Source organism: Acomys russatus, chromosome 12 (assembly GCF_903995435.1).
Source record: "Acomys russatus chromosome 12, mAcoRus1.1, whole genome shotgun sequence".
In the NCBI taxonomy this organism is placed as follows: Eukaryota; Metazoa; Chordata; class Mammalia; order Rodentia; family Muridae; genus Acomys; species Acomys russatus.
Window position 1 is genome coordinate 42,697,199 of NC_067148.1, and position 71,654 is coordinate 42,768,852.

Sequence of the window (71,654 nt, forward strand, 5' to 3'; positions counted from 1 at the left end):
AGCGTCGACATGAATAAATATACCAAGAACTGCATGTGTGCCCGTGGACTCTTATTGCGTGATATTTCACACACGTCTGAATAAGCCTGGGTGGTCTGGTGGATACCCACACACAAACACATTTTGTTCCTGTGTTATTAATACTTCGGTTTTATTAGCCTTATTAATGACTTGGTTTTTAAAAGAAAAAAATCAGATGATATCAATAACTGGAATATTATTTCCCAAACTGGTCCCTTTTTCATTAGCGTTTTATTTCAACCAGCCTGAAAGAGAGAGAGAGAGAGAGAGAGAGAGAGAGAGAGAGAGAGAGAGAGAGAGAGAAAAGGCTGTGCGTCACCTTCCAACCACCACCCCGTTCATGACCCTGGAGAGACTCTGGTGTGAGTCTGTGCCTTACTTTTTGTTTTTTTTTTTTTTTTTTAAGGGTCAACTAAGGCAGTGCCTGAGAGGGAAAAGTGTCCCAAATTCCACCAGCAAGAGTTTTATCTCGGGCTCCATACAATTTCTGATTTGTTCGAAGTGTTTAAAATAGAAAAGATCCACACCCAAGAAGCGCAAAGACCTAAGCGAACTGCCAGCTGGGAATTCACAGAAGGCCTACCACTGTGGGTGAAATCCTCACTGCCTAGTTCCCAGGTCAGCGGTTCTCAAACTGTGGGTCACAAACCCTTTTGGGGGGTCTGAATATCAGATATTTTGCATATCGGGTATGTACATTACGATTCATAACAGTAGCAAAATTACAGTTATGAAGTAGCAACGAAATAATTTTATGGTGGTGGGGTCACCACAACACGAGGAACTAACTGGATTAAAAGGTCGCAGCAGTAGGAAGGCTGAGAGCCCCTGCGGTCCTAGGTAAAAGGGGGAGCCCCCCTCCCATCTTGAATGGCAGCTCCATGCTCCATGCGATGCCCCCACCCCCCAATCCTCAAGCTGAACTGAGTCCCAGGCTGCTTGAGACCTACCAGGCTTCTTTGCTGGGCTGTTTTCCTTTCCATTTCAACTATGACCTCTGCCTGATGGAGGAAGGGAGGAGGGAAGAGGAGAAGACAGAGTGAGAAAGAGAAACAGGCAGACACAAGAAGGAGGGAGGGGGCTGGGCTGAGTTCCTGGAAAGGCTTCTGTTGGGAAAAATGTCCTCTGGTTATAGAGAGGACAGTATCACCTGGTTTATTTAAGCCAGCCTTTAAAGGGGGTGCAGGTCAGGAGATTTCTCACTCACCCCGAGTGATATACAGGTTGGCAAAAATTGACCCAGCGTGCCTGTACTCCAAAGTTCCAGGAAAATCCGCCCCAGTTGGCTTTAAACTAGTTTTGAACTTACTAAAGATGAAGGAAAATTACGTTGGGCCTCTGGATAAAAGTGGCCTTCTCCATAGGCAGTCTGCCCTCACCTTCTGAAGCCTGGGAGCTTTAAAGGAGCCACACGCAGTACTGTGACAGCCGTCTGCTCTCCACGGAGCGTTTTTCAGTGAAAGGATTTCCCCAAGAGTGGAGAACCTAGGCCTTTGGCAAAAAGTGCCATACACAAACCTTCCAGCTTTCTAAGACAGTGGTCTCAGCCCTAGGGCCCCACCTCGTGGCCCTCCGAACTGCTCCCTCCCCCCTCCGCCCCCCTCCCTCCAGCGGCTGAGGCTGAGCAGTCTTTGGCCCCAGGTTCAACTTCAATAAGATCTAGGCAGCCCTTGATCACAGGGCTTCTCTGACAGCCATGCTCAAGCCCAGCCTAGTTGAGCCCGGGTCACCTGGGAATAGGTTCAAAGGCAAGGAAGCTGTAAACCACCTCCAGGCCCCGGCTAGAGCGGCCTGGCGAACAAAGAGACCCCAAGCACTTAAAACGCGCTGGCGCTCTGCGTCCAGATGGCAAAGGGCCATGGGTCCGCGCTGGTTGTTCACCAAGGCCTGGCCCTATGTTCTGCAGCCCTGAGCCATCCTGCAGAAGCTACCCATCAGTGTGCACAGAGCAGGGGCTTCAGGCGGGTTCAGCCTTTCCCTAGTCTCAGTGTTCTGGGTCCATCACCCGCCTACAAATGAAGCAGAGTACAGACGCCGAGCTGAGCCCCCAAACGGGACCCAATACTCAGGGTCAGGTAAGCAAGCGTGGCAGACACCGGGCGCTCCCGCAGAGGCTCGCTGTGGTCCCTAAATGATAAAGCAGCTTCTGAAAAGGTGTCCATGCAGAAGTTTCCCCCAGAAAACAGGGATAAAAACTCGCATCTGGCCCGAGCGGGGCGGCATCTCTATGGATCCTAGAGGCAAGATTATGGGGTAGACATCTCTGCTAACACGCGAGTGTCTGTCTGCTCTGCCCGGGGTCGTGGCACTCTGCCTGCACAACTCCACTCACTGCGGGCAGAATCGCGTTGCAGACGTCGAGGTCTCAGTGCGCGCCCCAAGAGTCTCCCAGCTGCGTCCTTGGTCCGTGGAGCACATCTGGGCTTGGACTCTCCTCCTCCACCCCTCGCAGGGACACTGCACCCTGGCAAGGCAAAATCTGCTCCACGAGGCTCAGACAAAGCCAAGGCCCCGTTGAGTCTAAGGGTCAGCACCGCTGATTAGCGGCCGGCGCCAGGGGTAGGAGTGCAGGCTGCGCGCGCGAACCTAGCCTCCCTCGGAGATGCCGGCCACAGTCAGGGCCGAAAAAGTGGAGACAAAACTGAAAGTGCCGCCCCGGGGGGGGGGGGGCGGGGGCGGCCGGCGAAGGCCCCAGAACTTGTCCTGCCCCTGGCCACAGTGGCCAATCAGCGCGCCGCCCTTCCTCCTGACAGCTATTTAGCAACCCAGCCGGGATAGAGTTTCCAAAAAAGTTAGAATAACTTCCTCTCCCGGAGACCTCGGTTTTGCACAAGCCGGCCTCGAAACCAGAGACTTTGCGAGCGACCCGGGAGCCTGTGCTCCGCTGCCGCGGGCTTGGCCAGTGGCGTGCGCTCGGCGCCCCCCAGCCCCACGCGCGCCGGGCGGGCGCCATGGAGGAGGGCTCCAGCTCGCCGGTGTCTCCCGTGGACAGTCTGGGTACCAGCGAGGAAGAGCTGGAGCGGCAGCCCAAGCGCTTCGGCCGGAAGCGGCGCTACAGCAAGAAGTCGAGCGAAGATGGCAGCCCGACCCCGGGCAAGCGCGGCAAAAAGGGCAGCCCGAGCGCGCAGTCCTTCGAGGAGCTGCAGAGCCAGCGCATCCTGGCCAACGTGCGCGAGCGCCAGCGCACCCAGTCGCTCAACGAGGCCTTCGCCGCGCTGCGCAAGATTATCCCCACGCTCCCCTCTGACAAGCTCAGCAAGATCCAGACGCTCAAGCTGGCCGCCAGGTACATAGACTTCCTCTACCAGGTTCTGCAGAGCGACGAGATGGACAATAAGATGACCAGCTGCAGCTACGTGGCTCACGAGCGTCTCAGCTACGCCTTCTCCGTGTGGCGCATGGAGGGCGCGTGGTCCATGTCAGCCTCCCACTAGCGCCGCGCCACCCACCTCCGGACCCGCACGCCCGGGTAGGTGCTGCGTGTGATGGGCTCCCACGACGCACGGGTGGGTGGGCAGATGGGCCAAGGCGTCTCTCCTCGCGGAGATCCCGCGGGCCACCGTTAGGGATGGGGTGAGCTTCTTTACCCTGCAGGGGGTGGCGGGAGATGCGAAAACTCTCCCGTCCCAGGGACACGCCAGAGGCCTTTTGCCAGGGATATCAGTTCGGAACCCACCGGCCGGCCAGTGGCTCACACTTCTCAGACAAATGATTACACTTTCTATTCTTGGTGGATGAGTGTTTGAGGGTGACCCTGTTGGGAGCAGTTGTCAAAACGTCTTCTTTAGGCCAGAGGAGGCCAGGAGATGCGATGCCCACTGGGTTGTGGCCGACTTGTTGCTTCGCGCTCATTCTGCGGAGCCTCAGAGCCCACGCGTGGTGTAGACAATCAGCTCTTTCTGATTGCAGTTCCCGCCGCCCGTGCCTTGGACGCTAGGGCGTTCGAGTCCTAGCCGGCTCAGTGTGTACAAAGATGCCGCCGCGGAGTTTACCTGGTAAAGCAGAGAGGTTTCTGTCCAGCGCTTGGGGCTTCAGGTTCACAGCTACCAGGAGCAAATCGATGGGTGTCCCCAAATACCCAGGCCTGGGTGGATGCGGTGGCTTAGAGTCCCTGGCTGCGGGCAGGCAGGTGGATGCTATTTAGAGTTGGGCGGCTAGTATACCACCATGCTTAAACTTGGAAAGGCACAGAGGCAAGCAAGTGCAAAGGATCCAGGCTGGGTAATAGGTCTGAGTATGGGGTGGGGGTGCGTGAAGAAGCACTGCTTGCTGGGCCCTGCCTGAGAAGGAAGGTACCTGGACACAGCCCAGCGCTAGAAGGGGTGTTTCTCTCTCTCTCTCTGGAAAAGCATTTAGGATGTCCTACACACGCTGTCTATCAAACACCTTCCAAATCCTTCAGCATCCCCAGAGGCAGTGTCCTCCAGGCAAGGCTGCAGGCTCTGCTCTCTGGAGGCCTTGCTGCAATTTTGGAGGGAGAGCGATGTAGAAAATTCTTCCTATTTAATTTCCCCTAGTTTTTCACACATTTTGTGAGGTTTTTTTTTAAATTAAACTCTCCACTCTACACAGAAGGGATTTAGATTAATCAAGATCAGCATAGGCACCCATTGTGCCAAACATCCATCTCAATTTTTATCATTTTTACCGTATCTTGAAAGTTGCTGCTGTGGCTACAAAATGCTGGCCTCCGTGCGGTGGGTTTGCTTTCTTTTCCTTTCTTTCTTTCTTTCTTTCTTCCTTCCTTCCTTTTTAAAATCTTTTCTTTCTGTCACCAAAAATTGTTTTTGATGGAATAACCCCCGGGGATAACGACCATTTTACAGTTTTTAAGAAGAGCTTTTAACAGAGCCACTTGTGGGAATCTTCCCCTGTGTTTGTCAAAAACAGATGGGAATTGTCTCAATCACGTATTTCTCTAGGAAAGAAAGTTTGGGTTGGCAAATGGCTCGAAGCTACAGAGGGCTCATACATTAATTCTGCTTTCTGCTGCCTAACTTATGAGTGTCCATTAGTTACCTTCCGCTCGCTCCTCATACCACCATGGTTTACAGCTTGTCTGAGGAAGCAGAGGCAGATGAAATGTGTCATCTTTTTTACACACACACACACACACACACACACACACACACACACACAAGATTTGTTTAAGGAAAATGTCAACAGAATGATCGTTAAGATAACCCTTCAGAAAATTATTGAAAGCCAACACCAGGAGACACTTCTCTGATACAAGAATTTAGTAAGGGCATTTTAAAAATTCATTTTAAGATAATTGCCCTCGTCAAAAAACTTTGACTCAACCACATCTTGCAACCAAATATACTTTTTTAAATTCAAAATGCAATATCTGTAATGAACAAATGAAAAATGTTAAGAGCTTATTTGGACCAAAAGGCACTAAACTGTCAGATAACACATTGGCTTGGAAAGCATGGTGCAGGCCTGTTTTCTTTCATAGACTCGAATACGATGGCTAGTCAGGTAAGCTGGTGTCTGAACACACAGGACTTTCTCCAAGGAAATGCACCCATGTTTGATGGGCTCACTGCTGCTGGACCTGCCTTGGTCTGATTTACTAGGGCTGTGTCGAAAAACACCTTTGTGTTCTTATTCTTAACCCGTTCCTCTTAAGGACCATAAATACAATTGTAATTACTTTAATCTTCTGGAAATGGTGCTAATTGTAATTGAGGGTTTTTTTTGGTTTTTTTTGTTTTGTAACATTTCCAAAGAACATTAATTAGATGCCTCAGGCGGGGGTGGGAAGTGGGGGGGGGAGGAACCCAGACATTTCAGTGAACTGTATATATGTTTAAAGTCTATTATGACTTTTTTTTTTTTTTTACTAACGACACAAAGTTTAACTTGTCCTTGATTGTGGAAAGAAACACAGCCTGGTTCATGAAGTCCAGCTTCTATTAAAGTTTATCCTGTTCCTCCTTGGCTGGGTGTTCACAAACTCAATTAGCCGAGGTTTCGAGGGTCTTCCCAGTCAGCGGGATTCAACTGGAAGAAGCCTCAGAAGAGGCTCAGGGTATTTGTGAGATGTGAGGCGAGCCACCAGAGCAGGGTCCTTTGTCGCTTGACCCAGGACAGGAAAGGGTGGCCATTTCTCATCCACTCTTTATTCTTCTGTCTTTGTCATGGTAGAAGGAGGCATCGTCTTCCATTCTGCTGACTCTGCATGGCTTTTCAACAGGTTTTCATCTTCAACAACTGCACTCCACCACCACCACCCTCCTCCTTCCAAGCACTTTTGGTTCCTATGGACAGAGTGTGTGTCTCCCTCACCTTCCATCCATAGCCTCCCCTATCCCCTGGAAGCTTGGTTCCTGGAGGTGTTTGCAGCATGGGGGGGGGGGTGTTAGCTGTTCTCAAAATATAACCCTCTTAGGGAGGATTGGGAATGCAGAACCCCAGCGGAGCTTTTGTTCCTTGAGTAGGGCAGACTGCACAGCTGAGTTAGTTACCTGGAGTACAAGTGAGATTGTTTTACAGAATTCCCTGCCGGTGAGAGCCGACCTCCTGAGGATCAGCAGCATTTGCCTGACTCCCATCTTATCTGCCTGGTGTGGGGCTGGAGAGGCTGGGATGGCGTTTTGAAATGTTGTCTTTTACTGAGTTGTTTGATTTTTTTGTTTGTTTGTTTGTTTTTTCCCTGAAATGCCTCTTTTTCAAGCAGGTTGTAAGCCTGGAAGCACTGAGCTTCCACCAACCTCACTCGCCTCTGTCTTAAATAGAAGGCACAGATGCGAGGCTAATTTCACCTGGCAAAGAAATCATGATGTCCACTCTCTGTGCACAGGGCACAATAACTCATAACAGGGGTTTAAATCCAGACTTTAAGAACTCCAGATATTTTAATAAGCCAAGTTTAAAGGCTGCGCTTTTGTGGCAGTTTTTCAGCTTAAATCGACATCCACCCACCCATCTCCCCTGGTGTCTTTAAGAGCCCTGTGAATGGGGCAGGAGTGTCAGCCTATGTTTGTGTCTTTTTTTTTTTTTTTTTTTTTTTCCGAAAGCAGAAGTATGCTACAGAAAGCAAAGTGAACCCAAAGCTCTCTACCAGCAGCGAGTTCACAAAGGAGGCTGTAAAATTCAAAGACATGGATAAGTTACTGTAGCCAAGAAACGGAGCCCCGACTACAGAAGGAATAGGATCTAAGGCACACACATGGGGCTATTCTCAAAAGCCAAGATGAAACCCAAAAGTCAGAAACCACTTCAAAAGGTATTGTGCCTGATCACCTGTGCTAAAACTGCAGGGCACTGAACACACACACACACACACACACACACACACACACACGCACACACACCACATGCACATACAGGAATAAAATGATACCACCTGAAAAGTCTCGGGGCTACAACACTTTAGAGTTTGGGAAGAGGGCGTCCTCAGGAGAAATGAGTAAAAGCACAGAACCTCCTGGAAAATTAAAGCTATCTCAAAGTTGAACATTTAAACATTTTAATTTGTTTATTAGCATATCATCATTTTCCACACATCAGGCTTCATGAAGACACTTTCTTCCAAGTATATTTATCACGTGCTTTGATATTTTGATCATGTTCATCCCCATACCTTCCTGCTTCTCCTGGTCCCCTTTTCCAGTTAAAAAAAATTTTTTAAAGATATTCTACAAGAATTAGTCTGCATTTAAATGGGCTGATTTCATAAGGAATTATTACAATGTTTTATCTTTGAGTAATAAACTAAAAGATTTACACAAAGTCTACATTTTTCCTTGTTTGCATTATTGTACTTCTATTTAGAGTTTGGGGTCTTGATATAGTTAATTAGAAGTCCCCAAGCAAAGAGTGGCGTGGCAGAAACATGGGAGCGAACGTCAAGTCCAGCTGATGACTTCCAGACCAAACGAAGAAAGTGCTTCCCAAATAGACTTGTGGAGATTTTTGTTTGAAAGGGATAAGCATCGACTTTTGAGGATGTTAAGACTAGATTGGCTTTCATCAAAGTTATGTGCAAATCTAAAGGATAGTTTAGAGCCGTTCCAAGAATATAACAATGGAAGTTTCAGTGTGTGTGTGTGTGTGTGTGTGTGTGTGTGTGTGACGGGAGGGGACTGGAAGGAGGTAGGGAGGCAGAGAGACACAGAGACAGAGGCAGGCGGTGAGATCTCAAATCTTGAACTTTGTCTTCAGCACACATTATGCGATCCTGTTCTGCAGCAAGCCTCCCAAGGTGGTTTAGTTATATTACTCTGTGCCTTGAGTGTTTATTTGGGATGAGAATGTGATGTTAAGGCTGTAATTTTCATGTTGATGTAAACTGAGGCACAGTGGAATTTTTTTTTCTCCCACAGTTGGTGATTACCAACGGTTGTCACATCAAAGGGAGCCTTGGGTCTGAAGCTGGAGAGGCTACATTGTGGGTTTACCGCACCATGAAGGAAACCGTTGGCACTTGAAAACAGTCATTTTTGAGCAGCGTTTGAGCAGCTTGGGATGTTTTTGCTATTGCCCTAATTCTTGCTCAGAATCTTGTCAGTCAGGGTCCTATGGTTATGAGTGAGACAGGACAGGGCTGAGAGCCCCAGGAACCATTGTCTATGAAGCCGCTCAAGCTCAGCCTCTTCCAATCCATTGCTTACTCTCATCATGTGACCAAGGCGGGGGGGGGGGTGGAGAACAACTCAACCTCTGCCTCTTTAGAACTGTGAGTCCATTTCTGTGATCTCAGGAGAAGCGTCTTTGACCTGGTTGAGCCCTCAGATTCTGGGGTTCTGTTTTCTGCTTCTTCCATGAAGAATGGAACAGAGGCTCTCACTTGCCCTGTCTCGCTCATGGTCTACGTAAAAAAGCATGTTCGTTGATGGCACATTTGCAGAGAGGGGGAGCTGGGGAATGTTCTGGAATTTAACCGTGTTATCTGGACTGGGACTGGGAGGGGATGGATTTGAAGGAAACATTGACTGTCAGTAACCCTTTGTGACCAAACCTCCTCCCTGTGGCCAAGTTTGGTGGTGTGGCTTGAGGGTCAGTGAGGGCAGCTCTAGCCAGCTGTTAGAGGGCAGGGCCCCATCCCTCTGCTGTCTTCCAGGCTCAGAAAGAAGGCAGGCCCACACTTTCCCTGTGCTATTCCCCATTGTCCCACAGGCAAGTGACATCCAGCTTTCTTTTCTTTATGTTTTTTTAAAAAATAATTGTATTTTATCTTTATTTTATGTGTGGGAAATTTGCTTACATGTGTGTCTGTGTACTGCCTGTGCACCTGGTGCCTGCAGAGGTCAGAAGTGGGCATCAGATCCTCTGTAACTCGAGGTACAGATGGTTGCGAACCACCATGTGGGAGCTGGGAATCAAAGATGGGTCCTCTGGAAGAGCAGCCAGTGCTCTGAACCTCAGCACCCTGAAACTCAGCCTTTCTGTGACCTCCATTCAGGAGGTCCCAGAGATTCTTGCTTGCATGGACATCAGGAAGGGTCTGCCTTGTAAAATAAACAGACTCCATAGAAGAAACAGCTGACAGCTGGCAGGCTGATCCTCTGCTGCCCCGTGGGTCCCTTTGTGTGATCCACTCAGAGTTAACACTCCTAAGCAGAAATGCCAGCAGCCAGCATTTTCTTTCCGTCATATCTACAGATGGATGCCTCACTTGTCCCTCTCGATTCTGTACGTGGACTGATTCAGTCAGGTGTGCAGAGAGATCAGAACTCGGCAGTTGATTGCTTCCCCTGGAGGGTCAAAGTGTCAATGGTCTTTCTCAGACTTTTACCCCAGGGGTGAAAAGGGTTGGGTACCCTTATTGCACCAGGCCAGGTCACTGGCAGGCTTTGCAAACTCTACACTGCCTGAGGTATTTTCCAGAAACTTGTGCAAGCTTTTAATATTACTCTTAAAGAGATTGCTTATCTTGAGAAATAAAAATGCTGTTACTATTTCTGTGACAAATGCCTAAATGTCTGCAGAGTGGGAGTAACAGAGGGGAAAAGGCATGGATTTGTGGTTTGCTTGTTTTGAAACTGAGCATCGGAAGCCTTTGTTGATATGCTTGGGGTCAATGTATGAATGCCGTCTTCATTGGGGATGGGGTTTCCTGAAATCAATCAGCTCTGAATCACAGATACCCATCCACTGGCTTCTAACTGTCACCCAGCCGCCAGGATCCCCCTCTTCACAAGGATCCGCTTATGTTGCTATGTGTCGCTAAGAACCTTCTGGTAAAGGATCTGGTTACTGAATCTTTCTGCCCGGCGACCATGCCTTCCTCCGGGAATTCTGCCCTTCCTCCTTGAACCCAGGGCACGTGTTGACTCTTTACCTAAGATGTCATCTTTTGTAAGAATTATTTACTCAAGTCCAAGTGAGGTTTCCCATACAAAGGCAATGGAGGAAGATCCCAAAGGCTGGCCTTGGGCTCCCCTGAGTGACAAGGTGAGTTGTCACAGCTCTGGGAGTTAGTTACATAGAGTGTGAACTGCTAATCCAGACCCACAGACCCACACGCATGCTTAGAGGCTCCTCTCCTTAACTGGCTGCTGCTGCTGTTGTTCTTCTTATTATTGTTGTTGTTATTAATTACTAGTAGAAGTAATAGTAGTAGCAACAGTACAAAATAGTCCCAATCAGATATCTATATTTGTATCCTAAGAACCTAGAAATGTCCTATTTTTGTGGATTTATCTCTTCAGATATGACTTGCTTTGCCTATACCCAAACTGCACAGGGGACCGGATGTGGCCCCACCCAAGGGTGTGGCGCAGCAGGTAACGCCATCAAGTAGAACTGATAGAGTTACGGGGTTGATCTCCTTTTTACAGTCAAGGCCCTGCCCATGCCACCCAAGCAGGCTGGACTTTCAGGGCAGCGTGGACTGAGGGGCTTCTTCTCCAGACGACAAATTACTGCCTATTTCAGGGCTCCCCTCCGAACCATCTTCAGAGGATGGCGAGTGTTCTCTTAAGAGCTGGTGGAGCCTGACCCTTACTGTTTACCCCTCTGCCCTTCTCAGACACTGGTCCTATGTCACAGCCCCCTCGCTGCACATCACCCTTCAAAAGTGAGTCGTTCTCTGTGTCATTTCAGTATGGAACAACTTGGTTCCACCATGTGCCCCATAGGAACTCCGTATATGGTAATGTGCCATTTATGATGTGTAACAGGGAAAAGTCCCCTTTCCCAAGGAGGGAAACGTGAGATACAAGCAAGAAGAGGTGCTCAGAATTTATTGAGATGGGCACAGCAGGGACTTAGGAGCTCTGGTAAGGAAGCAGAGGACTGTAGGATGGGCAGGCTCCCCTTCACTGTCTGATCCTCTCAGCCCAGATGCCCTCAGAGCAGCAGTTCTGTACCTGTGGGTCCCAACCCCCTTGGGAGTCACCCAACCCTGTCACAGGGGTTGCAGATCAAATATCTTGCATGACAGATATTTGTGTCAGGATCCATAACTATATAAATTACAGTTATGAAGTAGCAATGAAATAATTTTATGGTTGGGAGTCACCACGACATGAAGAGCTGTATTAAAGGGTCACTGTGTTGGGAAGGTTGAGGACCTCTGAGATCCAGAGGATGGAGTTCTATGAGGACAAGCCTGCCCTGCCTGCCTTCCCAGGACAATGGCAGTACAAAGCCTCAGCAGTCCTATGGGCCCAGGCTGGCCCAGGGCGGACCACTCCACAGGGCTCAGAGCCTTGGCCTCCTGTCACCTCTCACATGAACACTGCTTTGTGAAGGGAGTAAAAACCTTTAAAAAAAAAAAAAAACCTAAAAAAACCTTAAAAAAAAAAAAAAAAAGGCAACAACAACAACAAACAGCAAAATACAAAAAACAAAAACAAACCCATAGCAGCGGTCCTAGAAGACTCTACCAGGGCCAGAGGCCTTGAGATGCCAGAGAAAGAGGAGGTCTTCTGGGCAGGAGCTGGGGTGCTAAGAGAAAGCTCAAATAGCCCAGGCCAGACCATCAGGGGCACAAAAGGGCCCTTTCCAGAGAGTGAAGGCAGCAAGAGAGAGGACCCTAAGGGCTATCAACGTGCAAAGAGCTGTCCCACTACTCCGGCATCCTAGGGCCCCAAAGCCCTGGGCAGACATCAGTTCCTCTTGGGGTGTGAACCCAGGGCCACTCAGACTCCACAGAGCGAAGGAGAGGAAGTGGGAAGTGGTGACTCTGTCTGCTGGCCTTTCCCAGATTTAGCAACTGTAGGTACAGTTTCATGGTCACCATTGCTTCAAAAGCCATTGTGCCCGCCAAGACTTGGGGAAAACTGAATCAACCCTCTCTTCAGAAGGGAGCCAGACCACCCAGTAGAGCAACCTTCCTCCTGAGCTGCAGGATTCTCGTGACGACAGAAGGCGCCATGCGGAGGCTTTTCTACAGCGGCCTCCAGGTCGGGTGGCCCTGCTGTGTGGCTGTCTGTACTTACAGCAAGTATTGTTTAATGCCAATTACATCGTTTCACTTTTTCTGCCCGGAGAGAGGGAAAAGATGAGAAGACAAAGCGGAGCCTCGTGTGTGCCTGTCCGCCCCTGGGTGCCGCCTGCGCCCCTCCTGCGTGGTGCTCCACGAAGCCCAGCCGTCAGCCACAGCTTCTGCGCTGTAAATGTTTGCGGCTGCTTGTGAGCGGTGTGACTCTTCACACAATGGATTTGCAATTAATTTAGGTCACTGTTTCCAGAATAAATCACATCTGAGTCTTTCTCCTCAGAAAACTTCTGACGTGGTGTTTTTCTAATTTGGGAATTTTTTAATTAGTCAGAAACCAAAGGCTGCTGCCTCTACAAGAAGCAAGCTGGCTTTCTAGGGGCCTCCTCAGGCAAAACCCACCGCTTTGTGTCTCCCAGATCTGACCTAGCATGAGACGCCCCAAGTCAGGCATGGGGTAAGGAACACTTTCCTGCTCCCAGGTTTGCAGGTTTCAGAGATGGGTGGTGGGTGGGAGTGGGGGTTCTGTGCGCCTCAGTTTCCTCATTTGTAAAGTGGTGCAAGCTTCTGATAGCTCTCCAACTACCAAAACTCTAAGTGTTAATCTGACCCAGCGACTCCATCACAAATACATAAAGCAAGGCCATGAAAGCTGGTGTGCTCGCAGACGCCTACATGTGTGTTGAGCTGCTCACAGCAGCTGAAAGGGGGGACAACACAAATGTCTATCAGCCCAGGAAGGGGTGGGCAACGTGTGTTCCACCCAGATGCAGGAAGACCAGACCCAAACACTGCTCGGGTCAGCCTTGAAAACGTATGGAGCTCAAGAAGTGAATTGGAAAAGGCCACGTCTAGTACAACTCTGTTTATACGAGACGTCTATTGAGGCAGAAAGCTGCCTGGAGGCTGCAGAGACTGGTGGGAGTGAAGTGCAGGACTGCTGACAGGTGTGGGATTTCTATATAGAGTGAGGGAAACGTTCTGGAATGTTCCAGTGATGGTGTTTCCATAACAGGGGTGCATTTGATCCTAAAGTTATGGAATAGGTAAAAAAAATGTTTCAAATTGCAAATTCTGTATCCTGTGTATTTCACTATGTGCCCGCCTCTTACTTCAGAAATGCCGGTACCACACTCCTCTTTTGCCTCTGACTGAAGTAGGGTGTGTCTGATCAGTTCTCACAACTCTCAAAACTTGACTGAGTTCTTGAACTCTGAGGGATCAGACAGAGAAGAGCGAGTGTGTGGGCCACCCACTGCCGAGGCCAAGGAACATTCTGCACGTTGGTAATAGGGTGGATAGAGCTCGCCCTGCCCACCTCACCTGGGTGATGGGGGCAAGTCCACCTGGAGCAGTCTGTCCATCTGCAGAGAAAACCATATGAGGCTGGTGTACAGACACAGAGACAGAGACCCTCCAAGCACTGGTACCAACAGCAAGGATATAAGGTCCATGTGTGTGTTCTGTGTAGATGCTGTACCCAGCTGGGACACCAGGAAGGTGACATCATATCACTCGAGACAATTAGGCCTTCCGTTTTTTTTTTTGTTTTGTTTTGTTTTGTTTTTAAACACCTTTTCTTTATTTTCTCCCAGATTGGCTAACTCTGCTGTGTTCCACATGTGTCCTTGAGATGTTGTCACAGCCACCCAACCAAGAGGGCTCTATATGTTTGTAGGCACGGTCCAATCTTATTCCTTTAAAAAAAAAAAGTTACATTTAGAATTTATTTATTGATCAATTTATCTGTATGTCTTATCTATCGTCTATCTATCTATCATGAGCATGTGCCACCACAGCCTACGTGTTGGCGGTCAGAGGACAACTTGTGAGCATCGGTTCTCTCCTCTCATCATGAAGGCTCTGGGGACTGAACTCAGGTTCTCAGTCTCAGTGGCAAGTGCCTTAACCCACTGGGTCCTGTTTCTTTATGAAATCCATCACTTTGGTGGTACCACGAATGCCCTCTAGTGCTGAGATGTTTGTAGAAACCCAGACGCTTGCTGGCCCTAGCATCGGCTGGATTGGGAGAATCTGGGCAGGAAGCTTCCAGCAGACAAAACCCACTTAGCTTGACATTGCCCCTCACCCCTCATCCCTCCCTGTTCCCCTCACCCCACGTGGAAGAGAGAGAGATTCCAAAAATGTAGCTGGAAACAGAGGGATCGGCCTGAGGCCCCTGGTTAAGCTATGATGTTGGCTTGTTGAGAGCACTGGGTCTAGTCTACAACATAGACACTGAATGGTCTTGTGGCCCTTCATTTCCTGCCCCAAGTGGGCTTCCCTGCATCCGTGGGGCTCTCAAACTGCAGATGGATGCACTTTTGAGCCCTGGCCCCCACCCCCTCCCTGACAGCCAGAACGCTTGTTTTCTTAGGGACACTGCTCATTTCTCTTTTGAGTCACTCATCAGAGACTCTGCCGTGCCCATGCCTGCTCACATGCATCTATGCTTTCTCCCTGTGACTTCCAAGTGCCCTTCAGAGATACCCATAGGTGGCATGAGACAGGTCAGCACACTTGGGCTTGCAGTGCTCCCTTATGTCTTGTCACAGTATTTCTCCCTGTCCCCAAAGCATCTGCTCGGTCAGCTTTTCCCTCGGCACATCTGTTCCCAGAGAATTGATAGCAGTCAGGCTTCCTGGTGAGTCCCCAAGGGGCACATGGATGCCGTCCCTTTGAGGTCCCATGCTGCATCCAATAGGGGTAGTTAACTCCCACATCCGTAGACAGATACAGCTGGGACATTGACGACGCTGTCCTCCAAGTCCCCACGGTGACTGTTCAGGGCCTCTCTGGCTTCTACTTCCTCTAGAAGCCCATGCTACATGTATCAGGGCAGATCCCAAAGAGTGACTTCCACCAACCAGACCTTAGCCTTAGGCCACAAACTATGCCAGTCAGTCAAAAGTTTAAAACAAACGGGAAACAAAGTGCTATCCGACATTTCATATCCACTGAGGTCTTCAAACGGCTCTGAGGAAAAGCTGCCAGGAAGACAGACGATGTTTCCTCTGCATTTCTGCCCAGCAGCATCCCCTATGGCCTACTTTATAATTTTCCCATATTCCTACTAGACATTGACCAAACTACGGTGACTTGTGAAGTAGAAAATACTAGCAAAATTACGCCTTCACAGTAGTTTAAAACACACACACACACACACACACACACACACACACACACACACACACACATACACACACAAGAAAAGCATGAAATTTCAATGATAATACAAGAAATTCTAAATAAAATAGGCAGATGTTACGGTCACCCTCAGAGTTGAGAAAGGTGGAGAGCAAGCCTTGTTCCCTGCCTCCGGCCTGGAAGATGACACGTGTAGTTTGCCTAAACAGAGTTTAACTTTCTACGGTTGGGAATATTCCTTTTCAAAGCACTGTCTATATTGTCCAAGCTATCCCTTTGCAGTGCTGGAGATGGAGATCAGAGCCTTGAAGTGCTAGGTACATGTTGTACCCTTGAGGCACACCCCGGCTGCAATAGCCTTTGGACCTGCAATTCTGCCTCTAGGAATCCTTCTAAACCAGAGGTACCCAACCTGTGGGTCATGACCCCTCTGGAGTCACATTATCAGTTATTTATGTTATGGCTCATAACAGTAGCAAAATTATAACTATGAAGTAGTGACAGTTGGGGGTCACCATACCACAAGGAACTGTATTAAAGGGTTGCAGCATTAGGCAGGCCGAGAACCAGTGAATAATGGCAGGTCTGCCTAATAACAAAGACATTGTACAGTTTTGCTCTCAGCAGTGAGAAATTCTGAGATGCCCTGGGAAGCTGATTGGGTGAATCGCGGTCTAGTATGCACGTCAGGACTCTCCATGTCCACCCAATGGACATGTTATAAAAGGACGCAGGATAATATGAAGGAAATGTATGTAGGAAGGAGATCGTGTAACCCCACATTGACAACTCTGAGCAAGCCGTGGTAAGAGCGCTGTTCTCCAGATTCTCCAGAGAGAGCTGCCAGAGTGGGGGCCGCTGGACAGATATATGAGGGGGCGGCGTCTGCCTTTCCTTTTAACTTCTTTTCCTTGCAGCTGATTTCTCTGTCTGCAGAGATAAGCCGAAGCTCCTGGTACCCACAAATAATGCCAGATCCTATGCACCTTGCTCCATCCTACCCAGGGCACCATGGTGTTTAATCCATAAATTAGACACAGTGGGAAAATAACAACCATCAATAACAAAAACAGATCGGTTATAACCGCACAGTGCAAAACCATGTGAAACCCGCCCCCTCCCTCCCCAATCTTCATTCCATTGCACTATGCAAAACAGAAAGCCCCTGAGGCTGCAGTTCACTGAAGTAGCCTGAAACCAACCATGTGTGGTGAGCCTGGGATAGGGACAGCCATGTTTTCTAAATGGCTCGTGGATGCCTTATATCCCGTTTGTTATCTGCAAGCATAGACACAGAGTTGGCCGGTGGGTCTTAAAGATAGAGGATGCCCACCACGCCTTCCTACCGGAGCGATCAACCACCCCTCTCTGCCCATCTCCATGAAGCAGTGCCCTCACCACTCTGTCCCAGCGACCCCTCCCCAGGGGATGGGAGTCTCACTAGAACTTTCTCTCAGCGCACCCTCTCTGCATCCTACTGAAGTGATCTAGGAAGATGGCTCGGTGATAGAGTGCTGGATTTGATCCCAGGCTCTACAACAAGAACTAGAAAGTGGCCTTTTAAGAGATATCGTCATGCCTTTCTCAATCCACGGGCGACCCCTAACTGTTGGCTTAAGCTGGGGTATGAATGTGTCGGCTAGGTTGCCTTAGATCAACAGTGTAGTTCACAGTCCGTCCCCCCTTGGCCACAGGGGCTACAGTTATGACGATGAGGTTGTACCTTGAGCTTCCTCTGCCAGGGCCACGTGCCACGTGCCACGAGGTCCTTGACTGGTTGCTCCGCTGTAGGACTGAGATACCTCCATGTCCATGTGCTCATCTTCCCACCAACAGACCGACCTTGGAACTCTGGTTCCTCTCTGCTCTCCTCTGGGTGTATTTGAAGCTACACTAATCACTGGCTGCTGCAGATTGTGGAAGCAAGCAGAAAATGAAGAAACAAAAACCACTCACGAGAACTCACTCCCCTGAGCCATGCAGAGGAGAGCCATTTAAAGCTACCTCAGTCCTAGGGACATGAAGGAAGCCACTCACCTGCAGGTGTGTGTATTGGCCTTCCCTGGGGGTAAAAAGCTAGTCACTCAGCACCTGGGTCCCAGCTGATGTTGTTGTGGCACAGGCTTAGGACCTGGAGGGCTGGTGACACCAAGGGAACTTAGTTTCTGGGCCAGGTCCCCTGCATGTCCCACTTCCTGGGACCTACTCTCTGCAGCCCCATTCACAGAATGAACCACCAGCTGAGCCACCACCAGGGCTGGAGACTGACCGGCCAGGCTCTGAATCTTGGGTCTCCTTTTAGAACCTTAGACGTAATCTAATTTTTGTTATTCCTGTTTTCTTTCACACATTTGACGCATACTTCTGGCAAATTCTAGGACCACGCTTGCCAGATGACCAAATCTTTTTCAAAGCAATGACTGACATTTTTGTGAGTTTCCATCAGCTAGTCGGGAAGTGGCCAGAGGTGAGGGGCAAGCTCTCCCACGCTCAGATCCCCCTCTGCACTGCTCTCCGCCATAAATATGCCAAGCTCTCATAGGCCGGCATCTTAGCCCGTGATTCAAAACCATGGATTCCTTTTGTGGAGACCTCAAGGAAACAAGAAGTTAACGGCTGGGGTCAGTCCCCTGCAGGGGCCTCCTCCATGAATCAGAGCCTTGGGAGCAGGGTGAGTCAGAGCAGAGCTTGTGTCTCCTGGCTGTGTGAATAAACAAAGCAGGAAAGTCTTACTGATCCCTGGGGTGCAGGGTGGGAGGTGGCTCCCAGCTCTAAGGATGCCGCACCCAGCCCAAGAGCCAGGTCAGCCTGTGGAAGGGAGTTGGGGGGGTGGGGAGTGGCTGGACCTTATCGGAATAGAAGCTGAGCAAGGCAAAATCAGATCATCAGGTACCCAAGATCTTGGGGGGACGGTCTTGGGGTACTCTGAGGATAAACTACCACAGACACCTGTTCTGAGGTTGTCCGTGCCTGGACTACATAGACAAGTAGGCCATGCCTCCCCCTCCCCCCACCCCCCATCCCCCAGCACACGTGCCTTCCCAGGTTTTGTACCTTCACCCTGGGTAACACTGATTGCCCATCCCCTTTCCTGGGCACTGAGTACCAGAGTACCACCGTGGTAGAACCTCCTCCTTCTCCTCCTCCTGTCTTCTCCCTCCACAAGATCCAGAGTGTGGAATGTGGGGTGGGGTTTGGTCAAGCAAGATCAGAGGCCCCTGGATTCTCCAAGCACACACCACAGGGTTAAGATGATCTGGCTGCAAGGTGGCTGAGAGTCCCTTCCCTTCTATTGCTCCTGGGGACACAGACATCCTTGCCCTGCAAAGGCAGAGGACCAGAGAGAGCACAACGGGTTCAGATGGTCCTCACCATTCTATCACATTTCTCTTCAAAAGGGCCTAGAGAGCCATTTCACAGCTGGGGAAACTGAGGCCCCGAGGAAATGGATAGCAATGGGCAGAGGCTAAGACATAAACCCAGGCAGTCTGTGCTTTTAGCAAATTGCCAGAAAAAAAATCTATCTCTCCTCATAAAGAATGTCCTGGTTCCTAGTGAAATATGTTTCTGCAAATGTGAGACAGCCATCCATCCTAGCTGCTGTGTGTACTCCCTGAGGGTGAGAGCCTACCTGGGTGACAGCCAGGCACTTGCTGGCATTTCCTATACTCTTGTCAACTGCTTCCAGGTCACCCAATGTGTTCACTGCCAGGAGGAGATGGGGTGTGTGCCACAGCATCTGCGTCTGTGACCCGGAAGATCTACCCCCTCCCCCCAAGCCTGCAGATTGGTCCTTTACACTCACCGGGCTCAGGGGAGATCTGAGCTCAGTGTACCCAGTATGTGCTGTTGGTGGTGGAGGGATTGTCTTCCTAGTGTGGCATGAGACATCAGCTCCTGCTGCCCACCCTAGAAGCCTTTGGTACCCTCAGTGGCCAATAGCCTTTGCGTTTGTAGTGTGAATTCACAGGTCTCCTTTACAGGAAGTGCCTCCCACTGTTGTGCCTCCCTGAATTTGTTTCTTGATGCTGTGTCAAAAATGCATGACAAAAATGGCCTGGGGAGGGAAGGGTTTCTTTTGGCTCCCCAAGGAGGCTGCTGTCTATTGTTAGGGGGAGGGCATGGCTGGCAGCGGGAGCAGGAGGCAGCTGGCACAGTCAGGAAGCAGAGAGATGGATGTTGGTGCCTAGCTCCCTTTCTCTTCCGTATTCAGTCCAGGACCCCCTCCCCCATCCAAAGAATACTGCCACCCATGCTTAAGAGATGTCGTCAAAGCTCAGTTTAAACTTTCTGGAAAAGTCCTCAAAAACCAAGAGGTGTGTCTCCTAGACGACTCTTAAATCTAGCCAAGTGGACAAAGAAGATGTCAACTGTGATCAAAATGCCTCTCCCAGTTATGGAGCCTTTCCAGTTTCCCTGCCTTGTGGTACCCAACAGGGATGGGTGGCCATCTTCCTTTGTCCTTCACCTTGTCCACCTATCCACAAGCTGATCTGACTCACATTGTCACTAGAGTAACAGGGCCTATGTGTCCCACAAGGTGTTTAGCGTCACCTACCAAATGCTGGTTCCTTTACCCTGACCCCCACCCACTGCCCAGCAGTTTGACCAACCTGACCGGCCTTGCCCCATCTTGCTTTAGCTCTGCATTGAGCCTTACCTCTCCACACCGTACCCAGTGTCCACACAAATAGAGCAGCAGGGATCCAAACGCTAGTTCCTAAAACATGGCATTCCTGTGGACCGTGACTTCGCTCTGCTGTCACTTAGCTAAACCGCCCTTCTGACTCTCTCTAACAGCTGCCTCCAGTGTCCACCCATGGTGAAGCTCTGGTCATCCCTGGTGACACTTACTGTAACCACATAGGCTCCCAGGCCCCGGAACACCCTCTAGCGATGGTTCTTAGCCATGACCTCCAGTGTGCTCCTGTCAGAGTCATTTGTGAGCATAGATCTGGCTGCAGAAGACAGGAGAGCACCTGAGGCATTATGTGCAGAGGGGTAGCTGAGTCCCTCACACAGGCCGAGGGTGTGTGTGTGTACACGCATGCGCACACGAGCACACTCATTTGAAGCTACACCTCTGGCCAAGTGCTTGAGAACAAGAAACCGATGAGGATGTGTAAGGTGGGTGTGAGGGGAGTATCCCACAGAAAACCAAGGATGGCTTTGGGTACAGTTCTGGGACGAAGCAGGAAGGATGAGGGAAGGCCACAGACAATGAGGCAAAGATGAAGATCAGCAGCAAGCAGTGTCAGAGCCCCAGTCTGGAGGAGACGCAGAAGACAAGCAAAGGTTGGGTGAAATAGAACCAAAGTTCTCATAAAAACTGCAGGCTGAGGAGACAGCTGGCATTGCCCAGTCACCTCCCTGTCTGTGTGATGAGCACTGAAGAGTCAGTCCTGCTGACACCAGCCCCCGGAGTCTGGGTGCACTGGCCCAGCTGTGGCTTCCTGCACTTGGCTCCTGATGCCTTGTGGGGAACCCTGAGATCTCATCAAGCATAACAGTCTAGAAGGAGTTCAGGCAGGAACTGGCTTCGGAGGCCCCACCTGCTCTCCTGGGAGTCGCTGTCCCACAGTGGCACACACCGGCCTTCATCCAACTCCACAGTCAGGCAGGATTTGAAAAGGAAAGCTCTTAGGTGTGCTAAGTCTAGAACTAGGACAGGGAGTCTCCTCAGGGCAAGGGGTTCAGCCCACTGTATTAGGGGTACTGCTGCACCAGACATTGGTCCCCCCTCCCTCCAAAGCTATATCCAGGAAATCCAAACGGCATTTCCTGGGGTCTGGGGGAGAAGGATGGGCATGTAGGCAACCCTGGGGTGACTGCGTCCATGACAAGTCACATTCTCAGCACAGCCTTTGCCGACGTCACAGCCTAGAATTGTCCATGACAGAGTGAGGTGCAAGAAGCAGAAAGTAGGTCCCAAAGGTTCAGTGGGCATAGAGTGGTCAAGCCACAAACAATCTATCATTGTGTGTCCCATAGGGCAGTGGCAAGTCTTGTGACATCCTAGTGTTTGGAGACGTGAGAGATGAAGGAGGGTGTTTTCTGGCTTAGGCTGACGTGGGCTAGGGGCTCTGGTGGGATCGGCATTCTGAGAGTAGACTGTGGGGACTTCAGGGATGGTGAAACGGCAGACTGTCAGCAGCAAGGCACAGCAAGCTAATGGTTCAGGTGTTTCCTTGCAAAAGGCGAGTCTGTGGAGGACTCAACAGAGAGCTAGCCCTAGCAAAGTCACACTAGGAGCGAGAAGAAGGACTAGTCTGGACCGGGTGGGACGTGACGCCCAGTGCAGCAAGGGGCAGTTTAAGGAAGGAGTTTCAGGGGGGGAGAGAGGGTGGCAGGGTGTTGGTCCAGGCTGCTGCCCTGACTTTGTGCTGCCTGGGAGACAGAGATTTGCATTTTCTCAAATAGCAATATAGACTCTCGACAAAACTTACAGAGGGCAAAAAAGAGGCAGTCTTGGTACCAGGAAGCCTTAAAACTTAAAACTTCTGTGCATTGAGAGACTCAAGAACAATAGAAAGGTCACACATGGAATGAGAAGAAACAATAGTTAACCAAGGGGCTGGAGAGACAGCCGAGTTGCAATCCCCAGCACCCACATAAAAAGCTGGGTGGAACCCCAGCCCTGTGGAGCAGACACAGACCTCAGACCCGGAACAGAGAAGTTCAGGTTCTGTGAGAGAATTCGGTATGACACACTAAGATGTAGTAGAGGAAGACAGATGACGTCAACTTCCGGCATTCATACAGGTCAGCGCATGCGCGCACGCGCGCGCACACACACACACACACACACACAAATGCACACACATGAACCGTGAGTTAATATCCAGAATATATATATATATATATATTTAAAAACCTCCAAAGACTTACTAATTAAAATCAGCCAATCTGAATAAAAAGTGAGCCAAAAGTTTGGGTAAACATTTCTCCAAAGAACAAGTAATGCCCAGCAAGCCTATGAGGAACTCCATACCATGGCTGACCATCAGAGATAAGCTAATGCAAACCACTGTGAGACTTGCACTTCACTGACAGGAGGAAGTCTCTAGCAAAGGTGAGGAGTCCCTCAGAAGCTTCTGGTCACGCATGTCCAGGCGTAAGGCTTCCTTGGCACTTTCTGCTCTGTGGCAAACTAACAGGATGGAATTAAGTTGAATGTTTCAGGAATGAGGCTCATGGAGTTTAGATGCCCATAGCAAGTGTGGAGCCTGCCTCTGACATGGCTCTGAACTGGTATGTGGAAGTGAACCTGTCCCCAGGCTGGTTCTGGGGACACCAACATCAAATGAGCATCACAGACTTTAGCTTCCCCAGAGAACTGAGAGCCATGTCTTTCCAGCCCCCTGTCTCTGACGCTAGGTTTGAGAAGCATTCCTGACAGGCCCACTTCATAAATCTGCCAAAGACAGAAGGTCCCAGAGCCCAAGGCTCCATCAGCAAGGCCAGCCATTCTAAACTGTCCCCAGTGTGTACTCAGGCCATGAGTCCATGACATGAAGATTTCTGGAGATGGAGCTAGCATGGACCACCTGTCTGGCTTACTGTCCAGCTATTGGAAGTTTTGTGGATGTGTGCTCATGTCTGCTCCCTGAATAGGCCTGTTTTTCTCTTCAGCCTCAGGCAGAATGTTATTATAGCTCAGTGTATAGTACACAAAGCCCCTGGTTGCTCTGCTTCAGGTTAGAAATTGCTAGAAGACCTGACATGCACTGGGTATGCACCTAAGGCCACTGGCCTGACCCACCAAACCCTGACACCACCTTGGCCCCCATCCTTGGCCTAAAGCACAGACATGGCTTAGCTAGATCTTACCTTTGCAGCCTAGAACACCATTTCCCTCGTCTGAAGTTCAGATGGGTGAAAGAAATGGCTTTACCTGGGCTAGCCCTGGCGCAAAGTTGACCCTGATTGTCTAGAACTCGGTGGCAGAATCTCTGGCTGGAGACTCTTCTAGGGCTGTGATGCCAAAAGGTCAGAGAGGGTGTGAGGACAGAGTCAAGACCTGTTACGGAGACCCTGGCCATGAATTAGCTTTCTAGCTACCGTGACAGGGGTGTCTCCTGTTTTGTGTTTTAAATTATAAAACACAGTGTAAAATTTGCCACCATTACAGTGTTTCAGGTGTATGGTTCTGTGTCTCTGACCACACTTGCATTGTTTTTTAGGTGTGCAGTTCTGTGGCATCAACCATGTGCACTCTGTATTTTAGGTGTATGGTTCTGTGGCACTGACCACACCCATGCTGTTTTTATGTGTGTGGTTCTGTGGCACCGACCACACACATGCTAGGTTTTAGGTATGTGGTTCTGTGGTACCATCCACACTCATGCCAGTTTTTAGGTGTGTGGCTCTGTGGTACTAACTACACTCGTGCCGGTTTTTAGGTGTGTGGCTCTGTGGTACCAACCACACTCATGCCGGGGTTTAGGTGTGTGGTTCAGTGGCACTAACCACACTCATGCCGGTTTTTAGGTGTGTGGCTCTGTGGCACCGACCAAACTTGTACTTTTTTTTTTAGGTGAGCAATTCTAATCACACTCACACTGGTAGAACCGTCAGTGCCACTCATCTCTGCATTTTCGTCCCTAAGGTTGAACCCAATACTCATTAAAAACTAACTCCTCATCTCCTGCCCTGGGTCTTGGTACCATTCTATTTTTTGCTTTTTGGGACCTCATATGACAGGAACCCCACAATATTTATCATTTGTGACTATCTTATTTCAGTTAGAGTATGCCTCAAGGTCCACCCAGGTTACAGCTATGCCTTGATTTTATTATTTTAAGGTTAAGTGGTCTTTCATATTGTACAACATAATGTATATTTAGGGGTGTGTGAATGGATTCTCCCCTGCTTCCCGCTTTGGATTTTCATGAATGCTGTGTCTACAAGTGAGGTTTGCAAGTATCTCTTCTATCATGCCTCTTGACGTCCACAAACCTAGCTGTATCACGTGGTGATCCGGGAAGGTGAGGCAGCTGGGTCGTCATAGCACTGGATGCTCTGACTTGTCCTCCAGATATGAGTGACTCTCACAGCTATGTTCTGGGCTTCACATGCCAGTCCCCTCCCTGTAACCAGCTGTCTTCACATATGCTCTGTTCATGACGTCACAGAGAAGCATAAATGAAGTCCATACGGGAAGGCACTGGCTGGAGGACAGAGAAGCACAGCATATCACAGCCCAAGCGGATTCACTGTGTTCTTGCCACTAGAAGGCTCCAGAAACAATGCAGAAGCTATGAAAGCCAGTTGTTGTATTCTCCTCCTTTGAAATGGTTTGATCTAACTGGGCAAGCCAGGGAGGGAGGCGGGACAGTTGGTGTCCATCAACTCTTTTGTGCTACGGAGGACTCAGTTCTATTTTCCTTCTGTGGCTTGAGACATGGTAGCCAGAAGCCCCTCAAGAAGCCCTGCTGATGGGAGAAGGGGGTGTCACCTTTGAGATCTAGCAGAAAAGAGGGTCACCTCAGGACCCTCTGACCGCACTACCCATCCAGACCAACGAGTTCTGGCAGCTTCCTCAGTGGACAAAGGTGAACTTGGCCAAGAGATGAAAGAGAGGAAATTTGGAAGACTCTGTGATGCCGGTCAATATTTCCATAGAGGGTCCCTGTGGCTCTGTGCTGCATATAGCTGGAAACTACAGGATCTCACAGCATCTTTAGGAGCTGGGCTTGCAGCAGCTGCAACACTGCAAACTCCTGGGGACACAGGAGCCAAGGGCACTTTGTGAACTTCCACTCCCTCACCAGGGGACACCGTGAGTCAGGCCACACAAATTCCCATGATGTCAGCCACTCGGCTGAGCTTCTGGGAGTCCTAAGTCCTTGTGCCTTTCTCCCCTGTCCCTGAGTAGTGAAGCATAAATAAACAGATGGAAAGTTCCTTACAGCTCCCCGGCAGAGCCCTCTGGCCTAGCAGCGCCCTGGCTGGGTGAAAGTTTACTTTAAAAGATTCTGACGCAATAGGGAAAGAAAAGACAAAGGAGGCGCCTGGCCATGGGCTCTGTGGACTGTTAGGTCTGGAGGGAAGTGGATGCAGGAAGGGCCCAGGTCAGGGTTCAAGTCTCCAGCCCCATAACTGGCTGTGAAGACAGAGAGATTGGGGAAGAAGAAACCTAGACAGTGGTGATTTGTGCCCGTTAGAGACTGCTGTCATCACTACAAGGATGCTCACTTTAAGAGGCACAAGCCAAGTGTGGTGGTGTTCCCTTGTAATCACAGCACTCGGGAGGCTGAGACAGGAACACTGAAGTGAGCTTAAGGCGCTGGGAAGATGGCTCAGCTGGGCTGGTAGTGAGGGCTGCAGGAGCATGTGGACCCAGGTTTACCCCCTCAAATCCATACACAAAAGTTGGGTGCTATAGCCAGGCACAGTGGCGCAGGTTTGTAATCTCAGAACTCTGGTAGGCAGAGGCAGAGGCAGGTGGATCTCTGTGAATTCCTGGCGTACAAAGTGAGTCCAGGACAGCCAAGGCCACACAGAAAAATCCTGTCTCAAGAAGAAAAAAAATTGAGGTGCTCTGATGAATGATGTGGGATGTGTTTTCAATCCCAGCACTTTGAAGGCAGAGACAAGAGGATCCCTGGGGTTCAAAAGTCAACCAGCCTGATTGAAAGGTTCAGTGAGGGATCCTGTTTCAAAAAATAAGATAGAGAGCAATTGAAGAAAACTGCCTCACTCTACACACATACATATGCACTATATAACTGCATACATATGTGCACACATAAACACCCTCATCAAATAAATATGCAAATAAAGTTCAAGGCCAGCCTCAGCTACATAGTAAGTCCGGACTAGCCTCAAAAACACAGTGAGATTTTTTTCTTTAAAATAAGTAGCTGGGCCAGACAGTGGTGACACACGCCTTTAATCCCAGCAGAGGCAGGTTGATCCCTGTGAGTTCAAGGCCAGCCTGGTCTACAATGCGAGTCTAGGACAGTCAAGGCTACACAGAGAAACCCTGTCTCGAAAAACCAAAAACTAAACCAAAACAAAAAACCAACAACCAGACAAAACAAAACCAACCAACCAAACAAACAAACGAGTACTTGTTGCTCTTGAGGAGGATTGAAGTTCTGTTTTCAGCACCCATGTCAGGCAGCTCGTAATGACCTGTAACACCAGCTCTAGGGGCTTCAGCGCCCTCTTCTGGCTTCCATGGGCACTTGCACCCCCATGCACATACACATAATTAAAAATAAAATATCTTACATATGCACATACATACATACATACATATGATGCATGAAGCCTGAGCAGTACCATAGGAGGTGGCAGTGTCCATCTGCGAGAGCTTGTGTCCAGATGAGTCTTGCTCCCTTCATCACATGCATAGCACTGGGTGTCAGCAGCAGTGGTAGAGACAAAGACCTCACTTATCACATGCCAACATGTGTGGAGCCACAAAAGCCTTCGCCATGGCTCCTCCCAAGGTCAGAGAGGGACCCAGCTGAAGCAATAGAAATCAACTTCCTCCAGAAGCTTTTATCTGCAAGAAAAATAGGTGCATCCCTCTTCCTAAAGAATACATCATTGGGGGAAATGAGGGTTTCTTTGTGGGACATAAAGGTAGTTTAATGTTGATACATCACAAAGTTTGTAACTTACTTCATCTCAGTGGGTCCTGAAGCTGTGTGTGGCAACAATGCTTCTGGAACAATCTCTCTGCTACTTGAAGCTTCCTCCAAGTCATCTAACAGGAGCCTCTTCCTGTCCCGGAGCTGTGAGCAGCTCTGTGTTGCATCAGCTGGGGTGTCTGGTAAGACTGTTTTTGTCTTTTAAAGTAATTCCACAGGTGATGGAAAGGGAGAAAGAGAATCGACAAAGCACACTTCGTTCAAAAATGCCACGGTGGTTTCTAAGACCTTGCATGCTAACCTAACAACAACAACAAGTAATTCCATAGGAACTAAAACCAGACAGGACTAATGAAGAGTGGAGGATACATAAATATTTGTAGATGATACAATTGTCCTTCAGGATCCCTGTCCCCAACCCTAGCACCAAGACAAGTGTTATGCAGAATCAGCTATGATGGAGCTCAGCTCTCACCAAGGACAGAGTTCAAGACTCTCTCACACACACCAGCAACAGCCAGCTGCTCCCTATTGTGAGCCAAAAAGATGCCAGCCACTTCGAAGCGAAGAATACAGCCAGCAGAGGAGGTGACTCAGCCATAAAGTGCTTGTCTTGTAAGCATGAAAAACCTGAGTCCTGAGTTCAGATCCCCAGAACTCACATTTAAAAAAAAGAAAAGAAAGAAAGAAACCAAGCCTGCTGGTGTGTGGGTGCCTGTGACCCCAGGGCTGGGGACAGGAGACAGGCCAGCCAGCCTAGCCTACTTGGTGAGCCCAGGCCAGTGAGAGACCCTCTCTCAAAAGAAAGGTGGATGGTCCTTCAGGAAAGACACCTCATAGTATTCTCTAACTTTTACACACACACACACACACACACACACACACACACACACACACACACACACACACACACCACTACAGCACAGAAGAAAGACTAGATGGCATCTTGCACATGCCAATGAGAGTTGTGTCAGGCTTTTATACAGAGACATCTCAGCTGGTGAGCACAGCGGAGCATGGCTTTGAATGGTCAGTCTCGCTTAGAGAGGAGATGTGTGAAAACACATCACCGTGTATCTTGTTTTTTTTTTTTTTTTTTTTTTTACCAACTCCCCCTAGGCAAAAATTTCAAAGCTGCAAGACTCTGTATGCTCAGGTAACTGTGAGAGTTGGGACAACAGTGAAATCAAGATACATGCAGAGAAGCAAGCGGCGGGGGGAGGGGGGGTGTCTTCAGCTGCTGATGCCATTTCAGGGGTACCGTGGGTGCATGTTGGGGAATGCATGCAAAATGGATGGTACGAGCCATGGGGTTTTCAAGAGCAAGCTGGCGCTTGTCACATGCAGGAAGAGGACAGTGTAAGCCCCTCAGTAGAAAGGGCTGCGTTATTCCCAGTATGGTGGTAGCCATGGAGGGCTGAAAGCAGAAGCCTCTGTGTGTTGGGTGCTCTCCCCGACCCACATTTCCTTGTCCGTGCCTCCACTCTTTGTCATGAGGAGGCCACCATGTGCTCCTTCAGAGCTCACCTGACCTTGCAGCGTTAGCCCCACAAGGCACCTTCCCTACAACTCTCCAGCCTCGGTCCAACGGCAGCCAAGCAGTGGCCCCTCAGCATCCTACAACGCATAAGCAGGCAGCCTCCCACCCACCCATCTAGCGGGGGCCCCAGGACTTATTAAGGCCATGGGAATCCACAGACGGGCCTGGTGTGTAGGAGTCTGGTGATTATCAGAGCGGAGCTGGGAGGGCTCTGGGTCAGCTCCAGCCCCTGGGCTCTGATGTAACAAGTAGCAGGAAGGGCCCAGTATTTTCTCCAAGTGCTCTTCACCCTGCTCTGGAGACCGCTTCATTAGGAGACGCCACACAAGGAGTGTGGTCCACCGAGAGCAATAGCGAATACAGGGAATTAACTCTCAGTCTCTGTTAGCTGCCTGTGGCCACAGGGACAAATATGATACCGGCCTCATAGCAGGAGTCCGTGCGCCTCTTGATCACAGGCCACCTTCTGGAGCTGATGGCCTTTGAGTGTGTAAGTGTTAGTGTCGCAGACGGCGGTCAAGGATGGGTGTGCTGAATGTAGGAGCGTGCGGCCTCATTCTAGGGGGCTGAGACGCCCAAGTCATAAAATGTGACGTCATAATGCGACCACAAGAGTGTCTCGTATGATCAAGCCGCACCGCGTGCTTTGCTCGGAGCAGATTCCCCAGACGCAGAAAGGCCAGAGGGTTGAGCAACCCATCCTGAGACAGTGCAGCCAGCCGGGCTCCATCTGCTCGTTAAGGTCACATACTGGCTTACCTGGCTTGAGCTTCCTAGAGGCTTGAGGTCGGCCCTGATTGGTGAGCTTGGTTATTGAAGAACTTAAAAATGCATTCCCTACTACCGACCAGCAGTCTTATCCCGTTCTCCCGAGACTGGCTTCCCTCAACTCTCAGAATCCCTTTGCTATGTATGACAAGCCTCACCCATGTGTGCCCTCCCGGCAAGACCTGCTGATCCAGATGTTAGACATCCCTGCCTCCCTCTGCCATGTGGCCCACTTTCTGCATCAACACACCCATCTGAAAGCCGTACCCATGCAGATCAGGGCCCAGTTAGTGACGGTGCCTCTGTGTGTATGTGTGTTCAGTCTTGGGGAGCTAGCCCGGGAGTCTGTGCGCATGGGCGGCTCCCTGAACGTGGAGAAGAGAGGGAGCTGCTTTGGTGCAGATAGGCTATGGACAGGCTTGTTAGGGGGATGAAGAGAAATGGTTTGCGAAGGCCTAGCTACCACAGAGTAAATCGAGTCAGGTGTTGAACAGTGTGGGTCCTCTGAGGAGGGTGCAAGCTGCGTGTGCATAGAGGACGCCTTAGATACAAGCCCAGGGCGCTGGCATATTGGACCATTACCCATACTTAGCATCTTGTTAAGTGAGTGTGGGGCACTGGCCAGATTCACCCAGGGCTCATCCCTCACCAGCCTGAGCTGAGGGCGAAGGGGAGATAAACCTGTTTCTGTTCTGATCCCAAGGGTGGGATGGAGAAGAGGGCAGGATGTTTATCACTTAGATATGAGAAAGCAGGATGTTTTTCCACTTAGAAGTCAAACTACTTAGTGGGAGAGCTTGGATATATATATATCCTCTCAGGATATATACAGGAGTAGGGGCTTTGGGGTTGGGACTTGGTTTTTGGCTATCCATCCCTGCACTTCAAGCGGCTCCTAAAGAGAACTGTTCTAGGGAAAGTTTCACGGCTTTGGACTCCAGCTGAGGCTTGAGGTTCCCGCTGCTGCTCCCGGTTCCAGCAGCAATTTCGGTGGAATTGCTGGTCTGCTGAAATCCAACTGACTACACCAGGGACTGACATCCTTAAGGTTTCATTGTAGTGTTCTTTAATGTCCTTTTCTGATAGTTTGGGCTAGTCGGGTTGTTAGGGAGGTAGGCTCGTTTACTAAGTTCATAATAAAATATAATTGATAAGAAAATTGAGCCTACATGAGGGAGCCTGTTCTCTGATGGTAGCAGACATGGCTCCCCTTCATCTGTAGCAATCGCTGCCCCAACCACCTGGCCACTCCTTCCCTCACTCATGTGCTCAGTTGTGACCTCACCTTCCTGGCTTGGGGAGTGGTGTTCCAGAGCACAGACTTCTTGGGGGTGCTTACGAGGGTGAGGTTCCAGGAACATTACGGTTTCAAGAGAAGGCTAGGGTTGAGAAATCTGGGGTCTCTGCCCCGAATCGGACTAGGTAAGCTGTCTTATTTCATTCTAGCTCAGCTCAGTTCAGTTCAGGCACCAGGCTGAGTGGGCCCCATCTATGCACGTGTACAAGTTCCCTGAGCATCCTGTACCTACATAGCCGGAGGAAGAGCGAGCTCCTCAGCTTCATTGCAGGGATTTCCAAGGTCCAGGGGCGGCAAAGGGCCTCTGAGGACCTGGGCATCCCAGCCATGCCAGCCTTTACCTCACCTACACATTTTTCTGCACCCCTTGCTGAAGGGTCATACAGAGAGCCAGGATGCGGGGACTTTTCTGGGACCTATATGGTGCCAAGTCCAGGTCACTCACTATCTTGGATGAACTTATCTGTGTAGTGTGGCCTGGGTGGGGGGTGGTGTGTGTGGGGGGAGGCAAGGAATTCCAGCCCCTCTGTAGCTCAGAGGTGGGGAAGGGGGAGGGTACCTGCACTGACTTTTCTTCTCAGAACCTCTGAGGCCATCAAATAGAGAGGAGGCAGGAAAATGCATCATCCTGGTTTTCTACTTTCATGCTGTGGCCTCAACAGAAACAAAAACCCAGTGTCCCTCGCTGTGCCAGGATGCCCTGCCTTACAGAACAGACAGTCCTTGGGAAGCGTGTAGGAACTGAAGTCTGGTGCTTTCATCCCAGCCTCCCTACGGCTCCTACTGGCCTCATGACTGAGTGTCTCCTCTTTCTGCACCCTGCCTCCCAATCAGGAGCTAATGATCTGTAAAAACACTCAAGAGTCCTGTGCCACACTCCTGCAGGAGCAGAGAGTGCTGCAACCTAGAGCCCCCGCCTTGCTCAGTGACGAGGAGGCTGTGTGGGTCTGTTTGCAGTACTGGGAGGTTTAAAAACTCAATTTTGAAAGTCCTCCAAGGTTTTTCCCAAACAAAATATAACCATAGTTTCTGAGTTGTTCTGCCAGAAAGCTGGGGCACCCAGGATCGGGTTTCCTAAGCCAGGTGTGTCCCTCCGGGATGGAGTGCTCAGGAGAAGCCACCAGCCAGCCAGCGAACGCTGGGGTTTCATAGTATGCAAGCAACCTCCAACACTGGTCCTCCTGGTTAGGAATGAGAGAGGTAGACGTTCCTTCTGCGTTCTTTCTCCTTTCTTCTGCCTTTCAGCTATTTCTAGAAACTCAAGCAAGGGCTTGGAGCTCCTGAGACTCCACTCTCTAGGATTTATTTACTTATTAAGCTAGGTTGTAGGGCTAAATATGCAAACCAGGGCCTCCTGCATGCCAGGCAAGTGCCCCATTACAGAGTTTGACCTCAGCCTCCACAGTCTACTTTGTTAGTTGGAGCAGTGCTGGGAGCACGGAGGAGAGACTCTGATGTTTGCTGACTCCCGTTTTATTGTCTGAACTGGGTGGCAGCCCTGAGCCTTCTTCCTCCTGTGGAAATGCATCATCCTCTGTAGCAGTACAGGGTCAGCACACATAGGGGAATCCTATAGAGTATGCACATATAAGGGAATTTGTGCACACAAGGGGATCCATACACATGGATATCTACACACAGGAATGCAATGTGTGCACACACAAGGAGCCATGTGCAATAAACTATGAACAGATGAGGACCTGTGCACACAGTAGGAGCTATACAAAGACCTGTGCACATAATGGGAGCTTATGCACACATGGAAACCCGTGCATGTGGGGATTCAACGTTAATGCACACAGTCGTGCACACGTGAGGATCCATACCCACGCTGAGAGCTTGGCACGCACAGAGATCTATGCCCACAAAGGTCCATGCTGGGTGGGTGCTGTGCACTTGGTGGGAGCAGCAGAGCCTCAGGGTTACATACCAGCTCTTTTTTTCCCCCCATTTGACTCACTTCTAAAATTCTCTGCTGATTTAAAATCCACTCCTGCTTGCTTCTACAGCTGTGGGTCCCTGAGGAGCCTGGCTGGCTTACTTGACATTAAACAGGAAAAATCAGGAGAGAAAAGACAGAGTGGGATGGGAGAGAGGCTAGGGGACCCAGAGCTGTATGCACTATGAGGCAGACACTGCCCAGTGGCTGTCAGCACTGTTCATCCCCTAATTCCAGCAGAGCCAGAAGGTATGGGGTTTTGAAGACATATTAGGGGAAACATTTAGCACATGAGGCAAAGAATTTTCTAGAAGCCTGGCTGGGGAGGAGCCCTAAGCCCACTGAGGGGGATAAGCTGTGCTCCTGACTCCATAGGCATCCGAGAGGGCCCTGAGGAAAGAAGGCAGAGGCCAGACCTTATGAGGAGGTAGGCCAGGCCGAGGGAGTTGTTGTTTCTCCTTCCCAGCTGTAAGATGCACCTAAGTGTCTGTTCTTCCCTTTTACATTTGTAGACTTCCGTGATGGATGGCTGATAAGGCTGGCAGCTCTGGTTTCAGTCTGTCTCACCCAGCATTAACTGCCTTCAGCCTCCCCACCACCCTGCTTATCTGAACCCTACCCCCACCCCAGCCACTTCCCTCCTCTCGAGGAATCTTAGTGAAGCCAGGCAACCTAGTTCCTCCCTAGAAGGAAGGCGCTGTGGACACTCACAGTGCTTGGGAGATGACATGGGGGAGGTGGGGCTCGCCTTCATCAAATAGCCACCTGCGCGTCCTCACTTCTGCAATGGAGTCTTGCTACCCAGGGTTACCTTCAAAGCTGGCTTCTGAAACTGCCCTGCCTAGCCACGCTAAGGATGCTGAGGGTTAAATCCAAAACAAGACCGCTGGGCTTGGAATGACTCACGGGGCCGACTTAAAGGTTGCGGTTCTATTGCAGAGGCCCCAGGGTAAGTCTGGGCTAGGCAATGGACAGTTCCTTCTATCTGTTTGGGTGCTGGCGTGTGTGGCCGAGGTTAAGATGACAGAAATGTCCCCTGAAAAAAAGGGCCTCTTTTCCCAGTGCTAGCATAGCTAAACAGGGTGGGCTGTCAGCCGACAGCTCACTCCTCCCTGAGAAGAGCCCTGTGTCTGAGCCACTCACACCAGTACACTTTCCCCCCACACCCATCATTTAGAAGGCCCATGTAACTTCCTGGGACAGTGTGGGTGAAGGTAAAGCGAAGCTAGGAGCTTATCGGTGGAGGCCATGTACAACATCAATGGTCTTTGAAGGCACGCATCCCTGGGAACCACATTTCCTTACACTCTGCTTGCAGAAGTCTGCATCTCCTGCCCAAATGATGCAGCTGGTCAGGGCCAAGCCACCATAGCCAGGCTGTACCGTCCCTCTCTAGGATGCTATCGCCTGGTCTTCAGAGCAGTACCCACTTCCTATCTCAAATCTCTGGCTCTATGCCCTGGGCTATAACAGGACTCTGCAGAGTCAAGGGCCCAGCTCCTCTGGTTAATGGCCACTTCCAGGGGCTTACATGGTGCCACACCAAAACCTCCACAATTGCTAGCCGACTTGGCCTGTTTCATGTACTGAAATGGAACAAGTATGAGGATGTGGCCTCTATCCCTCCAGGGAAGCCTGGGCCACGGTTGGAGATTGGTACCTACCACTGTGGCATCTCTCACCTCTCAGTGCATTAGAGGGGGCTGGTCTGTGGTCTTAACACTGTATGTGGAGGTTCAGGCCAAAAGTCAAATCACTGGAGGGTTTCCCACGAAGACAGACACGCAGCGAGCTTTATCCGAAGCCAACATTATAATGCCTGTCCAGACCTTCTGGTGGCCGCGATCCAGACTGAGAGTGGAATGGCACTGGGACTAACATCACGGTGCCTGTGGCTTAGCTCTCCCCAGGGCTAATTGGCTAATTTCAGCCAAGGAATTACAGTACCCTGGAACTCCAGGCAGACTGTTTAAGGTGTTTTCCTTCCGATGCATTAAAATGCCATCCGTGCTTCTCTCTTTGTTCACAGCATAAGGCTTGCAGGAGAATGGTAATCCTCAGACACTGTAGGGGAGCAGCGATGAGCACCTATGGCCGTGCTGTTCTGTCTCCCCATCATGAGCTCGCTTTATCCCACATCCTAAACACGCTTCTGGGCTGTCTTCAGGTTGTCTTGGGAGTGTGGGGTGTCTGTGACACACCATGCCTCCATCCTAACGTGATGAGCATTAGGCCGTGGTTCAGTGTCCATGAGCTGGAGGGATGGAGAAAGGCAGGGAAGGGGGAGGGGGAGTAGGGATGGGAGATGGGAAGACTTGAGTGCTTGGCCGTGGTGCTCTGATGCCAGTAAGGATAGCCATACAGATCAGCACCGACCCCAGTGAGCCAGAATTGAGAGCCCACGGCACTAAACCTCAAGATTTAGGGATTCTTACGTTGTGGCAGCAAGGCCTAACTCACCCTGACAGAACCCCACTACTGCAAGGGAAAGCAATCCCATAATGCACTGCTGCCTTTCATGGCCTACCGGAAAAAAAATCTTATCAATACATTCGCTCTGTGAGATGCATATTCTCCGGGAGAGCTGAATAAAGTGAGCCATCTGAAAGCCAAGCCCGAGGAGCTTGGCTGTGGAAGGCACTTCTTACTACAGTTTTCACACTGTTATAAGACTCTTTTAGGGTTTGTCCAAGACTTTATGCGAGCACTGCTTGCGGATCTCTGAGCTCAAGTTTCCTTAAAGTCACACAGATTAAATGGCTGAAAAGTTTTGGTCCTCTTGCACTTTCCATAAGCGTTATTTCAAGTTTTTATCTGTAGTTCGGATTTATTAGCTTATTTGCAGAGTCCCGCCTCGGGTAAGGGTTTTGTTGGATTTTTTTTTTTTTTTTTTTCTCCTCTTGGTTTACTTTCATCCTTTTTATTTGATTGCGGGGCAGTGTTTTGTTTAAAGTGAATTCAACCTGAATTCTTTAAAGCTGCACAGGACATCTGCATCACATCTATTTACTGACCGAGCTTGATTAAAGAGGACCTGGGAGGGAAGGTGGCTTTTTTGGATCAAGGCCTTAAGTAGATGGCTGAGCACGCTTATAAAATTGATGTTAAAACCATTTTGCATATTCATGGGGTCTGTCTTGGCAAAAGACTTGACTATGGGATGTTAAGACGGAGTTCAAGTCTTAATTAAAAGACTTTAATGGGCATTTAGGATTGGGTCGCTTCCCGAGCACCAGGGTTTGCAGTGAACACTCAGAGCCTGCAGTGAGGTAGTGCCTCAGTCGTCTGGGTCCCAGGTCTTGCTCGGTATCTCAGGCCTGGAGCTTTGCTATAATTCAAATAAGACTCATCTCTGGCTTCCAGACTTAGGAATATTGTCACTCTCGATAGGAAAAAATAATGCAAGGACATGTTTGTGGATCTAAGAGTCCCACACATGATTTCCCAGGCCATGTCCACGAAAGGCAGTAACACTGGATGTGTGCGTAGACACGTTCTTCCAAAATCCAGTGCCCTCCATGGGCATGTCCACACACCCCACTTTCCAGCTGCAGTTGGCTCCACTGCTGGGGACCCTTCTCCTAGGAACAGACCAGTGGAAGTCCCTGGAGTCCCAGAGGGCCAGAGAGGGGAAGGATATGGAATCCAGCCAAGAAGAGATGCTCAGTCTGACTGGCTGACTCTGCTCCCTGTATTCACACTAACTTCTTAATGGTGAACTAGCCAGGACCATGTGAGTTTAAAATCTCTGCCCCTCAGCCAGGTACGGTGGCTCATGCCGGTGATCCCAGCACTCTGGGAGGCATAGGCAAGTGGATCTCTGTGAGTTCAAGGTCAGCCTGGTCTGCAAAGCAAGCTCAGGACTACCAAGGCTACAAAGAGAAACCTTGTCTAAAAAACCCAAAATAATAAAAAATAGAAATAAATTAATAAATAAATCAAATCTCTGTCCCAAACCATGAACTCAGTAAATAACAACTAGAGGGAACTTGAGGCAAAATTTGCCCTCTTTAGAGAAAAACTGTGTGTGGGTGTGTGTGTACATGCCATGCATGTATATGCATCTCTATATGTGTGAGTGTGTGCATGTGTGAGTTCGTGAACGTGTGTGTGTATGCATGTAAGGAGGAGTATATACATGCCTTTTATATGTATATATAATATATGGGTGCACAATGCAACACACACACACTCTTATACATACATATACATATGTATATGTTGCCTATAAACAAATTCTACCACTCTAGGATTGGAAACCTTTAAAACAATCTTGTCTGTCCTGAGCGCATGTCTAGAGCTTTCCCTAAGCCCCACTACATTAACAACCGTGAACACAGAACTTATAGTAGGGTTCTAGGCCATCGAGAGATGATGCAAAGTCTGTGGCGTGCTCTGCTTTTTGTTCAAAACCTAGAAATCCTTTTTACTGACATCTACATGCGGACGTGAGTGCACTCTGAAAACACTGTGGCATTTTGTGTGAGGGACTTAAGTGCCCACAAATACTGGTATTCTCTGAGGGCCGCTGGATACCTAGGGATGACCCTATGTGTCCACGCATGTGTGATAACAAGGCATGGAAGGCCTATGGTCTGTTCTTTGACAGACAACCTCTCCCCATCAGTGCCTGCTTCCTGGGCCTATAGCAGAATACTATGTCTGTTTCGTATGACCAATGTTTGTTGTTGAGTGATGGCTTTTAGAAAAAAATCAGCTTGTCTTCACGGTTCTGTGGTCTCTAGTATTACGTAATCCGGGAGGACTAGGTACCTAGAATCCCAGAGAAGCCAGTATATGTGGCCTGGAGCAGCCCTCCTCCTCCTCCTCAGGCTGGTGGCCTCATTTGTGAATAACTGCTCTGGGGACTCGTGTGTCCGTTACAGAATTATTAGCCCACAGTGAGCACCAGCCATGTGTCAGGTGTCTCCTTGCCTTCTGCAAAGGTTGTACCGCCCATTTTATAGATGAGGCATGGACTGCAGAGGGAGACACGCCAGCCTGTCCCCAAGCTGCCTGGTCCATGAAAGTGGGCCCAGTCCAGCCTGTGTCTCCATGGAGGCCCCAGGGAGGGCAAGCCCACCCCGTGCATGCCATCAAGTAAGATGGATGAAGGAGTCACTGAAGAAGATGCTGTAGGGGGGAAGTCAGCCTTTAGTGCCCATGAAGCATCCTGGGCAAAAAACCCTATGTGTTCCTCCCATTGGGCAAGGAGGCAAGGCCACCAAGAATGCCATCCTTTGCTGGGTCAGTAGGCTGCCTGTCACTCTTGTGACCATATCTACAGTTCTTTGGTGGTGGTGGGGCAATCACCCTAAGAGCTGTGCTCACAGAGCCAGATATGTGCTTAAGGAACTGACTCTGAGCTCACAGTGTGTATTCCTTGCTGTTAGCAGGTCCGTGGTCCCATGGCTCTCGCTTTGACTGTCAATATTGTGGACCCCAGGGACATGTTGCATCCTAGCCATAGTCCATAACTGGTTCCCACTGAGGCTTTCTTCTCTAGAAATAGGACCAGAGATGTGTACATCGTGCTATCATTCACTTGGGCTGTTTGTTACTTATGAAAAAAAATTCAATGTTTAGGAAAATACAGAACAATTGTTTTCCTATTCAAAAACACTTGGACAGCAAAAATAAATGCGTGAAACTTATTTCAACATGTCACTATTTATGAATGTGGGGTTTTAATTCAGCAATATTAACTTTTAAAAATGTAACAACTATGAACATATTTCTGGATCTCTCTGCTTCACTCAGATGGTGTGAGGCAACAGGGCATCTGCCCAGAAGTAATCAAGGAATCCTTACCCCGCTCTCCCGGCTCAGTGTCCCTGAGTCCTATATGAGGAGTGTGGGACACTTGCTTACAACTCCCTGCTTTTTGCCCCTGCACATCATTGCTGGGGCTGTGTGCTGACTTTCAGAACCTCAGGGGGTGCTCATGTTAAAATGTGGACCCCAAACACTGGCTTGGTGAGAGTGTTGCCTGCCTTCAGCCAAATAAGGCATGGGGTCTAGCATATAGAAAGAACCAAGTTGCCAACCACCAGTGTCTGGATACCATCTCTGTTGGATCCTGCATATAGAGTCTGTTCCTAGGTCATCCTCCTCTCTCTCTCTCTCTCTCTGCTCCTCCCAGCACTGCTTATAGGCCAGCCTTTGGTCCTCCTTTCTCTTATCCTCTAGACAATGAGGCTTGCTACCTGCCTGTTCTCCCTCCAAGATGCCTCGCACCGTAGGCTTCCACTTTTACCTCTTACAAGACTGCCCATTCCCAGACCCAGATTACAGCTTCCTCTGTGAGTTCTATCATAGGCAGAAAGCATAGAGCTGCAGAGTTGGACTCCCGGGGCCCAGATTGAAATCCTAGCACAGTAAGTTACCCAGCATTCACAAGGTTGGTTGTATTGCGCTCTCTCTCTCTCTCTCTCTCTCTCTCTCTCTCCATCTCCTCCTCTCTCCATCTCTCTCTCTCTCTCTCTCTCTCTCTCTCTCTCTCTCTCTCTCTCTCTCTCTCTCTCTCTCTCTCTCTTTCTCTCTCTCTCTCTCTCTCCTGGAAGCTGAGGTAACTCGTGAATTTGTATGAGCTAGTCAGTGTGGCCTCTGTGACTCCCCTGGCCCTGTCGAGTCTCTGTTCCCAATTTTCTGAGCCAGTGAGGGATCCCTCATCATTGGGCTACATCTCTCCTGGCCAGACTTATCTCTACAGTACGTTTCCAATATGCCTGTGCCCACACACTCCATGTTGTCATGTTGTCCCTGTGTGTCTCTGGCCCCTCGCCAAAATAACACTGGCCCACCCCATATCCTCACCCTCGCCTGATTGGCTGGGCCCCATTTCTCTGTCCTAGCTCTTCTTGCTTTGCCACCCCCACCCCCCAGACAGTATCAAGGCTTTCCGAGAGCTTGCAGTACTTCGCTGGAATTTTTGTGTCGTAATGCATATTGACTGTACTCCATATCACAGCACTGTAACCCTGGCTGGACTTAACATGACTACTTCATTAGAGCACCTATGACATGCTTGCTGTAAAGATTTGTTGTACTGTCTGGTCCCTAAAGTGAACAGTGAGCTGGGTTCAGGACGGTCCCAGCTGTGGCCACCTCTGCATTCTGCATCCCCTACGTGCCCTTCTGCAGCCATCCATCAGGTTCTGTTGAGCTGGTGCAGGGATGGGGGCTGGAGGGGGGTGAGCACGTGATCCTTGGCTTCACCTGAATGCATTTGCTAAGCTAATGCCCCAGAGTTCGCGCTTGCATGGCAGGTGCTCTGCCTGTGAAATAGTGTTTCCGGCCATGCTTGAGTTCTGGCTGCCCATCTTAGCCCACCTGTGTCCTGTAATCTCTCTGTCTCTGAGATGACAATGTTTGACTAGATGGTCCCTGAAGGAGCCTCTGTCACCACTAGGCTGGGACGGGGCAGTTTTTCATCCTCCTTTCTCTCCCCTGGGTTTTATTTGGGGGCTGATTCAGCGACATCTGAGGAAGTCATAAGTCACTGTGTGAAGGAGTTCCTCCATGTGGAAGCTGTAGGGCTTGGAAGCGGGTCAACTCCTCTCTGGTGATCTGGCTCGTTGTGGCTCTGAGGCTGGGGGAATGCCCTTTGCAGCCTGTTGATGGCCTATGAGGGAGAAGAGTCATGCTTTATTGAGTAAGAGGCTGCCAGTTAAAACAGGAGGATTAGGCCAGCAGGACACTGGGTCTGGCCTCACTGTGGCAGCTCCCACCAGATGGACAAAGGGACAGAGTTCATCCTAGGATGTAGGTCATTGGTAGGTGGTAGATAGCCAATGGCCCTGCAGTGTCACTGGGATACAGGCAAACTGGAACCTTTTCTGGTTGTTTTGGGGGCACTAGTTGGGCCGTTCCAAAAAGTCAGCCTGGAGTCCCTGAAAGAGAAAGCCAAGTCCAAAGCGAGAAGGAGGGGGAGGGAGAAAGGGAATGGGGGAGAATAGGGGGGTCCCCTTTTGTCACACATGGCAAGCCCAAGATTGATGCATGTATGGGTCATGGAGCTAAAAGAGAACAGAGTTGTGGAAGACCTGTCTGGCCATTTTTGCCCACCTTCACCCTAATCCTTTCTGCCTCGCCCGTGAGGGTTCAAAAGTGCTAGAATGCTGTCACCTAAAGATAGCCAGAGAGCAAAAAGCTCTCGGCAGCACAGGTGCACCAGGGTCACCCTTCCCAAGACCACCCCAGCTGCAGCAGAGCCAGAGAAACGCATAGGTCTTACCCACACCCCGAGGTGGGGGTGGGGGGTGGGGTGGGGGGGTTGGGCATGGTACGGTGGATAACGTCATCCCCCCACTGGGATTTCGGGAGGCAGGAGGAGATGGAATGTCACTCACAGGTCATTACAGGGAAGTAGAGAAGGCTTGTGTCCTAAAGGGCTGAAGGACTCCTTCCGCCCTGAGGGTAGCTCCCTGTCTCTGCTCTGGCTGGTGTTGAAATCCCTATGGCTAGTGTCACAGTCTCCTCATTGTCCAATGAGATACACAGCCAAGCTCTGGCCCAGCTCTCTAGAATCAGGGCCCAGAAGCCCACAAAGGAGACCACACAGTCGCTGCTCCAGGTAGGTGAATACTACAATAGCCCTTTGAAGGGAAGGAACCTCCTGTGAGGGGCCCGGGCACAGCCACCCAGAGGAAACTATAAAAACAAATGAATCCCAGAAGGCCCATTGCTTTGCAATTTTCATTTGCCTCAGAGAAAGAACAGCCTGTTTCTCTCCCTCTTTCGTAGCCCCACTGACATCCTTCATGCCGTGGAAGTGCCCCACCCCCACCCCCATCCTCAAACCCCTGGAAAGGTCTCTTTCAGCTACTGTTCCATTTCAGAAGCTCACTCAGCCAGGTGTGGGCCAGGGTTTTGAGGCGAGCGCTGGAGCTCTGTGTTTTGTCCATGTGACCTCCCCACCACCCCAGTTCATCCAGAGGCTGCTCAGAGGAGTGAGTGGGCAGGCATGTTGTCTTGGAGAGGAGGAAGCCCAACTGTTGTATACCCCACATTTGTCCTGTAAGTCTCCACTGGTCAGACCCACCTAGCACCTAGCACCTAGTACCTAGCACCCAATTCCTAGGACCCAAGGGAGCTGGGTCATCACTAGGCTAACCTGGCTGGCTGCTCTTGAGAGGTGGCCTCTTTGTCTGTAGCTATCCACTCTCCGATTTGCCCTGCCTTACTCTGTGAACGGAGATAGTTGCAAGGATCTGGGGATGGAGGAAGATTTTGCCTTTGCAAGCAAAACATGCTGTTTCCTCCCTGTCCGTGAGCACGCATTTGTCAAAAAGACAGCTTGCTGGGGGAGGCAGCGACAGGGCCGTATGTGTGTGTAGCTTGGGGCTGGCAGCAGGCCTGAGGCTGCCCAGAGCTGCTCTCCCCACACAGGCCCCGTGTTCTCCTTGAAGCTCCCACTCAGAGGCAAATGAAAGGCTATTCAGCTGAGTGAGGTGACTCTGGTGTTCATCTCCAACATCTTGGTGCCTTTCTGTTCAGGTGCGTGGGCTGAGGGTGGCCAGCAGTGTCCACTGGACGGCCCACGTGAGACTGGCGTGAGAAACTCATGGCCTATATGTCTGGGACCCTTGAAACTAGTTGTCACAACCTCAAGATGGGGGCGGCCACAGTGAGGCCAGACCCAGACAAAGAACATCAAAATGCCCACGTCTTTGCTTCTGCCATTACTCTAAGCTTCTGTGTGATATGGGCTGTCTTAGCCTCAGTTTACTTCAGGACAGGGCTGGGCTGCCACTGGATATGAACAGCCAGATGGCGCATGCTCAGAAGCAGCCTGCACAAACTGGGATGCTGATCTTTGCAGGTGTGGGTCTGGGACTCCTAAGTGGCAATTGAGAGGCTCCTGGGTCACACTCTGCGGCCACTGTGCCTGCTTCTCTGTTGCAGAAGAATCCAGACTCAGGCAGCTTGCTGTGGATACAATGTCCAAACCCTGTGGCTGCTTGGCAGGTGCCTCCAGCCCAGGACTCCGTCTGCTTCTCTGTCAAGGTGGGGAAGGGATGCTGCCTGCCAGCTTCGGGAAGGCACACATGCCACAAGAGCCTCCTGGTCTGGGGGTCTGGGGAAATGAAACTGGCCTAAGGGTGGGGTCATAGTGTCTTCTCTCTGCCTAGCAATGGCAATGTGGTCTTTACCAACTGTCCTTCTGCAACAGGTGACAGCCGAGTTTTCTGAGGCTCGGCTGTCTCCCTACAGTATGGAGTATGCGAGTCAGAAGATGACCTGTGACAAATGTCCTGCAACATGCAGCTGTCACTGGCGTAGTAAAGCTTGTCTTTCCAGCATCATTGATCCTTTTAGCTGAGCTGTCCACAGCCCTCTTTGGTCTAGGCCTACTGTATCCCTTGCAGTAGGAAGCCACTGCTCACCTGGTGAGGGTAGGGGTGGGGGTGGGGGCAGTGGCAGGGGTGGGGGTGGTGGCAGGGGTGGGGGTGGGGGCTGTTCTAAGCCCTGGGAACTGTAGGTTCTCTCTGGTCTCTTCATAGTGTCCTTCTTTCAACAGCTACTAAGTGCCCATCAGGTGTTATCGACAAGAGTATTAGTTACCGCCATGACCAAGGCAACTTTTAAAAGAAAAATTTACATCCTGATCCAGAGAGAGAGAGAGAGAGAGAGAGAGAGAGAGAGAGAGAGAGAGAGAATGAGAATGTGCAAATAGACCTGGCATTGGCATTTGAAACCTCAAAGCCCACCGCCAATGACACACCTCCAACAAGGCCACACCTCCTAATCCTTCCCAAATAGTTCCACCAATGCAGCCTAAGAGGCAGATGCATGACCCTATGGGGCCATTCTCATTCAAACCAACACAGCTGGCATAAGGCCCCAGCCAGGGAAGGAGACAGCCTCCTCCAGTCCAGACTTTTCACCATCATGGTAACATAGCCAGACTGAGCACTGACAGAAAATGTCTCCATGGCCCGCAGAACACACACACAGTAGGTCCACTCCGGCTTAGTGATTTTGCCCACAGAAGGTGAACCACATCTCTGAGGCCTTCCCAATTTTGAGCAGATGCTTGTATTTAGCCCAGGGTCTGGCTGTAGACTTGTGCTCCTGACCTCGGAGGGTGACCCTCCCTCTCCAGGTCCCCACTGGCTTGCTATTCATTTCGAATTCCTGAATTAGAACTATTTCTTTCTTTCTTTTTTTTAATGGTCATTTAGAATTGGTTCTTAAAAACAGTACTGAAGGCCACACTTGTAACACCAGCATATGGAAGGCTGGGGGGAGGAGAATTGAGAATTCAAGGCCAGCTTGGGCTACACACTGAAACCCTACCTCGATGTCAACCAAACCAAAGCACCAAAGGCCTCACCTGCTTTGCTCATGTCGTAGGGTTTCTCACTCCGATGCATGGGTGATATTCCATCCTTCGGCTTTTGTACCATTGCACTGGTGTCTGGCTGTGGTGATGTTTTGTGGGAAAGAGACTGGTGACTAGATGGGTACAGAGCACAGACAAAAAATCTCCATGCTATCAGCCTAAAATGGCTCTAAACATTAGGCTCAGAAATAAATAGGCATGAATAAATAAAGGAAAATAAAACAGGACATGGGCCCTCTTGCTTTACATTCTGGAATAGTTGACGTCACACAGGTAGGAATTCCTGTCCTTTGCAGCTTCTGTTAAATCCCCCATGAACCAGGCTTAGTAGTTCACATGAATCCACGCAGACCTTTGGTAAGTAGGTTCTTTTAGCTGGCACTTAGTCATGGGTCCATTCTGGTTCCTTAAGTTTTCCTGGGCGTGGTGGTTCACACTTGTAATACTAGCCTTCGGTTGCAGGAAGCTTGCAAATCTGAGGCCAGCCTGGGCAATGCTAAAATGGGTGTTGGGGAAGCTCACGGATGGACCACCCAGTCTGAGCACTTGCTCATGGCACTTCCTGCTGAGATTTCCGGAAGACACATTCAGGGTGCCACAGCCTAGCTCCAGAGCCTGTCAGCTTCCCAGCCAGCCCAGTCCATGGTGACTCAGCACTTCCTCGACTTTCCTATCCTCCATTTGGCAGTGGGGGGCACTGGACTGTCTCTTGTCACACTATGGAGGGAGACACTGGACACCCAAGCAGGTTCCAGTCAGTTCCATAACTGGGAGTTTCAGCTGGAGAGACTCCCTGGTGCCTACCTTTTCCTATCAAGGCCCCGAACATTCTGGAATTGACGCAGGTGAGAAGCTGCTGTGAGTCTGACTGGCTTTGTTTCTTTTTGTGTCTGAATACCAATCTCCAGGGTAGGTCAGCAGTGTCTGATCTCGGGACGTGCTCCTCAGTGTCTACTTTCCCGATCATCGCTTTCTTGATTAAAATCACTTTATCCCTAAGCTGGGTGTGGCTTCTGAGAGGCATTTTTGATAGTTTCCAATCTGTCCTTTCTCTTTCAAAGCAAAGCGCCTCCATCCCTGGGGTGGGTGCTCCTCATGGAAGTCTCTGCCCATGACCCTACGGGCCTGATCTGTCCTCTTTGACCGTTGCTTTTTGGAGTTTTGGGACTCCTGGCTGGCGGTGTTCTCTGTCCCTTCTCTCCAGCCACCCATCAGTGGTTGGTGTGGGCAGCTCGGAAGTTGTGTCCAGGATGGGAAGGGCCCCAACCGGAAGCCCGGGCTCTCCAGAAGCCCAGTACTCCCCAAGTGGAATGATCAATGGGATCCATGTGGTCTGACGGCAGCTTCTTTTCAGCCGTACTCTCACCCAGCCTGCCACTTCCCCACCCTCTGCGGAACCAGAATCCCAGGACTTGGGAGGGTCTTGGCTTTAGGGACAGCAGAGTGCCAGTGTAGGAGGTACAAGTCAGAAGTGCAGGAGCAGGCTGGCAGGGGCCAACATAGTTGAGCAAACTGAAAGGCCTTAGGGCCCCCATGGAGCTCAAAGTTTATCCTTTTCTCACTCTAAGGGCAGAGAGGTCAGTTAATGTAGAACAGCACTTCTTTGTGCTGTAGATGATGGCCACACCCATGGATCTGTGGTCACTTTTCCTTCTGCTTCTTGGAGAACCACATGAGAAACCCAGATGTGCTTTGTGTGTGTGAATGTGTGTGTGTGTGTGTGTGTGTGCTTGTATGTGCATATGTGTATGCATGCATGTGTATGTGCATGTATGTATCTGTGTGTGCATGTGTGTGTGTATCAATATGAATGCATGTGTGTATGTGCATGTGTGTGCATCTGTGTATACATGTACACATGTGTATGTCTCTGTATATGCATGCATGTATGTATCTGTATGTGTGTGTGTGTGTGCATGGGTGCACACATGTGCACTTTGTCATCTTTCTGACAGTTCAGCTAAGTCTCCTATGCAGCAGCATCTAGCCTACACTTTCCTTGAGACAGTTTTCAGCATCTCCACCATGTTCTAGTTTATATGTATGTTTCTTCTGATGTCAGATTCCTTGGTTCATCCCAGCCTTTTCAGCAACCAGCACCATTTTTTGGACATGCCGGACACTCAGTGCACACTGGAAGGTAGATGGATGTGCACACAGATGGGAGGAAAGGAGGAGTGAGAGAGAGAGAAAGAGGGCAGATGGAAGGATGGGCAGACACGTGGTAGACAGACACCTCCCAGCCCTTCTTTTTGCCTGGCTTTCTGGAGACTCAGTGTGCACGCTCTCCTTTGGCCAGCACAAGGCCCTTAGGAGCTTTTTCGTGCCTAGTGGTCCAGGTCAGGGGCCACTGAACACCACTCGGTCCAGCTGCAGCCGCTCTGTAGCCTACTCGAGCCGGGCAGAGTGGGCGTGAGCCACAGGAGGCCCATGCATGGGGCTCTGGTAGCCCTTCAGAGGGGAGGCCATCTTGAGCCCAGATGTTTTACATTTGCCCATGTCTACAGACATGTGGGGGTCAAGGTGACATCAAGGGGGTTAGGCTCGGATGCTCTCAGTCAAGAAGACTAATGAACCTGCCACTTGCTTCTGCCTGAGCCCCGGGCCTCTCCGGCAGATGAAGCCAACCCCCAAAAGCTACCCTATTGGGACAGCCCCTGCCATTCTAGGCTTTTCATGGACCAACCTGTGCTTCCCCTGGCAGGCTGGCTCAGCTCAGATATCAAAAGCTGTTGTAATTATTTCCTCCCACTGAGGAAGGCTTCCATTTAGTTTTCTCCACACACACCCCCATTAATTATCTAATTATAACCACATTCTACACAATGGAGCAGCCTTTGACTCTCTGCCCAGGACCACTTAGAAAGGCTTAAATAGTTTGAGTGCTCTGAACTTGAAAAAAGGAAAAGAAGGAGGAAGAGAAAGCAAGCAAGCACACACACGTGTGTGTGTCTGTGTCTCTGTGTGTGTCAGTGTGTGTGTGTGTCTATGTGTTTGTGTCTATATGTCTGTATATCTATGTGTCTGTGTGTGTGTGTCTCTCTATGTGTCTCTGTGTGTGTCTGTGTGTATCTGTGTGTGTGTCTCTGTGTGTGTCTTTGTGTGTCAGTGTGTGTGTTTGTGTCTATAAGTCTGTCTGTGTGTGTGTGTGTGTGTGTGTGCGCGCGCACGCACACACACATCTAGTTGTAGTGGCAATCTTAGACTTTCCAGATTGTTGTCACAGTTCTAGAATAGGAAAACTCTCTGAGCTTTGAGAAGCCCCTCACAGAGTTCAGGTCTTGGGAACAGTGTTGGATGTCAGAGGCCTGTGCACACTGGCCAGTCAGGTGTGGCAGGGTGGTGTGCTGCCCTGAACAGCCAGTAGCAAGCCAGATGCAGCCTCTGCTGGGGCTGAAGTCCTGGAGTATGGCTCACATCTGGCTGTTCCCAGCCTTGGTTGCTTTATCACCCACCTGGACGACTGACTCCCTCCACCTCTCTCTCTCTCTCTCTCTCTCTCTCTCTCTCTCTCTCTCTCTCTCTCTCAGCATGCTGCTGGTCCCTGACAGCACCTTGTGCCCACTAACACGTCCTCCTCACTCTGTGGACCTTGCAGCAGAAATGCAACCTTGAACTAAATGGCCATCTACCTCTCAAACCAGCCTCCAACCATCTCCCCTCACATCTTCAGTGAGCTCGAGGCGGGCACAGATGAGTGGGGGAGACCTGTTGTCATAACCTTCAGACTCCTCAAGGACCTGGGCATCCCTCCAGCACAGACGCCCCTCCCCCAAAGAACTGTCACTCTGTCCTGCCACCTGTCTGCTCACCCTCCCCTCCAGGCAGTTTGATTCCAGATCAGCCTTCACTAAGGGTGGGTAGGATGTTTCTGAGCAGAGCACCCAATGTGTTGCAGGCATGTGTGTGCGTATTATGTACGCACATGTATGTCAATATATGTACTTGTATGTAAGTGTATATATGTATGTGTGTGTGTGTATTGCCTCACAGGTGTGTGGCATGTGAATACAGCTTCTGTCCACGAACATGACCCTTGAATACTGCCAGAAGGTTCCTGCACCCAGAACGTTGTGAGAGTGGAGTTTTTAAGTTGGCATTAGCATTAAACCCTATTAGCCCCATTTTTATTGGCTCACACATCTTAAAAGTCAGTTGTATGACCTTGTAATGATGGAAAAGTCATGTATTTTACTGACAGATGAGGGAGCAAGAAGCACAAGACAATGTATACTAGACATCTCACTGTACACATATGTCACACACACACTCTACACACGCTAAGCAAAATCTCATATACACTAAACACAGACATCGCACACCACACACACACTACATACACACATCACACACCACACACACACTACATACACACATCACACACCACACATACACTAAACACACACATCACAGCACCCCACACCACACACACACACACACACACACACACACCACACACACACTACATACACACATCACACACCACACACACCCACACACACACATCACAGCACACACACTACATACACACATCACACACCACACACACACTACATACACACATCACACACCACACACACACTACATACACACATCACAGCACACACACTACATACACACATCACATACCACATACACTACATACATGCATTAAACTCAAGATCTACACCCCATACACACTATGTATACACACCACACATACACTGTACACATATTACACACCATACATACATTTACACACACACACTATATACATGCATTACATACTACACACACGCGCACACACACACACACACACACACACACACACACACACACACACACACACACACACACACACACACCACACCTATCCAGATGCTGAGGCTATGGTGCTGTAAGTGTGAGTTTATACTTTGAGGGGACTGGGTTGAAATGCTCATAGATTTTTTTTTTTCTGCACAACTTCTTCTGAATCTATCATTATTTTCCAAAGCAGAAGTATAGATTCCTAAGAACTTGCAAAGAGAAATTAAAATCCGCCTGCCTTTGACAGCACTCCCCAGCAGCTGTTTTATTTTCCCACACCCTCACCCCATCCCTTCTATCCTCCGGTCAGCCTGCACCAACAGCGGCCTCCCAGCAGCCTCAGCCTGGAAGCCCACTGTGGGCATCTCTTCCGGGAGCCAGTGTGTGGCCCTAAGAGGGACATGGTGCTGTGCTGTGTGGACAGCAGCCTTCCAGAGCCAACTGTGAGGTCTTCTGGGGCAGGGGGAAGGAATTGGAAGTGGTACAAGCAAATCAGAGCCAGCTCTCCATACCTGCAGCTCCGGGTTCTCACAGATAAAGAGCACACTTCCCAAAATGCCAAGTGCTGCGGCATCTCACCCTGCTCCCCTTCTCTTCCAGACTCACCTGCACACCCGAGGCGTAAGCGGAACTGGATGCGTCCGCAGCGGCTGTGACTTTCGGCACCTGGACAACCTTGTCGCTCCTCATGACCCCAGTGCCCAAGCCGAGTGTTCAGAGGGGACAACACTGACACGGGACAGCAGACCCAGGTTCATATCCTTCTCAGAGATACCCCGTGGGATGGGTACCAGCCTTCCTGCCGGTGACTTTTGTGTCCTCATCTCCTCACCATTGGATTTCCTCATGGGTTTTGGTTTGGGGAATCTTTCTGGAAAGCTCTAGAATCAGGAATGCATTTGTAAGGATATATTAGATTGTATTTCCCTCTAAGTGCCTTTTTTTTAAAAAAAAAATGTATATTTTAAAATAAAACAGAAATGCATTCTTGTAGAACCTGTTTAAACTGGACCAAGGCTCTCAGAACAAGAACCCAAGATCCCTCCCACCCCAGATCTCCAGTGCCTGTTTCGAGGAAGCCTGGAATTCTTGCCCACACACTCCTGCTCTTTATCTCTCCATGGCCTGCTCAGCTAGCCCATTTTTATATTCCCTGACCAGTGTATATGTTGCTGATTTGTTTATTTATTGAGATATTTTACCAGCTAACTGACTGCCACTCACTGTGTATAAATGCCCCACACCCAGGAACAATAAAAAAGGCCCGCACAGCCCTGCCGTTGCCCCCTCTGTTTTCGTCTTTATGCCTGAAAGCTGAGTGGGTTGCAGAAATGAAGTATTTGTCACTCTAAAAGGGACAAGAAAGGATGGGAGGCACGCATATGGTTCTCCACACGTTAATAGTTGCAGAAATGTTTAGAAACCAGCAATGCAACTGTGTGTCAGCACCGGTGTCAGCAGACCTGGGCCTAGGAACCAAAGTGTGTTGATATCAGTCACTGTGACAAATGAACAAACAAACAAACAAACAAAAACCAGGAAAGACCATTTGAAAGATGAGATACCTATTTCAGCTCACAGTTTCAGAAGTTTTACTCTGTGGCTGGCTGGCTTCATTGTTTTTGTACCTGTGGCAAGGCTGTAAACCATGGGGGTGGGGGTGGAGGGAGTGTGTGGTGGAAAACTGCTCCTCTCACAGTGGTAGGGCAGCAGAGAGAGAGGGGTCACGGACCCACTTCTGGAGAGACCTGGCCACCTTCAAGGCCAGGAAACAGCAAAGGCTCCAAACCGTCTCTTCCAATCAAGGCCTCGTGCCCTCGAGCATGTGGCTTACAGAGCTTTCTTTCCCGGGACAGCAAGGGACATGCAAAGATACACATCGTTCGTTCACTTTGCCCTATGTCCTCCCAGAGGATGTTTATCAGTTGGCCAAGACCGTGCCCCCCATACAAGGCGGTTCCTCTTCTAGTGGACAAACACCAGGTGTTCTCTCACAAGTCTGTTTCCAGTGGACAAACACCACACACCCTTACTCAAGTCTGTTTCACATCCCACACTTGGAATCAAAACAAAAACAAATTTACATCACTATATGTATGTGTAGGTGTGTAGGTGTGTATGTATGTGTACGTGTGTAGGTGTGTATACGCACATGTCTGTGTGTTTGTGTGCACATAGAAGCCAGAGGTTTGGCAATCAGTGTCTTCTATCATTCATCACCTCATTTACTTACTTACATACTTACTTGTTTTTAATTACATGTATTTATTTTGGGTATGTGTATGTGTGGTCACATGTGTACCATGGTACATATGTAGGATGTGCAGGAGTTGGTTCTTTCCTTCTGTTTAATGGTATTAAATTCAGGTCATCAGACTTGAAGACAAATACCTTCCCCCCTGAGCCATCTCACTGGCCCACCGTCTTATTTTCTGAGGACCCCATCAATTCAGCGAAGCTGCCTCGCTACACAGATCTTCCTGTCTCTGCCTCCCTAGTGCTGGGTTTAGGCTTACACCACCACATCTGAATATTTTATATAAACGCTGAGGATTCAAACTCGGGTCTTCATGCTGGTGTGTGTAGCAACCGCTTTCCTGACTGAGAAATTTGTCACCATGATTCTTGAAGAGCACAGCTGTGGAGGAAGGGACAAGAAGGGAAAGAGCTCTGGGGCTCTGTCTGGGGACAGCTCCATTTCTTCGGCATGGGGTGGCAGAGCTGGTATCAGGGTACACCCTCTCAATAGCTGCCTGGAACAGCCCACGCAGCTACCGGTGACACAGGGAGCGCGTGCCAGCCAGAGGCTCTCAGTGTTTGCCCCAGCATTGATGCTGCATCTAATTTCTCCTGGATTTGTGGTCCTGCACTCCTCTGAGATGGCTTTCCTATCCGCTCACAACACAGGCCATTTGAACAAATGCATATTCAACACTTCCACCAAGAACAGAGGTTAGATAAATACTTTTTTTTAAAAAATGGCCAGGCCTGCAGAATTTGAGGAGGAAGAACACAGAAAACTCTCCTCACACGTTGACCTCTTGAGAGGCCACAGGCAAATGGGAACCCTGACAATGGCTCTGAGGAAATTAGAAAACACAGCAGGTGTAATATTCTTAGAGCATGGATGGTTGTAGCCCTGGGGTCAGGCATACTCCCCAGGCTCTGGGAGGGTCTCCCTGCATCCCGGAAAGAGTGCACAGAGATGACTTTGTGGTTTTGATAAGATCCACAGCACAAGAAAACAGTAACTAATATCTGTGAAGACGGGATCATGAAAACCAAGCCCAACCTACAGGGCTGTTCCAACAGTGAACGGACAGGAAGAAGCCGAGTTCGAAATGAGCCTCCGAACGTTTGCTGCCAGTGCTTGGGGCCATTTGGATGTCCAGAGATGTGAGAAGAAATCCTGACAAAGTTAGCTGGCAACTCTGAGGTGCATGGTCCCTGCAGACTTTGTGCAGCCCAGCTCATCAGATGGATGAGTGGGAAGGACTGTCTCTTCATGCTGGCATGCTGAAAATAAGGCAAGGGATACCGGCTCTGCGCGCTCTGCCTGTGACAGGGCATGCCCATGACAGCAATGTATGCTGGTGCAAGTTGCTTATCTTGTTCGAATCCAATGGAAGCTCCCCACCTTCCCACCACCATGGTGGGGTAAAAGATTCACAGAGCCCAGAGGGGTTTCGCTTTTACAGACTTTCCACCAAAACATTCTTCCCTTCTTGGCCTTGCATCTTTAAGACTCACTGCTCCCTTCTTTTTGTTCAGATTTTTAAAACGTTTTGATGCCAAGATTAACAAATGTGACTCTTTATCATATTGGAACTGACCCAGCAATTCACAGATTAAACAAAAGCAGACAAGGCTAACTAAGCAGTTGGAAGGAGTTGCAAATTTCTATTTTTTGGGACGGTCCCACTGACCTCCAGACCTATCTTTTCCCACTGTCCATTTTGAGGAATTCTGAAGGTGAGGGAGAATTAGGAGACCCTCTCTGTGTCCCATGTCCTCCTCCTCCTCCTCCATGTGGACATGAGCCCACTGCTTCCCTGTGAACAGGGCCCCATGTCCACACAGCCATCCCTGTCCCTCCCATTCTGCTGACTGGAGGGAGGGGAAGCCTGGACAAGCACTTAACCGCCAAGAGCCCAGGCATGGGTGGCCTCTGTCAAAAGGATGAGCTGGGCCAAGCGGGGTCCTCTAGGGGGTTTGGGGAACAGAGGCTGTTCTTGTTGGCTGCAAGAGCTGAAGCCAAAAGGATATGACTCTGGAGTTGGCCACAGGGGTAGGGGAGGCAGTGGCATGTGAACCCTAAACAAGCTGGGAGAGAAAAGAGCAGAATCCATGAGGAAGGAAAGGTAGAGGGATCATGCAGGGAAGAGAGATGAATTTATCACCCCCAGAAACAGGTGAGGAGAGTCCACTGGCCCTTGCTGGCATTCTACAGTACATGATGGTCTTAGTCCATGTCCTGCAGCTACAGCAAAACACCTGTAACAAGGTCCATTTATAAAGAAGAAAGGTCCACTTAGCTCATGGCTCTGGCAGTTGGGAAGTCCAAGTCTATGGTACTGGTGCTCACTCAGCTTCTGGAATGGACAGGCAGAGACGGTACATGGTGAGACAGAGCAAATGAACTAGCTAACTCTGTTTTTTCTCCTCACAAAGCCAGTAATGCCTTCACAAAGGCATAACTTCATCTAATCCCAATTACCCCCGACACTGTTAATACATGACTTTAGAGATTAAGTTTCTAGCAAAGAAAGTTTGCTTCAACACCTTCAGGCCACAACAATGGAGAACCCCATCATCCTCTTGAGCCACCATTTTGAATCCGTTGCTACCAAGTAACTAGCTGAGCACAAGTGTGTATTTCTGTGGGGTGTTACTCTTTCTCTGCCCAGGGCTTCCTGGCCACTTGACACTCATTCTTTCTGGACACATCCACGAGTGCTAGTGCAGGTGGTCCTGAATTGTATAGGAAAGCAAACTGAGCAAACCACAGGGAGCAAGCCAGTAAGCAGCACTCCTCCATGGCTTCTGCTTCAGCTCCTGCCTCCAGGTTCCTGCCTCTAGGTTCCTGCCTCCAGGTTCCTGCCTCCAGGTTCCTGCCTCTAGGTTCCTGCCTCCGGGTTTCTGCCTCCAGGTTCCTGCCTCCAGGTTCCTGTCTCTAGGTTCCTGCCTCTAGGTTCCTGCCTCCAGGTTCCTGTCTCTAGGTTCCTGCCTCTAGGTTCCTGCCTCTGGGTTCCTGCCTCTGGGTTCCTGCCTCCGGGTTCCTGCCTTGGGTTCCTGCCTCTGGGTTCCTGCCTCCGGGTTCCTGCCTCTGGGTTCCTGCCTTCGGGTTCCTGCCTTGGGTTCCTGCCTCTGGGTTCCTGCCTCCGGGTTCCTGCCTCCGGGTTCCTGCCTCCGAGTTCCTGCCCTGACTTCCTTCATTGGTGGACTGTGATGTAGAAGCATAAGATGAACTACATCCTCTCCTCCCCACATTTCTTTTGGTTATTCTGTTTTTCACAGTGATAGAAACTGTACCTTGGACAGTGAGCTTAGCAACCGAGTGTTCTTGCAATCATTCAAAAATTACTGGATATCCCACGATGTCACTCTTGCAAAGTGTGGCATTAAAAGCTGCCCAATGCAAGTGAAAGTGACCAAGGGCAAGGCCTACATTGTCCACAGATGCAAACACCCAGCAAAGTAAAGGTATCAACTTTTCCCCCAAAGTAATATATAGATTTAATAAAATTCCATGCTAAACCCCAGCAATAGTTATTGTAGAAATAGGCAAGAATACTCAGAAATTCACATGAGAAGGCTGTGCAAGCTGGCAGTTTGCAAATGGAGAAAAAGTGGGAGAGATCAGAATGTACTGAGTGTATAACTAAAGGACTCAAAACTGTGATACTGCCTGAATGGCTGCACAAGTAAGCCCAGTGTCTGGGGAGGGGCCCAGGATGTAGGTCACTTACACACATACCTGGTATGACCGTAAGATAAGGCAGCTACTCTGAAAGCAGGCTGGATGGTTTCGACACTTTTACATACCCCACTACCCTTTGGCCCAGCAACTTTGCTCCCAGAGAAATATTCTATGACTTTTTTGCTAGGCATGCATCCTAGAAAAAGCTGCTCAGGGATGCCTTCAGTAATGCCCCGCATTAAAGACGAATTGTAACACAAGCTGGGCTACATTCACATCATCAAATATGACCCTAGAAAGAAGCCACTGGGCACAGCTGAGATGACTCTCCAACAAGTTAGAGTGTGTGGACCAGTGAATTCCAAAAGACTGCATCGGGACAATCCTGTCTGTGCAGCAGATAAACCATAGACCTGGGAACAGAGTAGCCATTTCAGGGATCATGGAAGGAGGAAGGATGCCTAAAGAGTAATGTCGGTCTGGGATGAGAGACTCGGGAATCTGAGCTGTGGAGGACGGATGCTTGAGTCCTCTGCTCTGACAGTATAGCATCCATTTTCTAGCTCATTTGCTGCCCTTATTTACTACAAGAAGCTGTCGTTGATGGACACTGGGTAGAAGTCACATGTGGCCTCCGGGTTGTTTTTGTTTTTTGTTTTTTTAACAACCGCCTATGAATCTACAACTATTTGATTAAAATTTTAAATAAAAACAAGCACTGCTGCGTGAAAATACAATCCATAAAGAGGGTGCCCTCAGCTGTGGGAAAGCTCCTCTGCCTTGCCACGATGTAGAAAGGACAGGGCAGGGCTGGAGAGATGGCTCAGTGGTTAAGAGCACTGGCTGCTTTTGCAGAGGGCTGGGGTTCAGTGCCCAGCACTTACATGGATGCTCACAGCTGCCTGTGACTCCCGTTCGAGGGGGATCTGATGCCCCCTTCTGGCTTCTGCAGGCACTGTACGCATAGGATGCATATACACACACGCAGGCAAACACCTATACACATAAATTAAGACTAAATAAAAGAGTGTGACTGCCACGGGGAAGCTGAGGACTGAAAGGCAGCTTCAGTGCTGGGTGAGCTATGACTCAGACCTGGGTTTATAACTCCTGCGTGACCTATGAAAGGCCTCACGATTTAAGCAGCTTCTCCATGTTGCTACCTCTTTTTCTCCCACGGTTCCTGTACTTGCTGACAGTGCTCCCATCCCTGCCCCTTCGTGGGTCCCACGAGAACAATGGGACATAGTTTGAGCTTGCTTTTCTGCTGTGCTTGTCTGTCAACTACCATCCCCTGAGGTCCTAGCCTCATGTGTGTGTGTGTTCCCGGCTGGGTCTCGGGTCTCCAGCACGCCGCTTAGCAGATAGGACCAGCTCAGTCATTGGCTGAGTTCCTAGACCTGTGTGGCCCAATGCATTGTCCATCCCTGCTCACAGCAAAGTTTACTGCACTTGTACTTTGCCCATCTGACAAGATTCAGCCTCCGTGTCCCTTTCTGATCTAAAGATTTATTCCCTTTGGCTGAACAGTTAACTGGTTCTTATCTATATGCAAAGTGTTCACGGGGAATGAAGGCTGAAGACAAACAGCCTGGGAGAACATAATACATCCTGTATCACCCAGACCAAGGGCTGTGGCTCTGATGCACAGTTACACACTGTGCCTGAAGCACTCAGCTCCCTGTCTTCTCAGGACCAAGTGCTCAGGGAACAATGGTCATACTTGATGCTCAACCCTTGGCTCCTAAAGGAATCCCAGGCTCTGGGTCCTTTGTGACCTCCCAGGTCAGATCCATAGCCAGAGTCTAGTCACGTGGCAGGAAGGTCTCCAAGCTACTTCTCACTTGGAGAGAAAAATACACATTTGAATTTTCTCTCATTCTTGGCACACTCTGCTTCCATGTTGGATAAGAATTGCTTGTGCCTGTCAACCTTCCCCATCACGTGACCGAAGCAATGACCTCTGTTCCCCTTCTCACCACCCAGGCTTTCAAGAAAAGGTTTGGTCTGCCAAAAGAGCCCTGCCTGGATGGGGCCAGAGGATGCTGTGACGTCCAACCTAGGTGGTGGCAGATCCCTCCTCATGGGCTTCTGAGATCTCAGCTTGGGAGAGGCTAGAGCACAACCCAGTGGCAGCCACTTGCCTGGCATGTGTGAGATCCCGGGTTCAAGTCCCAAAAAGTCTCTCAGCCTCCAGCAGGGCAAGTGTACAAGAAGCCATGGCAGATATCCCTGTCAGCTCTTGTGGGGAACATACAATTGGAGCTAAGAGACAGAGACAGAGAGAGAGAGAGAGAGAGAGAGAGAGAGAGAGAGAGAGAGAGAGAGAGAGAGAGAGACAGACAGACAGAGTGAGCGAGATAGAGGGGGAGAGAGATGAAGAGAGACGGAGACAGAGAGACGGAGACAGACAGACAAACAGACATACATACCAATAAATGCAGACAGAAGGGCACACAGAAAGAGAGAGAGAAACCGGGCAGTGGTGGCACACACCTTTAATCCCAGCACTCGGGAGGCAGAGGCAGGATCTCTGTGAGTTCAAGGCCAGCCTGGTCTGCAAAGTGAGTCCAGGATAGCCAAGGCTACACAGAGAAACCCTGTCTTGAAGAACCAAAAAACAAAAGAACAAAGAGAGAGAGACAGAAACAGAGACAGAGACAGAGGCGGAGACACAGAGGCTAGTAAGAGCTCTCACCATTGTCTTGTGACCTCACACCAGCCGCTGCCTTGATCAGAGGCCATTCCCACTGCGTGAGGACCTGAGACACTTTGTTAGGGCTGGGAGGGTTCTTTCCAGCATGAGTCACTGTCCGCCTCTCTTCCTTAATTAGCGCTTGGGGACTTGCTGTTGTAACTCTGGTGAAGCCCACAGAAATTAATCAAAGAATGTCTTAGACCCGAAATATAGCAAGAACTGCCCTCAGGCCAAATCCACAGGCACTGGGACCTGCCTGGCCCGGTGCTCCTCTAGGAATTAAATTTCAGCCTCCCACGTGCTCAGCACTCCCTGCCCTGGCACTGCTTTCCCCAGTGTTTGTTTTCTGGAAGGTTTTCTACTTGTTTTTCCAACCATGGCAATTTCTCAATCCACTACATACCACAATCCTCAATAAAAAATGGTTCTCATGGAACCCGGGTCCCGAGGACTTGGCCACGGACTGCTTCTTGGATGTGGTCCCTGTGTGTCTGCTTACTCAGGGATGCAAAAGCTCGGGGGGGGGGGGGCGTTCTAGCCACACTTGGACAAACCCCACCCTTGCTAGCCTCTGGAGGATCGGCCAGTCTCACAGGTGCCAGAACTAGGGGCTGGTCTGGGAGGTGGCCAGCAAGAAGGTTCTGTGGTCCCAATTAGCCCCGTTGTAATCAAGGGGCTGAATATATAGTAGGATCACATCCGGAACGTGCAAGAGAACAGACCCACAAGTGTAGCGCCCAGCCTAGGAAGCTACCACACCATCTGCAGCAACCATCCCAGGAGGCCACCCTTCATCTATAACACCCAGTCCAGCAGGCCACCTCATAGCACCTCGCCCAGAAGGCTCCACTCCACACACACAGCACACAGCCCAGGCACTAGTGTGATCGCCCATAGTGCCCAGACAAGGCTGTCTAGAAGCCCTTCTCCCTCCAGGTCAGCAGCACTCTATCCATTTCCGCCCCACCCCCCCCCCCCCCGCCCCCAGTATCCTCAGCCCCAGCAGATCACAGACCTATGGCCATCAGAGCACAGGCACAGAGGCGCATCGACTGTCTCATCCTGCAGAAGCACTGTCACAAGCATGACGCAATTTCTCTATAAAGCAAACCCTGGAGGAGAAGAAGAGGGAGGGGTGTGAAATACTGACAAGAAAGGAAGGTGCATCTATGGAGCCACAGGGGACGGCCAGCAATGCAGAGTCCAGCCAGAAGGACCTGCCCCCCTCACCGGGCCTCAGAGATAAGTCCATGTGGCCTTAGGGTCTCCCAGGAGCCTACACTGTCTTCATGACTTGGCTCTCAAGAGTGCTGAGCTTTCCAGAAGTCTTACAAGGGCTTTCCGTGCTGCAGGACTGCCCGCGTGCACACAACCATCCTCAGGGCTTGCTAAGTTGGATCATTAAGGAAAATGAAGGGCCTTAGAGACTGCACTGGAGAAGGCGCCTAGATAGAACTGACATCCATTGACCCGCGGGGCTGCTTTGGACAAATAGGTGAGCTGCTGGCTGTGGTACTGTTTACCATAGGGGCTTTTGCGAAAGAGTAAACAAACCCTGTTTGGGGCAGGAGAGACCAGCTCCTACCATTAGGGTCATTAATTAATGGCAGAGACATTAGTATGCCTATGGTACTCAGGGTAGTGAGGGAGGTGTTTGTGTCCTAGATGTTCCCTGGTGACAGGCACAAGGCAGACTGGGTTTCCAGAACCCAGAAAGGCGACACAGCCAGCTGAGCCTCTGCCCTTATCTTTGCAAGCAGGTGGGAAACCTAGACTCGTGGGCCTCGCAGCCACGCTCGCTATGCCTTCTGCACTGTTTCCTCTATGCTTGCTGCTATATTTCCTCATTTAAAAGCTTGTTTGTCTGTTTGTTTTTGTTTTTGTTTTTTCGAGACAGGGTTTCTCTGTGTATCCTTGACTTGGCTGTACTGGACTTGCTTTGTAGACCAGGCTGGACTCGAACTCACAGCGATCCACCTGCCTCTGCCTCCTGAGTGCTGAGATTAAAGGCATGCACCACTACACTGCCCCCATACCCAGCTCTAAAAGCTTGTAATCTGAAGTCCTTTTCTGGTTTATTATTATTATTATTATTATTATTATTATTATTATTATTATTATTATTATTATTACATGTGTGTTTGGTGCATGGGTGTATTTACATGTCGGGGTGCACACACGCATGGGCCAGAGGAGAATGTCAGGTGTCTCCTTTTATCACTCTCTACGTTATTCCCTTGAGACAGGATCTCTCTGAACTCAGAGCTCCTGGCTTTTCAGCTAGGCTGGCAGCCAGCCAGCCCAAGTGACTCTCCCCACTGTTAGCCTACTGCTTCAGAGACTATATACTTCTAAAGTCATTTCCTTGACAACACCAGGTCACTCTGATGGCCCGCCACATCTTTACCCCAAACTCTGAGCTTACCTTCAGCAAAGAACACCGTTTTCCACCCAGGTACGCGGACAGTGTCTGGAGAGAGCTTGGCTGTCTCCAGTGGGTGAAGTCAGGGGTGCCCTGATCTCCCTGCAATGCTTGGGGTACGTGTCTCATCCTTTTTTAAGTATATTGGCCTGGCTGCCCAAATTGTTATCTCTCTAGCCCTCTGCTCCAACCAAGGCACTGACCTATGGTGAGGATGGAGAGATCTCCCACATTTAAGCTCAGCTCACATGGGACCTTGCCAGAGGGAGATGAGCAGACATGGATGGATGTGGAAGGGCAGGGAGCAGAGAAGCTTTGCTTTGTCTCTGCCCTGGTTCATTCTTATTGCTGTGAAGGGACACCATGACCAAGGCAACTCTTAGAAAGCATTTAATTGGGGCTGCCTTATAGTTTCAGAGGGTTAGCCCGTTATCATCAAGGTGGGAGCATGGTGGCATGCAGCAAGAGCAGTGCTGGAATGGCAGCTGATCAGCTACACCCTGATCCACAGGCAGCAGACAGAGACACCGGGCCTGACACGGCTTTTGAAACTTCAAAGCCCACACCCCATGGCACACTTTTTCCAACAAGGCCACACCTACCCCAGTAAGGTCACACCTACTCCAACAAGGCCACACCCACTCCAGCAAGGCCACACCCACTCCAGCAAGGCCACACCCACTCCAGCAAGGCCACACCCACTCCACAAGAGTACCCCTACTCCAGCAAGGCCACACCCACTCCAGCAAGGCCACACCCACTCCAGCAAGGCCACACCCACTCCAGCAAGGCCACACCCACTCCAGCAAGGCTGCACCCACTCCAGCAAGGCCACACCCACTCCAGCAAGGCCACACATTCTAATCTTTCTCAAACAGTTCACCAGCTGGGGATGAAACATGTAAATATATGAACCTACTGGTGGGGGAGGCATTCTCATTCAAACCACCACACGTCCATCTCATAAAGCCTAAATCAAAACACTCACTGGAGTGGAATCAGCAGACGTTTAGAGAAAAATCAACTAGGGAGAGAGCATCTCTCATGCTGGTGGCAAATGAGGACACATAAAAAAAAAAAAAAAAAAAAAAAATGTCAACAAAGAAGAAAACCAAGACCAGAGCTGCGCACAGCGACTCCGACCACAGTGCGGAGACATGCGTCAGTCATGGACACATTGACAAGACGCCCTCTCGTTCCACATTAAAGTCACATTCCTGGGTAACAAACAGATGAAGGAGCAGACGAAGCCTGTGGTAAAACATGTTTAAGGTTGGGAGATTCAAAAGTTATACTCCAAGATGAAGCTTTGGTCACAGCCGTGAGCAAAGGGATTTCCAGAGCTTCGGGGCCTTCTTTAGCAAAACAAAGAATAAAAAAAAAAAGAGAGAGAGAGAATGAATCCAAGAGAGACTACCATCTATGACTTCACAAAGGTCGAAGGAACCAGATGAAAAATATAACTTAAGTAGGAGAAGTGCCTTTAAGCATAAAGGAAGTTCAGCCAGCCACGACAGCCAAGAGCTCATCCAAACAAAATAAATTAGGGTATTTGGGACTAATCTTGAACGGGGTTTCTGAGCCACCACAGCTGACACTTAAACCTGATCACATCTAGGGTGAGGGGCACTCACTCCCTGCATTGCAGGCAGGTTGGCAGCATTTCTGGCTCCACGGTCTGGAGACTGCCAAGCTATCTCCAGACACCGTTCACACCCCTGGGCAGAAAATATGTTCTCTGCTGAAGATAAACTCGAAGTCTGAGCAGAGATGAGGAAAGCCATACTAGGCGGTGGTCATCAGAGCAAGCTCATCTTGTCAAGGAAATGACATCTCGAGTATGTGGTTCTTGTTTGTTCGCTTGTTTGTTTTTGAGACACTGGCCTGCAATTTGCAATCCTCTTGCCTCAGTCTTCTGAGTCAGCTGGCATTATAGGTGCAGGCCACCACATTCTGTGCTTTGAGATATATACCATGTGATCAGAATGCTTGGGAAAGACTTCAGGGGCTGGGCAGTTGGCTCAGTGGTAAGAGCTTCTACCCAGCAAGCACAAAGGCCTGAGTTCAAATCTTCATACACCTAAAAAGCAAAGCATGGCTGGGTGCCGTAACTGTCCTGCTGGAGTAGGGGTACACACAAGAAGATTCCTGGGGCTTGCTGGCTGCCAATCTGTCTTTCCTAATCACTTGGCCTGGAAAGGGCCCACATCTCCTTCTCAAGACATTGGTGACCCTCACCACCACCATTGTCTGATGAGCCTGGAGCCTCTGCTTTGCAAGACAGTACCCCTTCCAGACCATACCAGTCCTGGTTACCAGGCAATAGGATTCAAATCACAAAGCTAAGGGCCTGGGAAGGGACAGAGAGTGACATGGAAGCAGGTGTCCCTGTGTCATCCATTGGTTCTATAAGTAACCCCAATAAAGCCATTGGTTCACCAAGGCAGACTCTGTAGAATTCATACTTGGGTTTGTTGATGATTCCCTACCTGGAATACATAGATGTTTGTCCAGATCCCCCTGGAAAAACGCACACATTTTTGGTACCTGAACATGGGTAGATAAAGCCAAGGATGGTTTTGAGGTGGGGGATAGCCCGTGCAATGGGTGATCAGACCTTCAACTGATGCTGAGCCAGGTGAGGGTAGAGCACTCACACTCACATTCTGGCTGCCTTTCCCCACATGGAATGGGAGGTGTGCCACCTTGCTGCGTCGGTGACTGTGGGCTCTCTGAGATGCTGAGATCTGGAGGACTCCCAAGGTAGCCATCTTCTTCCATGTGGCACGGAGTGGTATACATCTTTGATGAATGGGGTCCACTTTGTGAGTATGGGTGGCCCCCTAGGTGGGGTCTTAGGGCCTATGGGACCAGATCATAATTAGGCCATGGTGTCTATGGTGCATGGACGTTTTGTCGAGGATGCCATCGAGGCTCGAGTGCCCTTCCAGAAAGACCTGCTCATTGTAAATGAGGAGTTTCAATAGAAAAAGGACATAACTTGCTAGCCTCTAAGTGAGCATCTGACCTGAGGAGGAAAGTGTGGGGGGAAGACGGGAAGATGGAAAGGAAGCATTGGAATATTTCCTGTGCTGATGGGGAGGCGAGGGGAAGAGCATCCAGGTTAGAGCCGTTCCTGGGATCCAAAACCGTGGACCCTGTGGGAACTCAGGAGGAGAAGACATGATAAAAGACACCCCTTGGCTCCAACCTTATTAAAAAAGAAGGGGAACTCTATGACCCAGCGTGCAGAGTTGGGGTGAGGGAAACTAAGCCAGCCAGAGAACACACCGCCCTGAACTGCTGGATTGGGGACTTGTCTCGGTCCAAGAGGAAAAGTGTCAGAACCCCAGGTGCCAGTTGTATAGGCACTTGGTTGTGACGAGATGAGGTGGCAGAGGTGAGGAATCAGCCAGCTATTGGCCAGTCAGAATCCCAGAGCTCTGAGCGCCTGGACTCGTGGCTTCTAAGGAGCAAGAAGTTTCTGCCTGGTCTGGGAGGAGGCCAAGCCACTGTGTGCACTCTTTCTCTCTGGGCCGCTAGCCACCGAAAGTCCCCTTCCACAGGGAAGGCAGGTGATTCCCACTGAGCCTGCCTGAGCTTCCGTTCTGACTCCTCCCGGAAGCAGCTACGCTCCAGGATAGATGAGATGTGAAAGAACCAGCCCTAGCTCACCTCATGAGGCTGTAGGGACATGAGGGCAGATGGGACAGGTCAAGTACTGTGAAGAAAGAGAGAGAAAGAAGAATGTAATCACGTAGTCCTCACTGGGCAGAGGCTACAGAGCCTGAGGAAAGTCAAAGTTACCTCACCAGATAGTCCTGTGTCAGCTGGAGAGTGAGAAAGCAGTTGGTTCAACAGAGATTTTGGGAAGGTTATGGGTGTGTGTGGCCTTGTGAGCTCCGTGCTGGGGCTGGTCTTTATGAGCTCTCACAGGCCTGAATGTCTTTGACTAGCGTGGAAATTGCCTCTATAAAGTGTAATGTCAAAAAAAAAAAAAAAAAAAGAAAAAAAAAAGGGTAATGTCAGTCAAGATGAGGTGAGAGAGGGGCAAAACAGACAGAGGTGATTGCCCGGCTCACTCAAAGACAAAAGCGGTGAAATTGTGTTAAGGTGGAGTTCCCAGGGGGTGAAAATGAGCAGAAAGGCAGACACTGTGCTAGTGAGCTTCTGGAAAGCTCTAAAGTCTGAGCAACAGTTGACGGAAGAAGGGATTAAGCTTGTTTTAGCGGTGAACACCGATTCCCCCGCCTCTGCCACTCGTGATGTAAACTACACTGAGCATAAAGATCATCCACCTGAAAAAAATAAAAAATAAATAAATAAATAATAAATTAAAAAAAAAAAAAAAAAAAAGATCATCCACCTGGCTCAGGGTCCCGCCCCCTTCAGCCAGGTGAGGCCGATGGAGCGCAAGGACCATGGTGTTAATCTGGATCCTGGCTGAACCATAGGTCTGGCTCCAGCAGGAGACACAGCAGGTTGTAGAGCCAGACTTTCTGAGGCCATCAGGAGTGCAAGGATGCACAGAGGCCCCACACGTAATAGCAGCACACCCGGATGAGGGGCAGATGGTTTGTGGAAAGTGATGGCTTATGAAAGACAACATGGAATAATGTCTTGTATCCGTTCGATGTACTCAGCGTTGCTCTTTGACAAAACAACTCAGACAAAGGTGAGACCATTTCATGCTGTATTGGGCCTTGCTAATAGTTCTATTTTAGCATTTCCAAGGCCTTCCTGGCACTTACTTGGAGTGGATGGCTGTGGGCCTTTAGCCATCCTGCCCACCCTCTTTCAAAGGTTTTATTACTTCATGCTAGCTAGTTCTGAGTGGTACCTTGGTGCCGCAGGACAGGTACCTAGATACAGGCAAGGGGTCTGCTGTGGACTTGACTCTCAGTACCACACAGCTGAGAATGCTCACAGCGGCCCTCTGTAGACTGGAGACCCTTGGATGCTCCGTGGCTTGGCCCAAGAACAAAAGTGTCATAACCTCACACAGGCACCATCTGTGTCACGCTTGGTTCAAGGGTGGCAGAGGTGGGAAATCACAAGGCCCTTGGCCTGTATGAATCCCAGAGCTCTGAGTGCCTGGAATTGTGGCTGTTCTCTCTGGGCCTCCAGCCACCAAAGGTCCCCTACCACACCAACAGCAGGTGATTTCTACTAAGCCTGCCTGAGCTTCCGGTCTGACTCCTCCTGGAAACAGCTATGCTCACCACTCTACCACTACCAACACACACAAACACACACACACACACACACACACACACACACACACACACACACACACACTTCGCCAACACACGCCACTGACTCTGTTTCTTAAGCACAGGTGCTTCTCAGTCCAATGCTGACACCTGCAGGGGACAGTCACACAGAGACAAAAGAGGAGGCACTTGGCAAGGAGGTCCCATCTAAGGACAGTGTCTCTCGTTCCCAGGGCACAGCCATCTGCTGCAGCCGCCCGGATTCACCAGTGTGGGACACCAGACTTTCTGGGAGCTCAGGTTGTTGTCCTCTGCAAGTGAGGGGAAGAAGCAGCCTGAATTACCTAGCACAGTCCTAAGTAGCAAAGGGGGCGGGGACAACATAATCTGAAATATGAACGTGCCCGATGGCCTTATACACAGAGAAAGGTGTTCTAATGCATCTTGAAATACAGGCTGGAGGAGCAGCCAGAGGGCCCAGAGTAACAGGATGATATGCAGGCATTTCGCCATTGGGCAAGATAGATGGACCCCATGGAATGTTTGCAACGAAAGCCATGCTATGCCTGGCCTATGTGATGTGGGGACCCAGGGGCGGGCATGGCTGTGCTAGACATGGCTTCAAACTGAGACAAAGAGTCTTAAAGACTTGGGTTCTTATGGCCTGGCTCTGCTGCTTTCTGTCGGGGTGTTTGGGGGACCAATTCCCAGCCTCTGGATGTTGGAAAGATGACATCACTTGGACCTTTCAGGTGCATCTGTTGTAAGAAGCATATTCACAAATCCATGTTACTGTAACATGATGGTTTTCCAGAAAGAACGTGGACTGACCTGCCTGGAGTGCCCCCTGCCAGCTGCTGCCAGCCAGAAGCCCACCAGAATCTTGGCTACACATTCCACAGAGGCTGGACACTTTTCCTTCACACCAAAGCCCTTCCAGCTTTTTAACCTTTAATGCAAAGCCAGAAAGGGCTGCATGTTGACCACTCCCAACCTCACCCTTGGGTATTGCTGGACTGACGTACGAGTTGTTGGGTTTCCTCTGTGCAAAAGCTTCCCTTGCCCTTTGCTTTCATTGACTCTGCCTCGGATAATTCCCAGAAAGTCTCCTTGTATTGGTCAGGGCTCTCCAGGGAACAGAATCACTAGGAGGAATGCACATTAAAGGGAGATTTAATTATGGCTTATACAATAGTCAGAGAAGCCCAGCAACGCCTTTCTCACACCAGAGGCAAAATACCTGGTAATCTCTTGGGACATGAGGCTCTGTACCTCACCAGTGTGGCTCCAAAGTCCTAGAGACTCCTCCAGGAGACTCCTTCAGGCTACTTTGAAGACCAGAGAAGTTGGTTTAGCATCAGCCGTCAAAGGAATTAGTAGCGGCAGCAGCAGAGTAGATGAGTTCTCCAGCAAGAGTTGAAGGCTGAGTAAGCAAAACAGCGAAAAAGTCTTCCTTCTCCCACTTGCTGTAATCTAAGCTGCTCCCTGCAAATGCTGCCCACACCTAGGCGGAGTCTTCCCACATTATCAAGACAGACCTCCATAGACACGCCCACAGGCTGGTTTAATCTAGACAGTTCCAGGTTGAGACTCCTCCCAGATCAGTCTAAGATGTGCCCAAGTGGCAAAAAGCCACCACAGCCTTCTTCCACCAAACACTTGTGTAAAGGCTTGCCTGCAGAAGGACGGTGGTAGGGGAGCGTCAAAAGTCTTTGTTTCCTACAATTAAACCGTTAGGTCTCTACAAATGCAGGAAATTCTGCATGTATAAGAAAACCTTACCGCAACTAGCACAACAGCCTTGAATCGGAGCTGAGGCTTTTCAGCGGCGTTCACTGGCCTTGTATGGGCGTGAGGCATATGCAGTGCTCAGCATGCGTGTCGTGCAGCAGAGAGGTGCTGCATTACACCGTGGGTGAGCACTGCAGTTATTATGCACGTTTGCCTTTGGGTTACCATTTGATCGCTGTGCATCGGGGAAACCATAGATTGCTGCCAGTTTTTCTATAACCCCACATTCTGGATCTGACTCTAGTTTAAGAAACAGGCTAGTGTAAGGCAACATTTTAAGTCTTTTTGTCACGTCTCCGAAACTGCAGACTTTGCAACTCTTTTACATGTACTTGCAGTTTTAGTAGAAATGTAAAATGTAGGAAGTGCTGAGTTGGTCCAAATTGGAGAACTGTAGATCTGAAGCGTGTCTGTCAGTGTTGGGGAAAAAAAACCAGAGGCCAGCCTAGATCCTGCCCTTGAACCCCTGGATAGAGGTGCTGGGTTAAGGGCCAGGATGGAGTCCAGAGGAATTGTGGGAATCTCCAAGGCCATACCCATCACTCTCCCTACTCATGTCTCTCTCCTATGCTCCTCTCAAAGTCCCTCCTTACTCCCGAGCGCTCCCGATAGTTCCACAGCATGGACGGCAAGCCCACACATCTGTGCCCGGCCTGAGTCTCAGCCTTCCTCCTCTTCTTCCTCACATGGCCACTCGCATGGCCAGCAAGGAAGACACGTGAGGCAAGATGGCATCCAAGAGCCGGCAGGGGCAGCCAATCTACAGGGGCTGTGAGGTCAGAGTAGAGACAAGGGAGCCTCTCTTCTTGTGCTTAGGAGCCTCCGGTCTCCAGCTCTCATCAGCTGGCTTTGGGCATCCTGAGTCCTGGAGATGGTTTTCCATCCCCCTCATTCTCCCTAACAAGGGGCTCACTGCACAGGGTGAAGTAAATCATCCTGTCAACAAAAGCACCAAGGAGCTGTGAGATGGCTACCTAATGTCCTTCTCCCCAACCCCTGGGATCTGAAGTCAAGCAGGGGACAATTTATTACTTCATTTGTAGTTCAGTTGGGATCCTCTTTTTGGACACAGGCTGAGCCTCTCCACACCCACTCCATGATATTCTTTCACACTGCAATGAAGTAGCATTCTCATTCGTGCTTTTGAACATTGTTATGTTCAGTGTTTGTTCTTTCTGCCTGTTATAAAAAATGATTATTATTCTTCCTTCTTCCTCCTCTTTCCTCCTTCTTCCTCCTTCTCCTTCCTTCCTTCTTCTTTTTCTTCTCTCTTCTTCTTCAGCTAGTTCAATATCATGAAATCGAATTTTTCTATTGTGAATCCTTCAGTATGTCTGTAAGACGATCCTTCCTGGAGGGACTGCGGTGTTTACTTAAGAGTCTGGCAGGCTGTTTTTCAAGTGTTTTGTTCGTTGTTCTTAGACTTCCCTCCATGGTATTCTAGTTTTCTTTTTTGTACTGTTTTTGTCAATTTTGAGGATTAAGGTTTGAAAATCCTGTGAAGTCCAGTCTTGTCTTTTTGTGTGTTTTGGACCACGGTCTAAACATTGGGGTTTACGTCCTGTTAACAAATGAAATAATTTGACCCAAACCATCTTTTAATACCCAGTTTTTAATACGCTCTCTTTTATATTTTCACTTTTTAAAGTCAGTTTAAAAATAGGTGCTTTCTCTTTAAGATAATCTCTTCTTCTACTAAGATTTAAAAATTGTCAGCTTATCATTTTCCCAACATTTTTGTATAATTTAATCTATCTTCTATTCTCCGTTTTGCATGCCTGGGTTTCTCTTTATTAAAATAAGGCAAAGGAGTCAGGGAGATGGCTCTATTGGTGAAGTTCTTGCCGTGCAAGATCCCCAACACTCACGTGAAACAGCCCTGCATGGCAGTGCCCACTTGGTATCCCTGGGCTGGAGAATGGCACCGTGCTGGGGAGGCAGCCAGCCCAACCTATGTAGTGAGCCCCACTGCATTAAAAAGCAAGCTAGACAAGACCTGAGGAACCATGCCTGGGACTGACCTACGGCCTCCATACACACGTACACGTACACGCGTACACCCTGCCACACAAAATCAACTAAAGTAAATAGAGTTAGATCTCTCTTGGTTTAACTAGAAGACGAAGCTTCTGAATTTATCTCCATAACATGTATTTCTCCCTGGGACTCATGAACATTTTGTGCTTTTCACACTTAGGATTTTTTTTTTTTCTGCTAAGTGTCCAGCATCTATATAATTCAGGTCTTCCTTCCTTGGTGTGTGTGGTGTTTAAGTTGCTGAATTTCCCATTTAACATGAAGTTTTGACCCCAGTCCCACATAGAGAGCCTTGGGGTTTGCAGAGGATGTATTTGCGTGGTTTATACATTTCCATCACTATGAGAGCCTGCAACCCAATGCTCCCAGCCTCAGCGGAGGCAAGCCCCTTACTGAATGAGGGCTGACTTTCTAGCACTGTAGTTAACACTTTAAGGTCTGCTAACCCGGTGGAGCTCCTAGACTAGAGGGAAGTTGCGATCACACTGAACCGTAAACTGTTCACAGTGACCAGCACGTTCACTGCAGTAATAACAACTGTTTGATGCTCCTGACAACAGGCCACAATGTGTACCTGGCTTAATTCAAAGTCTGTGGAGTGGGTAGAGCCCTTGAAGGACATGCGCTTGCACACTACACAGGGGAGACAGTTGTGGGTCTCTCCCCTTGCGCAATGGAAAGATACCGGTCATAGACTATCCATCCTTAAGAGTGTTTGAAGGAAGAGGCAGTGGAGGAGGGTGAGGACCAGAATAAGGCTGTGGTGAGGAGGGAGGCGTTGAGGAGACTGGGCACTTGCTGGCAGCTCCAGCCAGGAGGCAGTAAACAGGCCCCTCCTACAACCGAACCGACTGTGACTTCAGACCTCTACTTGTTTTAACTAGTGTGTGGTCCCTTTATTGCAGCAGTGCCAGGACACTGTGCGCTTGTACCCCTAACCTCCAATTCAGCCATGCGTGCTCGGCTGCTTCCTCTACCATGCTCACCAAAGGCCCGGCTCAGGCATGTCCCTTCCCCAGATGTGCAGCCCTCATCCCCTCTCTCAGGTCATCTGTCCAAATCTCATCTCCCACCCTCCCTCTCCATGCCACCCAGAGCTGCCCCGCCTTCCTCTGCAGCGCCCCCCTCCCGTCCCTCTTCCTGACCCTCACCCTCCCACCTTGTAGCACACCTGGGGTTCGCTGATACTCCTCCACCATTTGGTCCCAGAGCATAAACTCCCTCAGGACAGGGGTCTGGTCTGCTTCACAGTCGTCAAGGATTGTCCCGGGTGTCTGGAATGAAGTTTGGCTCATGGTGTGTGCTCAGTAAATATTTGGCGAAATGAATGGGTGAGAAGGTCAGGAGGCAGAGCTGCCTTCTGGGAGAGAACACAACGGAGGTGAAGGAAGCGGGACAGCCTAGTGGTCAGGGCTGGCGATTCAGTTCTGGTCAGGGCTGGCGATTCAGTTCTGTTGGGTAAGGAGATGGCCTCTGGCTTCTGGCCTTTGGCTTGAGTGTGCCCCTCCCCCAGTTGCCTTGCACCCAAAGGAAAGGAAGGACCATCCAATGAGAGGTCTATAGCACTGGCACTGGGGTAAGAACACTACCCCCACCCTGCCACATTCAAAATACCCACTTGTTTGTTTTTTTTTTTTTTTTTCCATTCGGACTAGTGTCAAATATTAAGTGTAAGAGCAGATGAGAAGACGTGATGTTTTCTCAGTAAACACGGAGCGAGCCAGAGTGGCCTCTGTGCCCGCTGACCTGCAAGTGTGATGGCCCCGAGGGCTCTTCACAGAGAAATGATGCACTGCGAGTGTGTGCTGCTGTTGGGGACCTGGCTCTCGGGGGGCCGCTCCTCTGTCCCATTAATTACCACAGTGGAGGAAGTGAGGTCAGGCCTCCCACCAAGGCCATTGGGCTCGCAGGGCCACTTGCTCTGCGGTTCCTCGGGAAGGCAGTTTTTCTCATCCACACGGCATCACCATCTCAGGCCAATAAATCCTGTTAAAGGGAAGACAAAGTGGAGAGGGGAACTCCATCTGCGGGGTGCGGGGTGTCTTTGAGTCCCTACACAAAGGGACACCAGGACCAGTTGCAGGGCCTGCCCATGTCTCGTCTCAGGTTTCTAGTACCAGTGTTCTGGCCAAGGGCAGGGTTGCTGGGACCAATGACGTCAATGTAGAATAAGGGATAGGAACTCCTGGGGAATGGGACACACACACACACACACACACACACACACACACACACACACCAGAAAGTGGCCAACTGGGTGGTAGCTCCACCCTCCCCGCCTGGAGCCTACAGGGGGTGTCTTCCTGCAGTTCTGCCTCATGCTGGCCGTATAAACAAGTGGCTTCTACACTGTGTCCCCCAAGGACTCTGGGGCTCCTACCAGCAAAGCCATCTTTTCAGGGACAATAAACTTCCTAGCATCTGCTAGGGGCCTTTAGTGACAGGCCATTTAGAAGTCTCCCTCCCTGTTTAATGACAACCCTGGCCTGGCTCCAGAGGCCACCGGCACATGTCCAGCTGTCACCTGGTTTCTGTGTTTCCAGAGCTTCAGGGAACAAGGTGAAGATTACAGAATGACAAAGAGTCAGCAAAGACTCTTGTCTCCGGATTCAAACACCTTGGTTTCATACACGGCCTCCCCTCAGTGAGAGGCAGGTGGGCTTGCTCCAAGGCAGGTGGGAGTGCTTCAAGGCAGGCAGGAGTACTCCAAGACAGGCGGAGTGCTCCCA

The 71,654-nt window shown here is 49.9% G+C and overlaps 1 protein-coding gene across 1 annotated transcript; it reads left to right on the plus strand.

Annotated features, from left to right (window-relative positions):
• Positions 1–2,825: 2,825 nt before the first annotated feature.
• Positions 2,826–49,585, plus strand: Twist2 (twist family bHLH transcription factor 2). Its single transcript, XM_051154363.1, has 2 exons — positions 2,826–3,490; positions 49,445–49,585. Exon 1 carries the CDS (start codon positions 2,973–2,975, stop codon positions 3,453–3,455), a length of 483 nt encoding a protein of 160 aa, XP_051010320.1. The 5' UTR covers positions 2,826–2,972; the 3' UTR covers positions 3,456–3,490; positions 49,445–49,585.
• The last annotated feature ends 22,069 nt before the right edge of the window (positions 49,586–71,654 follow it).

What these genes read in the sequence shown, in the direction of transcription:
- Twist2 (XM_051154363.1), top strand. Translation starts at nt 2,973, where the DNA reads ATGGAGGAGGGCTCCAGCTCGCCGGTGTCTCCCGTGGACAGTCTGGGT.